At 37.2% G+C, this 72,089-nt stretch overlaps 1 long non-coding RNA gene across 3 annotated transcripts; it reads left to right on the top strand.

Moving 5' to 3' along the window:
- The first annotated feature begins 24,343 nt into the window (after nucleotides 1-24,343).
- On the top strand, nucleotides 24,344-57,706 carry LOC125330059. 3 transcript variants are annotated; one of them, XR_007205358.1, is made up of 5 exons: nucleotides 24,344-24,581; nucleotides 24,958-25,071; nucleotides 27,165-27,228; nucleotides 27,502-27,580; nucleotides 36,825-39,249. It is a non-coding gene; the product is annotated as an uncharacterized LOC125330059 (long non-coding RNA). The 3 variants fall into 3 exon arrangements; XR_007205360.1 differs by lacking the exons at nucleotides 27,502-27,580; nucleotides 36,825-39,249 and adding an exon at nucleotides 57,637-57,706; XR_007205359.1 differs by lacking the exon at nucleotides 27,502-27,580.
- Nucleotides 57,707-72,089: the final 14,383 nt, after the last annotated feature.

Below are 72,089 nucleotides of genomic sequence, written 5' to 3'. Positions count from 1 at the left end.
ATAGTTCTCTATGAAAAAAAGTCATCTGATTTGATTTTGCACAGAGTTAAATCCTTTCTGTATCAAGATTTTTCACTGTGCATTTCAGAATGTTCTCATCTTTTAGGGTTGAAGGGAAAAGAGAAGCTAAATTAATCAAGTTGCTAGCACTTTAAGTTCCTAAAGAAACACACACACTGAGTGGATTTTCACGTTATGCTCCCAGTAGGGACTTTACATCTTGTAAATGCTTCAGTTTAACAGATATGAAAGAGAGAACACCATTCTTCTTTGCCGAACAAAACTGTTGCTCAGGTGTTCTAAAAGTTGGTTTGATCTCTTTATTCCACACATAAAATGAAAGATTAAGGAGTACTCACTGTTCCCAGATGCAGCTGCTTCTCTGACCTGGCTCTGGGTGAGAGAACGTCCTTGCATAGCAGTCTTTTTAAAACTATGGATTCTGGATTTTTTTTCCCCCTGCTAAGTTAGAATTCACCACTTCTCTTTTGAAATTAATCCGAATCTCTTACCTAAAAGCATAAATCTTAATAAGGCTCACAAGTATTATCTTGTGGTATGAATTGGAGTTTGGGAGGTTGGGGAGTTCTATTGAACATTGATAACTTGGTTAAGCACATGGGTGCTCTATTTGCCTACCCTTCAGCAAAGGCTTGTAAGTCTTCTGACAGCATCTCTTGCCTTTTGGCCTCTCTCTAAGGCAGATCCATTCCAAAACCATCAATCACAAAATGAAGAATCTAACAAGTGAGTGGAATGGCTGCAGAGCTTCAGATCCAGTGCAGAAGTGATGAAGGCCAGATAGTTCCCCAGAGTAGCACAACACTCGTAAGAATCTGTATAGCACATCATGTAACAGAGCTGAGTCTTGTCCTAAAAATCTTTTTTACTTCTTCAACTTAAAATGGCTGTTAGGGATATATCATGTGCACTTCTAACATGAGTAAAGTTGGAATATGAGAGATGACATATATAATATAAAAATAGAAAGGGGCAGTAGAGCAGAGGGAGGGGATATGCTTTAGAAATAGTCTAGAATCTCTTAGACCTTTTTATTCATTGTAAATGAATGAAGAAGCAAGAAGAAAATAATTTAAAATCATTTCCAGGTCACCTTTAACAGTAGCAGTAATATCATTACAATATATGAGCTGAAACATAAGAGAAAAAGAGCTGTTCATTTTAAAAGCTGAAATAGAGCAATTAGCTGGAAAGGATGTGTCATGCCTTACAATAAAAGTTAAATTACAGTAAAATACTTCCTTGTGAAAATGCTCACCATGTGCCAAAGCCCACACATCAAACCGACTTTCTCCATTCTGCAACACAGTAGTTCCCCCACCTGCCCAACTGTAAGAATGCGAGGGACATTTCTCCACTGTGCTGTGGCAGCTTGGTGCTTATTATGAGTCTTTGACTTCACTGAAGTTGCTCTGTAAAACTGGACTACTGTAGTATGAGGACTTTTGACTTCAAATAAATCCCTGGTCATCTAATGATTCCGTTAAGGTCTGGATGCTGCAGCCCATCTTTGGTTGACAGTCATGACAGAAGCTCTACATCACTAATGAAAACAATAGAGGGACTTTGTCCATTCCTAGCTTGGTTACAATTTTCTTTTCATTTTTCCTATACTTTAATATGTTCCATGCTTTCCTCCAACAGTCCATCTGGTTCTTTTCATAGTCAGGTCTCTCAGAAAACACCTCAGAAACTCTCCTATCGAACCAAACGTGGAGACCTATGTATGGTCTACTTTGCTTTACGTTCTTTAGATGTTCTCGCAATTTTATCTTGTGCTTTAACTCCTTTTCAGCACCCGAAAAAGAGTACTGTGTTCTATGTATTACAGATGTCACTGTATCAGGGCAGGAGCCATCACCCAGCTCTTGAGTCAATTCCTAGTTCTTGATCTGCTGCCAACTGTACTGACCTCCACCTTGAAATCCAATCTACAGTAGCATTAATGGACATGCAAATACTGTCTTGGGAAGGCCAGGAGATAATATACAATTATTTTCATTTTTTACTGGATATCCTTATGTAATAGACAACAATTTAAAAAAGAAAGATCCCACTGAAATGCTCAACACCATTAACTCAAACTTCCCAGGTTCATACTTTTGTTAAATTATTAGTAAAATTTGCACTTAATCAACAAATGCATTGAGCTGATTTTTAAAAGAAGTGTATACTGCAACATATAGATGTATATTTGAAAATCGAAAGGATTTAGTAGGAAGTTTCTTTTTGTTGCAGCTATCACTCATTATTTCTTACTTCTCAAAAGATGACTTTCCTAAACTAACGTAATGAAAAAGCAACTTGCAAGGTGCTTTTTATCTGTGTGATGAGTATTAAAAAAACCAATGGATTGATACAGCAATCAAAATGTTGTTTTGGAATGAGAGATTTTCAGGCATTTAGGAAGCGGGATCATTTTCTATGGTGAGCATTACTCACTTTGCAATATGCTCTAGTGGACATGGTGGTATTTGGTTGAAAGATGGACTTGATGATCTTGGAGGTATTTTACAACCCTAATGATTCTAATATTCTATGACCATGAACCAGCCTGAGCCCGAAGCAGAGATTAATTGGGGGATTGGGAATTCAACATGCACCTGTGCTTCAAGGGGGCAAAAAGTCTTGAAGATGAAAGTCAAGACAGGTTATTCTGCAAGGTCTTAAAAGAAAAAAAGTCTCAAACTCTGGATGCCAGTAATAGCAATATATGGGAATCTACAAGCCTTTTGTCTTATGGACACTGAAAAATGGACACTTTATGCTTAATTTGCTGTTCATATGATATGCCTTTTTAAATTAAAAATTAAAATTAAAGATGTCAGTGCCTATGGAAGGAAGGTGGGATTTCTCCTATGGAAACAATTAGTAAGGAAGAGAGAGATCTTCAGAGGCTGTGGAGAACAGCCTCCTCAGAAAGGTCTGGAAGCCTGTGGACTGAGAAATTTCTCAGACTGAGGAAAAGGGACTGCTGAGAATTAGGAAGCCAGTTATCACAATCAAGGAAAATAACCTTTCTAAGGACAAGAGAGGACTGTGGTGCATTTGCTGCAACTTGAAGTTGTTGATTCATCTAAAATCAAGCCAGGAAGTAAGGACCCACTGTCAAGGACCTAGTGTGCCAGAGCAGGGACAGTTATCCCCCATGTAGTTCTAGGCTGTCTGAACAAGTCACTTGAGATTTCTCAGTTTAAAAAACTCATTGTTATTTTACATTAGTCTTTAAATAAAGCTTTGTTCTTTTGGAATTTAAAGCTTTTTGGTTGTATTTACAGATGTTAATTGTAGTGCTCTTTTAAGTGATGGAGGGGAATTATACTTAACTGTACTTCAAACCTTTGGCTGATATGGTTCCTATAATTAAAAAAAACTGTTAATTTTCCATATTCTGTGTGGACATATCAAGTCTGCAAAAATTGTGAGCGGTTAGAGGTAGTGGATACATTTATGTGTCTCTTTTCATAATAATAGTAATAACAATAATAACAATAATAATAAAATAACTTCTCTGAACTGCTTTCAGAGGTCAGGCTGTGATGAGATTTGGTGCAACAGAAACAGAGAGACATGTAACTTCTAAACATGTGACATCTAAAACCAATCCAGCTTTAAAGTAAGAGAGAATTCATGAGGTTTCTCTGTTTCTGAAATACTGAAAAATATTGCCAATAGTAACTATGTAGCTCTGTTATGAAAACTCAATGCTAATAATATACTAAAAAGAATTAATTTAGATTTGGGACTTAATAATGAAAAATGAGTGAGAGTGGTTGATATGACCAGAGCTCTTACATCAGACATGCAGACAAGGGTTTTCCCTGCTGTCTTTGGTGACAGGGCTACTGGTAAGCACAAGGGCAGCAGGGCAAGTATTTGTATATTGCCTGTGGCTGGAAAGGACCTTGAAATTACACCAATTTTTCCTATTTTGTAAGCAGGTTAGACCACAAATCTCTTTTAAAGATGGTGCTGTCAACAATACTATCTGCACTTCTCTAGGGATGAGCCCTTCTCAGAGCATGGCAGTGCAGGAAGAAGAGGAAATGAAATCTCTGAATCTTCTTTTAGTGTCTTGCAAACATTCCAATTACTAGGGTTGGAAACTTTATTTCTTAACTGAATATCATAGGAGAGCTGTAATGAAAGAAGTGCAATTCATCATCCCTCTATATTCCATGGGCAGCATTTAACACTGATTTCACTCACTTTATTTTTCAATATACCTTTCTCCCTTGGCAATTTTTTAATATCACGCAGCTTATTCTATAGTTCACCTGTCTCCTGCAATGCTTATGTAACACATTAATCTACTGCTTTATGATGGAATGGGAAAAATACACTTTTTATCTCGTTACAATTTGTGTGGAATTTTTCTCATGTCTAATATTGGAAGATGATACATGGTTAAGTTCACGTAAGTAATTTTGAGATGGCAATGGGAGACTACATTTGAGTTTTTATTTCTATTCTTACAACAAACAAACTCATGCCTTTCTGCAGACTGTGGCAAGGAGCAGAGAGATTCTATTTGTTCTCTTGGGCAAATTGCCAACCTATTTTCTGTAACCCATGACTTGGGAGTACCAAACCATTTCCTCCCCAGAACTTTTGTGGTGTCCCTTGGATACACTGACATGGAAGGCACAGGTGTCTGTACCCACAACTTTCAAATTGTAGTGTTTCATAGCACAGCTGGCATTGAAGCTCTGGGACTGAGTGAATGGAAAAGCTTTCTGGAAGAGTTTAAAAAAAAAAAGATTTAAAAAACCACCTAAAATTGGAGGGAGGATGGTATTCAGTTTTAACCTTTGTAGGCAGCACTGCCGAAATTCAGCAGCACTGTGTTTACAAAGAGGCCGAGCCCTGTCTGGGAAAGCTCCCCTCCTGCATTCTGCTGCTTCTTCTAAAAGGAAATGAAGGCCAGGAGATAACATATCCTCCTGTAAACAAGATCTAGTTTTTCTGCTCCTACTTCAGCTGCTGAAATTTTAACTGTGTGATTAGTTCTTCTCATTTGCAAAGAGAAATGAAAGCCAGTGTGAGTGGTCAGAGCTGAAAATTATGAAACAAACAGGCAGCACCTGGAATGTTTGAAACCAAGTTGCATTTTTTTCCAGGGTACTTATACGAGCAGCTAGCTGTTTAACTTTAGATGTTTGTTCGCATTGGAGGGCTGTGAAGTCACTTTTTGAAAAAAGTATGCTTTTGTTTTCTTTCTTCAGAGCATCTTGTTGGCTGTTTTTCCCTATGATTTTGAGGGTGTTTCCTGTAATTACTGGATCTAGACACAGGTTATTTGAAAAAAAGCAAATAAATCCTGATCTCTACAAGCACCAGAGGATTTTTGAAACCTGTTCAACTTTACCAGTTCTTCAGCTCATTTGCCAATTTAGTCAATTCAGTAGAATGAGGAAGATTATTTTCTTCTGACTGTTTTACTAATAATTGAGCCAATTCAATTACTCCTACAGACTTGATAATTCCTTTTTGTTTAATAATTTGAAGTTAAATCTACTTCACAACCATTTTTAAAATATGCATATGAAGGTACATTAGGCAGTTAAATCTTCTGTATTTACCTTTTGATTCTTAATTATTTTTTGCCACAGGTACTTTTATGTATTTCCTTGAGCAAACATTTGAAAGAAAACATGTTTATGAACTCTCAAAGAATTAAGTCATTACATAAGTTAAACTCAGAATCACTAGTAAGCTCAAGACTGAATTCCTTGGCAGCTGCAACAGCAACTGGTTTTTAACTTTGATATTAGCTCAGAATCTGACCCCATGGGTATCTAGATGGTGACAGTGAAAATCACGAAAGATGATCTGCACGCCCTCGTGAAGCAGGGTGTACTGACTGTTGTGGTAATTCCTCATGCAGACAGCTTACTGAATTAATCTGTGTCCCCAAGTGCTTAAATGTGATTTATAGAGAAAATTCCTGTTACACTTGTTAGGATAGAAACAAGAAAAAAAAATTCAAGGCTTTTGTTCTCAGTTGGGTCAGCACTGATGAGTTGATCCCTGGGCCAAACTGTCTGGTGGTTCCAAGTGTTAGTTGCTGTATATGGAAAACTCAGTTGGAGTTATTCATGTAAATGCTTTGTCAGGTCCTTAATAAATTCATTAAGAAGTATGCATGATAGTACCAGTAGTTCATCAAAACAACAAACAACAAAAACGCCACTACCACCAAAATCTTCACCTTAATTTTAATTAGTGAAAACACGGAACTTTTAACATCCACAATTTTTCCACATGGCAAATTTGGCCAACGAATTAACCTCAGCAGACACCTTAGCCAAACCATTAGCCAAACATGACCAAATCCACACTTGGCAATGGGTCCTTACTCTGGTGGCTGCTGTTCCTTCCAGCAGAAGGAGGGCCTGAGCTGGGTCAGTTCAAGGGGATCCAGTGCCAGCTGCGATATTTTAGGCTAAGAGTTTAGGAGGGTGGGGAAAAGCAGAGTTTATTATGTCTTTAGTAACTTGTATCAGAACTGGACTAGAAAGGTCATGTCTCCAGATGAGAAAATACAATCAACTCCTTCATTGTATCTGTCTGCAGCAAACAGACTATAGAAAAAAAGGTGTTTTGAGTGTGCTGTATTGCTATTTTTAGTCATTAACTGGACTTTTCTTGGTTTATGGCTTAAGGCAATGAAGGTAACTTTTTCTTTTGCAGAAGCACTGTGAAACAAAGCTGTCATCGCAAATAATGGTGAGTATATATCATCAAAGTCTTTTGATACACTTCAAATCGCCAACTGCAACAATAACTACATTAATTATTAAAAGGTCATCTTTCTTTTTTGTTTTCTTTTGCAATTACCTAGGAAAAAAGCAGACTGCATAATCTCAGATATTTAGAGTCACAGAATGGTTTGAGTTGGAAGGGATCATCTACTTAAAGATCATCTACTTCTAACCCCCCTACCATGGGCAGGGACACCTTCCACTACACCAGGTTGCTCAGAGCTCCATCCAAACTGGCCTTGAACACTTCCAGAGATGCAGCATCCACACCTTTCCTGGGCAAACTGTTACAGTGCCTCATCACCCCCACAGTGAATAATTTCTTTCTAATATCTAATATAAATCGGCCCTCTTTCTATTTAAAGTCATTTGCCACTGTTATATCACTACATTCCCTTGTGAAAAGTCTGTCTCCAGCTTTCCTGTAGACCTCCCCTTAGTTACTGGGTGCTCTAAAGTCTCCCTGGGGTTTCTCTTCCCCAGGCTGAACAACCCCAGCTCTCTCAGCCTGACTTCATAGAAGTGCTCCATACCTCTGATCATCTTACTGGCCCTCTGGACTCGCTCTGACAGGTCCGTGTCCTTTCTATCTTGGGGACCCCAGAGATGGACACAGCACACTCTGTGAGTTCCATTGTTACATTGGCCATTGGACTCAGTGTGAAGGAATGAGGTACCTCAAAAGAATTGTTTTCCCTGTGGTTTCTTTCTCACTGTGTTGCAGAAATTCCATATACTTTAAATACACTTGGCTGGAGACAAATTGCTGCTCTTCACTGCTCAGCCAAATAAGTGAGTTAATCTGTACACTTATTGCATGTGTTCTTCTAACAAGGAGAGTGTTATCTATCACTTGTTTTCTTCTTTATCTTAAAAAAAAGGAAGAAAAAAAGAAGCAATCACATAGACTAATTTTTGATAAATAAAGTTATCTCATTTTAATGCATAAATTATGCTTGCAACTAAAGGCTCTAAATATGAATTAATTTTAATTAAATTTTATTAATTTTTAATTAAATTTTATTAATTTTTGCTGTGTATTAGCCAATACCCCAAATAGTCCCCTGAAAGTCACACAGGAAGCCTGTTATCTTCCTCTCCTTCCCAAAGAGGAGAAAATCAGCAGCTTAATAATTCTCTTCTTGATGCAGCACTGTGTGTTCCTAGCTGACAAACACAACATTTCCTATTCTGTTGCCAGTATCAGTATGAATATTCCTGTTTTGAGTCTCAGAACAGACAGCCTAGTGGCTCCCTCCTTTTCCCTGCCTTTTTGTCGCAGCTGAGTAGTCTAATGGCACTTTCCAGTTACCTGTTGTGACTGTCATCTGTTAATGCTGGTTGTTTTGTTGTGATACTGCAGCTCCTGTCCCTATGTAGTGAAAAAGTGTAAGGTTTTGTGAAATACTGGTTGGAGTGCTGAAAGGAATTCAGCACCACGATAGAGTTAATTCATCATTATCTATCTTCATTTGTTCATCCACTTGACTGAACAATGCAGTATGAGACTTGTTCTTTCTTGATTCTAGCAATTATGCTGTTCCCATTACCTTCCTCCATTACAAGCTATTGAAGGTGTAAGTACAGCTATGAAAAAAAGATTTCTTGAAAGCTTCTTTTAACGGTAAAAAATTATGAAAAGTGGGAAAAGAGATTTATGGATCACTTTGATCACTCTACTATCATTTGCATTGGAAAGCTGCTATTTTGGACATCTGACTACCCTGAGTAGTCAGTACATTGTGAATCTAACTGCTGAGCTTTTTGGGGTGTTCTTTGAAATAACAATTAAAAATATGAGACTGATCATGCAGGAATAATGGTGCATTACAACATAAAGTCTGAGAAATGCAAAATTAAGAAAGTAAACTATTTGGAGGGGGGGAGGCGAGGGGGAGAGAGAGAATTTTAAAGCCTTTATTTCTAAGAATAAGTGATTTAATAATTTTTTCCACAGTAAAAAATTAATTGTGGCAGGGAAACCTCATAAAGGTCAGAGATTTAATGTGAAAACACATACAGTGCTCTCAAGAAATTTTACCGTGTCTGAGAAACCTTATAAATGTAGAGATTAGGGACTCAAATTTTCTGTTAGCTCATAATTTTTTTTTTTTTTTTTGAACAGAGAAAAAGTCAAAAAAAGGGTATATGGTGATACAGTTCAAAGCTGCTTCTCCTGTCATTTTAACAAAAACTGAAGATCCAGATATAAATGTTGTTATTACAACAACATTCATGGTAATCAGGACTACTTTCCTTGTAGATGAAAAACCACCCAGAAATAAAATGCAGTAAAAGTGTTTTCAGAATTAGGGTCAAGAAATGGCAACCATCTCCTAAACTGATGTGACTGTTTTTTTAGCAAAAGAAGTGCACATTGTCTTAAATGATAGTAGGTACTTGAGGATGTTGAATAAGTCTGTGGGATACTCTCCACTAACTGATTCACAGAAGTTAAGCCAAAGTAATATGTAATATTCTTCCTCACCTCTTGTAGCTCAATGCTGATTGTCCATTGTTGATATTTTGCGGTGCTACATAGACATTCCATGCATCTCTCAAATGGAGAGTTTTAACATTCAGATACTCAGCTTTGAAATACTTGAACTAGGAGAGAAGACTGCTAAAATGGATGGAAATTAGAACCTGAATTGAAAAATAAGTAAATGAATATTAGTGAGGCTATGTTTCTTCACTGAAATATGAAAGACCAGAAGTAACTTTGTGAATTCTTATTCCAGAATAATTTTTTACATACTTTAATTTCATTAAAAATAGATAATTTGAGGTATAACGTTAAATAGTAAGGATGTATGTAGAAAGAATCAATGAAATGCAAAGGCCATTAAACTTTTATGTTGTTGTTTTCAAACAACTCTCAAAATATATATAGTTTAAAACAGAGTGGTTTTTTATAGCTAGAATATGATATACTCTTGGGGAGGCACAGAGAAGGTTCCCGGTGGATTACCACCTACACTTTATAGTCAGTGCAGTGTTTTGAGTAGCTAAAACATTGCCAGCAAGAGAGTCTCAGAAGCAAATATCTTCCCTTTTAAGACAATGAAGTTTTTATGAGAACTTTTATCAGAACTGTTGTAATAAGAGTTTCACTGATTTTTAAGAATTTCCTGCTCAACAAATAATTAGGGACAGAACACAGCATTTGTAACAGCATAGATACTGTAGATTCTCTTGGAAATGGAGAGAAAGTCATTTATAGAAAACAAAAAATATTTATAATGATATAGTACAAGATAAGAAAGTTTTTCTTCCCCCTTTACCCCCAGTTCCAGTGGTGAAAAACAAACAAAAAAACAAAATTTGAAATTATGGGTGCTTGGTGGGGTAAGAAGAAGGCCGCACTCAGTAATGTTAATGCCAGAATTTAGCATGAATTTTTGAGCTTAGGTCAGTTCTCTGAGATTGAAAATAGGGAGTGGTGTGTCTGTTAGAAACCACAAGTAAGAGAAACACAAGCAGAAACACATGTGAATCAAAGGCTGTAGCAAGCCACCAACATTTGCTTTGGAGAGTCAAGCCAGACCATCAGTCATGAAAACTAGGAGCCAAAGAAGCATTTTAGATGCACCTTTGTTTCAAATGTGAAGTGATTTTTCTTATTGTACTTGCTCATGGAGCAACACTTGTTCTGAAGTATTATTAGAGTCTAGTCTTGTAGTGTGTAATTATCGATTCTCATATTTAAAATACGATGATTTCTGTTATCTCAGAGGAGATATAAATATTTTTCTGGGTCTTTGGCATCGCATGTTATGCCTGGTCCACTATTCCATTACTATTTTTTAAAATATATTTCTGAACACTTAGAAATCAAACACTGAATCTATGAAATACTGAAAAATTAGTCTTAAAGCACACATCGAAGATCAATATCACACTCAGTATTTCAAGAAGCTTTTGAAAATTTAATCTTCTTACTGAGCAAGTATAAAACTGGGTTTTCAGAGGATGCAGAGAGGCTATAATCAGACTAATATTAATAATTTTATTCTTCCTTTATAGGCATCTCGTTTTGCTTCTGAAGTTAAACCCTAATTTGATAACATGTGCATATATTTTTTCTTTTTATCAATATGTATATCCAAAACATCATCCAGAACAAAAGCACAGATCCTTAGAAAGTTGGTACCTGAGGATTTTTGAACTTTTAATTTCCCAGTATGAATTTTCTTTCTGCAATGGTAGTGCATCGCATACAGGGACTCTGAGGGAGAGGCTGACCACAAAGACCTAGGTCAGGCCCATGTCTTCATGTCTGTGTCACGTTGCAGAATAACAAACTCAAGAAACAGACCATGAATGTAGTGATGATGTCTATACAGGAAATTGGACTCATCATATACATTTTGTTTTCTATTATTCATCTGCCAAATAATCTATTCCTATTTGTGAACACAGGAATATTCTATGATCATATCCTTGAACAATTAATTTAATTCCTTTTTGCCCTTTCTTCAAAATGCAATGTTTGACTTTCACCACTCACCAGCAAACACGTCTTGTGTTCTACAGTGAAGTAGAATAATCTGAAGGCAAGCTTTAATGTCCATGATATCATGACCCCAAATAGTTATAAATTTGGAAAGTATGGAGAATGCAAAGGAGAAGCAACCTTATTTTAATGGGCCATGCAATGTCTTCATGTCTTGGTATTCTGGAGAGATTAAGTACTTCTCAGCAGTGCTTTGTGCAGAAGACTCCTCATCAGTTATTTTTAGAGAATGAAAAGGATGATGATGTTGTTATTTTTTTTTTGTTTTTTTTTTTTTTATTATTTCTGGTTCATCTTTCATGATAGTTAAATGCACCTAGATCTACCTATGCAGAAAAGGGGAGGAAAAGTGAATCCATTATACAAAAAAGTAATGCTTAAAACTAGAGTAATGCTTCAAATGCTAAATTCCAAAATAAATGCTGTTGTATATGAAGATTTTATTGGCATTCACTTAGAATGACCTGAATAATTTATTGGTGCCTTTCTGCTTGTCAGCAATGCATTCTGATACACCCGGAATAAAACCTTAATGTCCTTGTTGGAAATAGTAGTAGGAGTAAAAGCATTTCTCTCATATTAAATATATAGTATGTTATAAAAAACTAAGTTTCACAGAGGTGCTTATAAATTATGAGTTATGAAAAGCAGACACTGGATGGCAAATGAAAATCAATGGTAAACTCTACAGGAAATAGGGATAAGGACAAGTATAAACATTTTGGTATCTCTAGGCAAAAAAGGGCTTGGCTTTGATTTAGATAGGTAGCTAAGAGAGAGCAATGTTTCAGAAAGCAGATTTGTTTGAATAAATACTAATTTAGTGCTTACATACACAATCTCAATCTTGTTTTCACATCTCTAAGATGAGTGTACCTTCTAGTTCAAGAGTGTCGAGAGTAGGTATCAAAGAACACAGACTTGAGACATGCATTCAAAGCAGTTAGTGCTGCTAGAATTTCAGTTTTACAATACTGATGATGTTTCAGATAATGAGAAAAAAAGCCTCTGCAAGCTGAAGAGATGGTATTCTGGGATGTCTCTCTCACACTTTCTGCTTGTTGCTGAAGTCTGCTGGCACAACAGAATGAGTATAGGAACAGGAAAGTTGCAACATAATATCACAGCTTGTCTGTGGCGTTTTTTTTCTTTTTCCTGAGAGCCCAGCTTCATCAAAACGCACAATATTAATATTTGTGTTTTCTTAAAGAGAGATGGTCTTTGAAAAAAACTAGATAGATATTAACAGATTAGAAAAAACAGCAAGAGATATTTCACAACCTTCATCTCTCTCTGGCAAGCAGAACTGTAAGATCAAGCGGCTTTTCAAGATACGGTGGAAAGACTAAATAAAATTAAAATTATAGCCATTATGCAGTGTCTTTTGCTTACATATGCCTCAAAATATTAAAAGAAAACAAAATCAGTAACAACAAAATCCACTAAACTTTTAAAACATGTTAGAAGATGGCTTCAGTTGTGAGCACTTCCAACATTCACTTTCATTTTGTTCTAATACAGTCTGTACAGTTGCTAAGATCTGACTTGACATGCACTTGTGGAAAAAATAAATTTTCAAGAGTATTCAACTACAAAAAAAATCTTATAGCATTTTTGTCAAATGTCACAGGTAGCTGATAAGAAAATACTTTTGCTATCATAACATCTTATAGCATGAAGTCAATGCTCAACTTTAAATTACCATTCTCTCTTCAACTGTGGAAAAAAACCTTGATAAATGTGTTTGAAGCATCTTCTAAATAAAAAATATATGATAAAGGAGTAATAAAAGAATTAAATCCTGCAAAACAAAGTTAATTAAAGAGCAATTAACCATTTATAATATTTCGATTTAGGAAAAAAAAAAAGAAATCCCCAAAAACTCCCACAGCTGAGTATATAGAATTTATTAGAGAATTACAAAGCTGCAATTTGCACAGGTTTGATGGGGGGTTTTTATTGCGTCAGTGTCAGAATATATTGGAAAACAAGTAGATCTCCACTTCAGAGAACAGAGGGAGTTTTAAATTCATGGACTTGTGTAGAGCTATAATATTTTTGTTCTGAATTACTGTGCACATGAAATGAAAAGGGCAATCATATTAGAGAGCTATAGTGGAGCCCACAGATGAAAAACTTAAAAGCAAATTTTGACTTTTTGAGGGCAAACAAAATTAATAGAAATTTCATAACCGTGATTTTCTGTGAAATTTAGGAAAAGGACAGTGGTGTTGTTCTTTATATCTATCACAGCCGTGAGGAAGGGTAACAGTATAATTTCATGGAAAAATGAAAAAAACACATTTTCAGGAACAAGGTTTAGCTGAGAATGTTGCACTCTGTGATTGAAACCATCCCTGCTATACAAGGAATGATTCAGGATCTGGCAGACAGTAAAGAGAAAAGTTGCTGGTTTTTTTTTTTTTCATTACTAAAAGCATTTTATATTTAATCTTCTTTCCCCAAAAGCAGCTACAAAACACAGATCAATGCTGTAAGAAGCCATTTTACCTCTCTGGAGAGCAAGATGTGCATTGACAGTGAGAGTAAGTTCCATGTCAAGCAACAAATAAGGAAAGCATTACACTTTTTGAGTTTGAAAAAGTTTAGATAGGAGTGCTGTGGTTAGCACTGACATACACAGTGTCTGCACTTGGCATCCTGTCCTCCTTTCTGACAAAGCTGCCCCTCCTTGGGAAACAGTGAATTAATTCTTTGATTTGCCTTGCTTGGGTGTGCAGCTTTTGCTTTCCCTGTTAAACTGACTTTATCTCAACCCATGCATTTTCCAGTTTTTGCCTTTCCAATTCTCACCCGGATCCTACTGGTGGGGGAATGAGCAAGTCAGTGCTTGTGCTCGATTGCTGGCTGGGGTTAAACCATGACAATCTGACATGATAGGAAAATAATTTTACAAAAATTGCTAATCATAGTTATTTCAAGTTAAAAATCTTCAGTCAAACAACAGTTATTTTGCCACTCACTTTGAATTTCAAATAACTATTTTTGGACCACCATCCCATTACTTCAATATAAGTGTCAACATAGTGTTGGAATAGTGAGGGGGAATATGCGTTAGTGTTTTTGTCCAGCAAGGGATTCAGGGGATTTTCTCAGTGTAGTTGCAATCCATCCAGCCTGTGTAGTGCCTTCTGTTTACTTAAGATAATTCTTTCCTTTCCATTATTTGGAAACTAATCTGAAATCACTCAGTTTCCAGCTGGTTGTTTTTATACCTGTTTTGGCTTAAGAACTTGACTACTTTCAGTTGCCTTCCTCTGATCTGTGCTGTGTTATACTCCTAACGCAGAAACATCTGAACTGTCTTTGTCCCTGTAATTTTAGCTTAGCATATTAATGTAAACTGGACTTTTTATACAGTTGAAATAAATACCCTGGTCTATGAACTGCAGCATCTATGTCTGATTGGAATTCTACTCTGACACTATAAGTTATTCAGAATGTGGTGGATGATTTTTAAAATATCTGGATGACCAAGTGAGAATGCTGCTGATTGATTGCATACTGTAGACACAATATTATGGATATTGGAAACCCCTAAGTGTTCAGATATAAAATAGAAATATCAGGTATTCTGTGAATCTTATTATTTTACTTTCAATTACCTGCTGCACATAATAGTCTGCTTGAAGAGCTGAAAAATAGATCTGTTTGGAATGGAAATATTTTCTAGTAATGTTTCCTCAATGCCCTTTACATGCAACAATTAATCATCTCTCTGAATTGATCTTTTGGTAGATAAAAGAAATTTATCTGTGCACACCCTGATTTAATCTCTATGCTTTAAGTAGCTTTTGTTTTTCTTTTCTGAATGTTGCTTAAAAAATACTGAAAAACTATGTGATCACTGTATTTGTCACATGGGTGCAAGCTGAATTCTCAGGAGCATTTGCTGTCTAGGGTTATAGAAGAAGCTATTGGCAAAAAATCATATGTTTAATAAAACCCAAGATGTGAATCTTGCTGCCTGTGAAAATCTCTCATTCTGTGTGGCATGGATTCTCTTTGGGTTTAATTGATAAATCATCAGTGAGAAGTCTATTTCTATGGGAAGAGACCTAGTACTCCTAGTCAAGACACTTTTCCAACTAGTGACTTAGTTTAAATACTGCCCTCCTGCTAGTCTTTAACTGTGCCCTGGCCTCACTGTATGAGGGGACAGAAATGAAAAAAAATCTCTGTTCAATGCATAGGAGTCAATCAAAACATCATTTTAAAATGAATGTATAAACCCTAAAAAACGGGAAGAGTACCCTAGTTTGTTTAATGTGACATCGCATCAATGTTAGAGAGTTACTGTTTTATAAACTACCAGGCTATGGAGTTTGTACTTTAAATTTGTGAAGTAGGAGCCTAAAGGTACCAAATTTAAGAAAAGAAGAAATCCTCTCTGAAATAAAAGATATGTTCCTTTATATAGAATAAATTCACTGTCCTTTCTTAAGACCCATTTCAGTCCTGGGATGCGTGGGTTTTCAGTGAAGTGCTGGCTGTGCAATCTTTACTTGTATAAATAATTCTATTCAGCACTTTTATTCTTAAATTCTAACACTTTACATTAAAATTCATTGTACTTTTGGAGATATGGGGGAAGACTAATGTGCTGAATGCTTCTTGCTTCCATGCTTTATGATGGAATATATATTTCTATTATTTCTGGTAACTCCTATTACTTCTAAATGTTTTTAGGAATTAGATAATTTTTCTACTATAGACACATTTTTTAAGGCATAAAAAATAGTATATGTTCAATATTTATATTTATATCAACACTGGTCTTAGTTGTTGAACTACAAGTTAGTATTAGCAGACAAGTTAGGTGCTTTCCTCTTCCAGCCCAGACGATTCCTGCAGACACCCACGTTAAGTGCACTCTAAATAGAAGGGGAAATAGAAGATAAATTACTTGCAATTTCTTTTTCTCCCACTTTTTGTTCTTCTTTCCAGTTGGTTTGAATTGCAGACCAAAAAAAAAGATGGAAATATACATACTTAAATTTTAATTGCCACTTATTTTCAACTATTGCAGATGCTATTGGGATTTAAAAAAGAATATGTAAATAAATTTCATACAAGTTGCAAGAAGGCATAGGGTTGGTAATACTTATTTTAGGTTGAAGGAGAAACTGAACTTTAACTAAGATAAAAGGAACTATATTCTTGCTACTGAGAAAAAAGAAAATCTTAGTTCTCACAGGGTGCCGAATTCCCAGATTAACTACATTCTTTTGTCACTAGATACCTTCTCTCATAAATGTGGATTTGACCACCATGTACCAGACTTCATTCATTCATTCATTACAGGTGAACTGCATCCTTAGGGTGCAGCAGTTGTGATTATTCAGTGCTAAGAAGGAATAAAAATGTGCCTGACTCACCACCCCCTCTTTCCTTGCAAGGATGTACAGATGCATTAAGAGGTTTTTCTGATTCAGTGCAGTGCTCCACCACTTTTTCTCTCTCTCTCTCTCTCAGTCTGATGGAGTCAGTACTAGCTGTACTACCCCTGAATGAGTCTGCACACCCTTTTATAACATACTGCCAACTGGATTGTTGGTTTGTTTGGGGTTTTTTTTAGCAGAAACCAGACAAGGTTTGTACCAAACCGGTACCAAGCCTGAAGTATTTTTACGTGCATAACTTCCTTTATGCCAATGTTTTTTTCCTCTTTGTGTGATACTAATCTGTCTAGACTCTGTTTGCAGTAAACACTCCCCCTAACTGCATCTCAGGCAGTTGTCAGATGGGCTGTGCTTTTTTTGTGTGTATTAAAGTGGGGATCATTCTTCTGGAAACAATAGAATACAGCATGCAAACATGTGAGAAGTATATCCTCTTACATACAGACTGAAAATTTAGCTTTTTCTATAGGTTGTCATATACTAATACTGGGGATGATACAAATATTTCATGTTCTCATTTGGTTAGTAAATTAAGATTCCTCTGTTAGAACATATTCCAGCTGTTTTCAAAAAAAGGTGTTTTTTTTCTCTTGCATCTTTCATAGCAATAATGATGGAGTATTTCTATCTAGGTTTACTATGTCCTATTTACTGAATGTTGGTTTTCCTGGAAAAATGGAGAAGATGACGTGAATTTAAAGTTTAAACTGCACTGGTATCCAACTCAGTCAGTACAAATTTGTTCAAATGCAATCATCTTTGCCTATTCATGGTGACAAACAGTGGCTGATCCCTGTGCTCAAAACTATTTGTGGAGATCTAAGGAGAAAAGAGTTCCTGAGGTTGGTCACACACAGTCCAGCCACTTGTGTATACCTGGCAGTGAAGCATTCCTGCACTCGTCTGTGGTGTTGATGCAGACTTTCAGAATGACCACAGTGGGCCTCCCGTTCAAGATATTTGTAGAGATAATTTATGTGACCAGCCAAGGAGATGTAACTGTTGGTTATCAGAGCAAGGGAAAAAAACCTCAGGCCCTCGCTGTGAAGCTTATTAGGAAGAGCTTTTATTGGCCTCTAGATGACACTGTGCACCTAACACTGTACTTATTCTCTAAGCCTGAAATACTGGTCCATCTACCCCTTTCCTTCTCATTGCAATTAAGGGCAGTTACTGTCTGTTTTTAACAAGCATTCACAACCCTGAAAGAAGTAAATGGAAGTCTTCTTTTTATATTCAAAACAATTACAAAAAAATTAATCTGAAAGGTAAAAGCCAGTAGTGCTATCATCATGGCTATTTGAATGCTTATTTTGCTTTATCACCAAATTTTGGATTAATGCAGTAATTCCTGCTTCAATTGACATTTCCTCACAATGCCTAGGATGCTGTGAGGCTGGAAAGAAGGTTCTCCAGCATTTCTCTTCTTGAATGTGTATTTACAGTCTGGCTTTAAAAAATTATCTTTGAGCCAAAAGCTGGCATTTAGGAGCAAAGCATATGTGTAAATATTCAAAACTTGTATTGAAAACAGATGAGTTGTAGAGGATTTTGCTTTTGGGTTTAGTTCATTTGTTTTTCCTAAGCTACTGGCTGAGTAAAAAGGAAAAAAAAAGGAACTCAAACAACTGACCAACCAAAAGAACTCAATGTGAATTTTTTTGCAGAATTTGTTTGTCTAGTTCACAATAATTGCTTTTTTTTCCTACTGCACTGAAGAGGCAGTCCAAGGCATCACTAGGACTGCTACTCTGTACTTATCTTGTCAGTTATGTCTGGCAGAGATGAATTGCAGAGGGCAGCATTTAGGACAATCATTAAAGTGTTGCACAAATGGGATAAATCCTTACATCATCACATTTCAACGATATTGCAAGCAGAGATGCAAGTGGTAATCCTCACTGACACCTTCTATGAAGAGCAAAACAGCAGCAAATGGAAGAGTGATAACTCAAAACCTGAAAAAAACCCCTAGTAGAATAGTATGCAATATAGATTTGGTACATGTAATGTTACCCCATCAATGTTGGGAAAGTGACTGTCAGTTTTCTAAGAAAATTGAAGCTTAAGCACTGATTTGCTCCAAGTTACATCAGCTGTAGTTTTATCAGGGGAATTAACATGTCTAATATATCTTCCCCCCTTTAAGCTAGCTGGTATAATAGACATGGTCCTGGATATATGATGATATGGAAACATCATGCAATTGCAGTCCCTTAACCCAAACAGAGTTTGCACGTACCCAGAAGGCGTGGGATAAAAAACTTCATAGCTGACTTGTGTGAGGGAGAATATACACTGGCAGGTAGTTTAGTCACAGTCTGTAGGTGTTGGGAAATGGGAATCTAAGCATCTTGCCAGAACCCCTTTGGGCTTCTCCAGGTTTGCCTGGGAAGGGGTTCATAGTATGTGGCTTGGATCTATGTTCAAATGTAATACCTTTCATTCTTTTGCATTAATGGAAAGTAGCAGTTTCTCCCTGAGTGAGAGAAGATAAGGGAGGAATTGAGCTTTTATTCTATTATAATGAATACAGTATGTATATGGCTGTGATATGATTTTAGTTAGTTTGTTCTAAATCCCTCCTCTACGCTTGTGCTGTAGGTTTACTGCTTATTTAGCTTCTTGGATAAGAGCAGCAGCTTTTTAATTAAAGAGGAAATACTTTGAGTTTTTTCCTCAAATGCTTTATAAAACTCTACTGTTTTCTTTAGGTTTTTTTTTTTTCCTTTCATACACGTTACTATTTAGATGGTATCTCTATTTCAAATGACCCTGGCTTAACTATGAAGAGTTTCTAATTTTTGCATACTGGTAACAATAGGCAGAGGCAAGAGAAAGGCTGTTGGAAATGATGTCTAACTTCTTCAAAATCTCATATTAATAATTATTATTTAATATCTTTTTGAATTATTGGGAAAAACCAGCAGATTTTGAATGGAATGGCTGAATACTGATATTAACTTGAGAGTCATTGAAAATAACACTAAAGGACAGAACATAATAAAAAGGTTTTGGGAAGATTAGAAAGGTGTGCAGGAAGATGAGAAAATGAGATTCATCTCTTGAAAATGCAGACTGTGGGAAAGTGGAGCAATCTCAGTGGAAGGCAGGAACCTTAAGAACTATGGTGACAAATGAGATTTGTAGCTGATAAGAGGCAGTAAATTAAGTACAGCCTCACAATGAGGTAGGTAGGCCTCCCTAGGAAGTGCTAGCATATTTTGCAATGTCATGGTGTAGGACAGTAATAAGTCTATAGATCTCTACTGCATTTCAAATGAGGCTAGAAATTTGAAAGCATTTAAATTCAGCTCTGAATGGGAAGGGACACAACAATACCAGTTTTTCTTATAGAAAATGATATATCCTTGTAAAAATATCTTGTAACTCTTATGAAATGCTTCTTTTCATCTTCCCTTCTTGATCCTTTTGAGCAGTGAAAGTGGGTAGGAGAGCAACCTCATTGCATATAATCTTTTTTCCCACTCATGTCATCTTAAATTTGTCACTCTTCCTTCAGTTATGCTTTTAGTTTTACTACAGAGTCACTGGCTATCAGCACTTCTAGTGCTAGCCCTGTCAGACCTGTAGAGTTCTTATTTATAGCTCCTTCTTAGGACATGCTGTTTCACCTGATTGCTCTGTTCCTATTCCCTGTGGCTCTGCAGCACTTGGAGTTTGAATGGCAATGCCAGTTTATTGCTGCTCTCTAAACTTGTGGTAAGAGAAATCCCAGCCCTGCAAAAGACAGACAGGACACTTCCAGTGCTGAGTTGTGAAGCTCATACGGTGCTGCACAGACAGAAAGGTTGCACCTCTAAGGATGGGTTGGTACCTGCACATGTGGTGGAGAAGAGCTCTTGGATGTGGGAAAGAGGAATCCTGGCTTTTCATTTCAGTACCAAGTCAATGTGCTTTAGAGGATATTTCTATTTGTTGTTCTCTTCTTAATGTTCTTCTTGCTCTTGCAGTTTACTATTTTTTCAGGAGTTGTCACAAGTTTATAAGAGATGTATTTTTATGTTGAGCTTGCCCAGCTTCTTTTATTGGCTGCTAACAGTAAAACCATACAATTTTGAGGAAAATCTGTTGCCTTTTCAACTTCCCATTCTCACAAATTGTCTTACATAAAGTCACTTAGAAGTACAAAGTGTCATTTCATACAGGAAAAAGGGGAAATGAACAGGGTTTTGCTTATACTGTATAATGTGAAGCCAAATATGTTTTAAAACTGTTCAGCCATTAAAAATTGAATAATGCTTGGGCTGCTCATAAAAGTTGCACACTCTTTTCCTCAATATTTCTGTTAAAGCTGTTACACTGTTTCCATTTGTTCCTTGAAAAACCCTTGACCTCTTCATGCATACAGATTAAAAAAAAATGGAAAAAAAGGTAACCATCAAGGCAGTCCTTAACTTTCGTATGCGATGTATTTCCACTAAGCTTGTGTAAGTCATAAAACTAAAAAGTTTTCTGACTCAATTTTCTATTTAAAAAAATGATCATGGTGAGTGACAAAAAGACCTCTGATATTTCTGGAGTTTTGGGAAGGGTTTTAGCTGGGGACACTTCTCTAAATTTCATGAGCACTGACACTTTCATACAAAAAATTAGTTTGAAATTTTTCTATTTTTTTTTAAGAGAAACAAATTTTGTATTTAACAAATATAAAATGCTGATGGCGGTTTTAATATACATGTTTTTAAATTAGGGTGAGTTTTATCTCAGACACAATATGTTTCTGAGCTCAAATCTGAATTATTTACACAAACCATTTTAAAGCTACCTACATTATCAATATTGCATATTTGTTAATTATTACTGATTTGCATTCTGATTTTGAGCTTCCTTTTTATTGATCTTTGGATTATATCATTAAGCCCAAATCTGAACTTAACTTCATTTAAACTTCATTGTTTCATAATACCTCATTCTTTGCTGATTTTAATACACACACACACACACACACACACACCAAAAAAAAGCTAATGCTTTCCTGAAAAATTACTGGATTTGTATTTGACTATAAAAATAAGATTTGCCTTTGAAGACAATTGTGACATATTACTATAATGTCTTACCCACTTACAATTTTTAGACTGTGCTTTTCACCTGCTCTGAATTCATTAACATGTTTGTCTCCTTTTTGAACATTTGTAAAATGTTAAGGAAATTGAGCTAAAGCTGTATGTAGGTCACATTTATCTGACCTTTCCTTTCTTTTGCAATTATTTTGTCAGACCGCTATAGCATATATTTAGTGTATAATTTTACATTGATCTTGTTCTGTAATTTCCAATCTCTTCAATAAAAACAAACAGAATATAATTTTCAAACAAGTGAAATTCTGAAAATGCTCCACAGTATACTCAGTGTAAATTTTCCAATTCATTGTGCATTTTGATATCTGCCAGTCAAGCTAAAAGAGTAAATATGCAGATAGCTCTAAAAAGTCATCATCCTCTGTAAAGGCAGGTTATTTACCTAGTCAGATGAAGCATACATTTTGCAAGCTAAGTTGAAGTAGGAATATTGTAAGTTGAGAGTCTCAGGTACTTCCTGTTCTTTGGGAAATTCTTTTTAACAGTAAAATATTTCTCCATTCCTACCTCTTGTTTGCTGCTCAGTTGTGGGAAAGGTGTCCCCAGCCCCCACACGAAATATCCCTCTGCTCTGTGTACAGCTTCCTTATACAGTATTTTCATCTTGTCTATTACGATAATCTCAACTTTTTTCCTGTCTCTTTCTCACAATCTCCACTCGTGTTGTTGTCTCTCAGTATCCTAATCCAGTTATTGTGCCATTGCCAGCGTAGATAGTACCTCTTTTCCTTGTGCTGAACCTATGCTATTTTCACCCACCATTGGCAGATTAATTAGGGGGGAAATTGTCCCAATCTTACAAACCACCATGGCCAATACATACTGTTATCACTTTTCCAGGAAGCCTGGGATGGGTAGTATTTGTTTTTCTTTGTATTTTCACTATTGTGTTATGTAACTTCAAGAGAAGAGTGACCACATTTTCCCAAAATGCCTGGTAGCAAGGAGATTACACAGCATCCTCTGGCTTCTAGGGAGAGCCTTGTCCATCACGTTCAGTTGTCTGGACCTCTGCTTCGGCTTCTGTGTGGGGATTTGCCTCTGTATCTTTTCTGCCTGCTAATCTTGTGGCACCTTGGGAGCTTTTCTGCCTACAACAGTCTTGGCTGCCCCCCAGAAAATGAACAATGTTGTTTGCTCTTCAGGAAATCACAGATTTTACTAAAGCAAAGCTTAGCAGCAAGTACTCAACTGGAAGGACATGCTGGCCCCAGGGAGAACTGATTCTAAACCTGCCTCGCTTCCCCATATTCTCTCTCATCATGTTGCTTAGAAGTTTCCATATTTAAAATGTAAGCATGCTAGAATTATACTTCACATTTTAATAAAATTTGGATTTTTGGGTTATCTCTGAGGAAAGACTTATAAGAAGATGTAGATAATCTTGCTTTACTGCTCTAAATGACTTAGTGTCCCATTACAGAATCAAAATGTTGCACTGTGCATGTGCAAATAAAAAATTTCAGATGTTGGTAGCTAGAAGATATTTTGTAGAATCATGTACCTATTTGAGAGGAGATTAAGTCCCCATACTAAAGTGGAGTCTCCCTTGCTGGGTGTGAAGTGGCTGCTCTTAGCAAACTAAGCCATTCTAGAGCTGGATAGAACAAGAGAAATACGTTTTCACCTGGACTTTCTGCAATGTGCCATGGTGTTTCCCAGGTAATCTGGAGTCTGAGGGTCTCTTTGAAATTGATGTCTGTTCTGTTTTTTTCCCTTTGATTATCCCTTTTCTTTTGCATGGAAGTCAAGGCACTGAGATAGGGGGAGAAATCAGCACTTTGCTGTGTTTCATCTTGAGTTAATAGTCATTATATGAGTATGCTGTGACAGGAGAGGGAATTAAGGCAGGCACTTGGGTATGGAAAACTGTCTCAGATGGCTTAATTTACCAAGGTTAAAGCCTTCTACGGTATGATCTTAATACTAAGAGAGCAGTACTGCTCTAATGATTGACATTTTACCTGACTTCTCAATGCCTATTTACAACACCTAGGTGGGTATAAACACTGTAGGTGATTCAGGCAGAAGCTTAAACACATGCTTTTTAGGTCTGTGAGTAATCCAACATTGGTTTTGGTAAGACTCAAAACACTTGAATGCTTTTCTGGACTGGAGCCTGAGGTTAAAATCATGGTCTCACTGAAGTGACCGGGAGTGTATGCACAAATATTTATCCATATGAAATGGACAGAGAAGAAAACATAAAAAGACACTTGGAGAACAGAGGTGGAGGGTTAATTTTCTTATTTCAGCTGTTTTCTTCTACTTTGTTACTGTTTCCTTGGTATTACTGTGTGGATGCTCTTTCCTTATCTATGAAGGATGTTATAAATAATATCTTAACAGTCATTTTTGGCATTTGAATCAAAAAGTCTGGAATTATTAGATCAAGAAGTTTTGCCTTATCTTCAAATGTAAGTAATCCTTATATTCTGAAAAAAATGTATTAAGGAAATAGTACTTTTTAATGATAAAGTATTCTTATTTTTTTCCTAATGATCCAATTTGCTGGTATTCTTATGTTCTGCATGCTGAGCAAAGAAAAGAAAGTGATTTTGTGAAGAAAAACCAAAAGAATGCCATGAGACACCATGAAAAAAAAACCCTAATCAACCAACCAAAATTGTCAAACCAAACCAATGGATTGTCAAATAACATAAGAAGATTCCAAAGCCAATTAGGACATCACTGGCAGAAGAAACCTGTGAATTAGGGTTACCATCACCTTCTTATGCTTATACACTGGAAGGTAAAAAATTCACTTTTAAAAGATCTTCCATAAATTAGCAAGATAAAGTATAAATTGTAATCAGGCAGCTTGTCAACCAGGAAATAATTATGGTGAATTGGCTTGATTGAAAGCAGCATTTTTCTGCCTTGTTTTTCTGTGATGGATATGAATAAATGCCAATAATTCTTAAACACGTAGATAACAATTTAACTTTCTAGTACAAGTTAATACCTCTAAAACTAATTAGCTTGCTTCAAAGCATAGTAAATGTTGCAGATCAATAATAATTTAATTCCTAATGTAACACATACATGCATATTTCTGTTAGAGAGATAAGTACCAATTGGATCAGAAGACACTACTATCAATTCACATTATTTTCTTTATATTGCAGCTGTGAATCCAGATGTACTGACACATCATCATCCTTAATGAAGGTCAGGGTCTGGACTACCAAAGGCAGTTGAAGAAAATTCCACATACTCTAGAAAGGCCAAGATTTCTCTCAGTATGCTCAATTTAATCATGGCTATATGTACATATTAATAATTTAAACAGTCATCCGTAAGCAGAATGATTTCTTGCTAGTGCAAGTTCCTCTAACATAGAGCTTCTCTGAACACTGCATAGACATGGTTTTAAGAAGCTTTTACCACTTTACATGAGGCACTTAATCCCTTTAAAAAAAAGTGTTGTGTATTATGAACAAATTCACGTAATAGAAATTACCTTAATTTACATTAGGTGATTTAGATACATAGGTGTAGCTGTTTATGTCAGCTGAGGATGTAGGACTAAGTTTATTTTTCCTATCCCTATATTCACAGCATTTTAATAGATAATATTTATAGAAATAAAAGCTATGAATATTTTTTACACTGCATAAATAATAGGATAAAAAAATATGTAAACTGTGTAACAAACACATAGAAAATGCAAACCCATCTGTCCATGTGTGATTTATCTATTAAAAGAGAAACAAAAACTTTGTGTGCATAGAATCCTAGGTGTTGCTGTGATCTGACTTCCAATACAATCTACAGTGTGTGGTTGTGCTATTTTTATTCCCTTTTTACAGACTACAATTCAGTCAATAAAGTTTGAAAAAACTTCAATTAGAAAAACCTCCAAAATAATTACATAGCTACAGTGTACAACTTTGTCGTGATCTCTTTGAATGTCTTGGCTTTTACTAAAGGAATCAAAGGGAAAGAAATTATCATGATATGACTGTTACTGATACCCTCTCTTGGGGGTTCTGGTGACTTAGAGTTATCAAAACTACTTATTGATAAGGTGCAGGCACCATATCAGCTACTAAGCTTATCAGACTTCAGCTGACTCCACTGCATTAGCAGTTACTGTGCACAGCCAGGAGGGGATTAAAGCAGCCTCCTGTTCAGTGTGCACCTCTGGGCTGGCTCTAGGGATCTGAGCAGTATTCTCACCCAAATGTCCAGTGCAATCTTTGTGAAAGGTGCACCTGAGAATCTCCCACAGGCGTCTGGGTTGATTTTGAAACATTATAGTTTTTCTCTGATCTTGGTGAGGGAAATGGCAACCTCCCTATGGCAGGAGAAATGCTTTTCGGAATGTTTGTATAGCCCTAGGCCCATAGAGTACCTACACTCCAGTGATATTTAAAGATACTCGTACTTTCTGTTATAACAAAAAAATGAAGTAGTTTTAATCCCAAAGCTAATGAGGGCTGGTTGCTGCTTATCTCTCAGCCTCATATGGCTAGGTTTTCTGATACCCCATACAGGGAGAGCACTCTCAGCCATATTACTGCGCTTGAGACATTCTTGTAATGTCTTTCCATGGTGCCTCAGAAGGATGGCCTTCAGCTTCTCCTCCAGTTAGGGGTTTTCTTGCATTCTTTTGCCAAACTTGAGAGAACTTCATATCTTTGGAACCTCATTTGCTTATCTGTTTTGACTGAAATTTGCTAAGAGGCTTCTGAGTAGGGAGAGAGCCAGCAACATGCAAGTGCATGCACACATGCACATGTGCCAAGAGAGTCAGAGAGTTCACAGTCTTCAGAGCTTATGTAGCAAACCAGGTTTAAAAGTAAGCTAACATCACTGTACACCTTGTATTCAAGCCAGCATATTTTTGTTAATTTCTTTTAGCTCAGACATTGATTTCACACTCACTGGGACTCTTGTAAATGACTGCCAGAGAACTTCTGGCTAAAACATCTGTATTAGTTCAGAATTACTGGGTTTCATGGTTTCCATTTACTGAAACTCTGTTATCTCCTACCATTTCTGCAATGGGTTTTAAGTTAGAATCTCTGCAGTTATTTTAGATTTTAGGATATCAACCAAGTTGTTGTTCATTTTCTTTTAAGGGAAAAACTGTCACTTTGATGTGTTAGAGTTTCCCACACTGAAAAGTCTTCACAGCAAAATATTTAGACTAGCTCATGATTCCTGTCTTAGGGCCCTTGTTAGATGTAAGAGCAAACCACTGTCTTCACTTTAACTTTGCCTCATGGGGCACAGAAAAACTGCTGTTCATCTGACCAGTTTTAGGCTATATATAAAATACTAGTTCTTATCTTCTAACAAAAACTCTTCATTATTGGTATCTTCACAGGGTCAGACTGTGATGGAAGACACAGGGCATAAAGAAAGGAGGCATGGACAAACAGATAAAAGAGGTAGGGAAGAAAAGTAAAAAAGCAATCCTTTCTTGCTATCTGTTCTCCAGTCTCTTCATCTGAAGACCAGGAGAAAAATATTACACAGATATAGCTCCTAAGGGCACAAACAGGACATTTATTTGGTCTGTGGCATTCAGGTAAAAAGGTGAGAGATTTTAGAAAGCTTTTCAGATGAATGGCTCCATAAGGTTCTGAGGGCATGGGTGGAAGGGTTTAAAAGGTAGAATTCACAGTAAATTTTAACTTCAGTTATTTCAAAATCCTTTATAGGATGCTGTTGCTTTCATATTAGAAGGAGGATGGGCATGTGAAAGAAAACTGAAGCAAGAGCCCTGTCGGAGGAATCCAGGTAGTTAAAGAACTGGAGACCACATTTAGTAGGCTCAACATTATGCACTGTATTAGCAGGACCTTGTTCTGACTCAAAGCTCCCAGAAATATAGCTGTTACCGTCAAAGTCTCTGAAAGTAACAATAACAACAGCTGCAGCAGCAGCAGCAACAACGCCATAATAATAATAATGACAATAATAATAATAATAAATCAGAAGTTAGATTCTGGTACCACCATCCCAAGCAATAATAACAACAACAGCAAAAGCAACAGCAACAATAGTAATAATAATTATAGTAATAATAGTAACAACAACAATAGTAATAATAATAATCATAAAAATAGTAATAATAAAATTCCAGAAGTCAGATTCTGGTACCACCATTCCAAGAGGCTCAAATGGATGAGGGAGGAGAGAAAAGATAATCCCAAACCCCAAGTGATTACAAAAGCTTTTTTTTCCCCCCCTCAGGAGCAACAATTAAGGCTGAGATAAGTGTGCCAGGTCAAGATTCACTGGGTTTTATTGAATTGCATTGTTTTATGTAATGTGTTGAAAAAATGAAAACCTGCTGAAATTTGAAAGGCATACACTGTCCTTTCGACTGTAAATAGCTCATGGTTACTCATGAATGCACATTGGAGGAAAAGATGGAAAGATGACCTGTGGAATGGGAAGAAAAAAATACCAGAAAAATCCCCATTCACATTTTACTCTACATGCTATTTACCACAAAAAATAAAAAAATTAAAAAATAAAAAAAAATCTGCTTTTTATTACATGGAAGTTTTTCATCAAGTATCACTCAGGAAAACTACTCTGTGTATACTCTTATCACAAAAAAAAAAATCATTTTAGCTTTCACACATATTATTTTTCCCACTTTATTTTGCAGATACAAGGTTAGTCATTTAATTGATCTTGCCTGTGTTAGGGAAAAAAAAAATCCACAGGATTTGAGGTTAGATTAGGGAAGATGGTACAAGAGGTAGCCTGAAGTTTAGTACAACTTATCTAGTTTGCAAGACTGGCTTGGAGCTCACATATAAGTTAACATATACATTTCAAACAGGAAGAGGATTTTACATAAAATGCAAATGAGTGAAGCTGTACATAAAAAAATTGTACCCTGTATATGCAGTTCATACAGTGTATAAACTTGCAGGCGTGTCTCTTTGTATAATATGTAAAATGTTGAGGAAATTTGAATATGTTTTTCTGTTTATCGAAGTCTGGAAGAAATTGGGCTGAGAATGACTACAATAGCTCATTTTGGGGAAGGTGTTAAAATGAAATTATGAGATTTAATTACCAATTATTGTTTTTCATCAGCAGCACAAAAACACCAATGGTCAAATTACTTCAGATGAACAGACACATTATTTTATATGATCCAAAAATGGGTTTTGCCATTTTGCATGTTTAATATAAATAACTGTAAATTTAGTTTTAAAGCATTCTGAAGAACTAGATTAAATGTTCATGTTAAGAAATGTTAAAATGAAGCTTCACTCCTTGACAAGCCTACGCCCCCCTAAAAATCTCCCAGCAGACAAACAAACAATAACAACAACAAAAAAGAAAACTAAGCCAAAAAAATCCAACCAAAAAAAAAGATTAGAAGGCTGGGACATCAGGAATGAGCATTTTATCAGACTGAGCCAGGATAATTTCTGTGAAACCACGTTTAACTTTAGTAGAAAAGTAAAGAGGTTGTAAGGACCACAACAGGAATATAAAGGAAAATTTGAGTTTCGTTGTGATGCTGTATGTACACACACATCTGAGACCAGGAAGCATAAAAGAGGTAAATTTGCTGCCACTGATGTCCTCTGTACTTTAAAGGAGAAATTAAAAACAGATCAGAGAATCTTCATGACTGGTGTCTTGGGAAGAACCACACCTTGGATGCACTTCTTTCCCTAACCAAGAAATATCAGGTGCTTAATCTACGGGGTGTAAGCAAGACTTGAAATCAAAGTGCATAGGACAAGCTCTGTGTCTGAACATAACATGATGAGGCAGAGCTCTTCAGCTGTGTTGAAATTACTCCAGCTTAGGGGAATAACATAATGACAGCCTGTAACTGGTCTTGGGAAATATCTGGCTGAAGGAGAAGTGGTCAGTTTACCAAGGAGTGTTTGGTGAAGTGAAGATAATGTGCTGAATGTAACCAGGCTTGATTATAGTGCAACAGTTCTGGTGACCCATTGCCTACTGAACCAGAAGCAAACCAGGGTTTTCACAGTGGCTGTTAATGGTATCAGGGTCACAGGCATGACACTGACACCTTATTCACACTGGAGACTGTGTGAAATTTAAAAGAAAATATTATCTGGTACTTGGCAATAATTAACACTCAAAACAGTCTTTAATGGAATTAATGTGTTGACAGTATCTTCTACAGTCAAAGTATTTGTCTGGCTAAATGAACCAGCTAAACACTAATTCATCTCCTTGTGGTAGTGTGCTCCAGGCAGTGAAAGAATGGTGCCTTCTGCAATGCTAACTGAGTGGAACAAATTCTTGGACTTGGGTTTTCTACAATTACAGCTTCAAGGGAATTTAAGTCTAGCCGTAGACTCTGGTTTGGGCACCATATGTCATGTTAATGAGGTCATGGTTCATTAGGGGACCTTATCCCAGCAATGCGTTTGACAGTCTGGTATGTCAGAACACCATCAAGAAAACAGTTTGATTAAATAGCTCAGATGAAAATGACCTGCTGACAAAGGTGAAGTGTCAGCAGAGAAGAGATTGTAATGGAGTTGCACAGTGAGGAGGAACCAGCCAGCCATCTTTTTGAACCAGAGGTCAGATGGCATGCCATGAATATTGCTATAGATACCTGATGATGCTGATAGCATGAACTTTTATAATCTTGTGCTTACATGAAGTTGCTGTGATATTATCTCGAGATGTGTTCAGCTTTGAACTTGTTTTCTCTGATTTATTTAATTTTTAAGTATTACACTTCCTCTCCTAACTGACAGAAACAGGATAGTTTTAGTATTTGCCCCATTTGGTAGTGTAGAAAATTAAAATTTAAAAAGGCATGTTCAGTGGGGGGAGAAGGCATGTTTGGTGGGGTGAGAGTTGGACTTCACTTCAAGATGATGTGTCAGTGCTTTCATGCTAATCTAGGATTCGCAAGAGTTAGTTTATTCCCCTGACTGGTCACATGCCTGCCATATAAACAAATCACTGGGCCTGATGTTCCATACAGAAATAAATGGTGGAGTTGGGATGTTTAGAACATCTAATTAAACCTGACTGCGGGACTAATGAAGCTTTTCTGACTTGTAGTAATAAAGCTAGCTGCCTTGTCTTATCTCTAATTACCCTTCCTCTCCAGCCCACCCCTTCTGACTAACAAGTCTATGGAGAGCAGAGTGCCACAGAAAAGGGATGTTTTCTCCTCCTGTCTATTCTCAGATTCTGGCTTTCCCTTTCTCAAGCTATCTGGCTTTCTGCACACTCCTCCCAACATTTTTCATGCAGGCCTCTGGGTGTGTCATTAATCCTTTGCTTTGGAAACCTGCTCTTTACTCTTCTCCAGATAATCTACCTCGTCAGCTAAGCAGGCAGTCATGTTGGGGGTTTAAAAAACAAAAAAGCAGATTTTGTATCATATCTCATTCATGGCCCAGAACTGTCTGCTGAAGAGACTACTTACTCCAGTGAAGGTACTTCATCCAGCTCCTCTGCTGTGGAGTTTAGTGAGGGGGGCACAAAGTAGGAGTACTATAGAGCTGAGCCCTTCAGATGTGTCCAGATAGATCTCCATGCAGCTTGTGAGTGATATGCTCAGAAAGAAGCAGTAACTTGTGAGTGATATGCTCAGAAAGAAGCAGTAACTCAGACAAAACGTGCCAGGGGACTTCACATACTTGTAGAAGGCTTTTCACAGCTTCACTATTAGATACTTTGCTGAAATTCCTCCAAAGTCCTGTTTTGAAGTTGGGTAGCTTTATTCTTCCCTTGTCTGTCTGTGAAAGAAAGTGTTGTCTGTTCTATTCTTTTACCACGAGGGAGTTAAAAAGATAAGATAAAAACTTGTTTTTTTTCTGATTCAGTTAGTCCTTTCTTTGATCTTGGGAAGGTACAGCTTTTTTTGAAATGCACCGTTTGTTTGTTATGAATTTGGAACTGCTCATTGCTTAAAGCTAGCCTGTTTTTGGATATGAAGCCTCTGTTCCACATGTCAAAAGAAAAAAAACCCCAGTGTACTACTGTTTACTGATTGGTGCCAACTGTAATTATATGCTTGTCTACATGGGGAAGTTGGCCTATTTGAAATGTTAGAGAAATACTATTTGACCTCAAAATATTACTGAATTTTTCTTCAAAGATGTCTCCTCATGAGACCTTATTTCTAGTATATTTTCATTATTTGCCATAGGAAAAAAACAACTGGTTTTCCTGTTAGGCTTTTTCCCAATATACTGGAGCAAATTAAAGGTAAGTTATGATTTTTTCCAGCAAGATAGCTTTTCTGCTTTGTCTTTGAGCACCCTTTCTTTCTCTTGTTTACTTCCACAGACCTTGCCTTCAACTGCTTTTTTTCATTTACACAGATACAGTAGTCTTTTGAGAAATGTCCTGGAGTGGCATTCTTTTTCTCCCTTGTCATCTTTATTTCTCTGTGTATTTTCCTTAGAAAAGTATAATTATGAATGATCTTAGGCAGAAATAGAATCTAGCCAATATTCTAAAAGTTCAGAGGGGTTGCCAGGAGGTAATCATAGAATAAAACTCCCCAAATTTCAGCATTAATCAGCTATGAGAATTTTGTTCAGGATCATCTATCTGCTGAAAAGCTTGATTATTCCTTTATAGAGCAGTAAAATCAATAGAACTGCTCTGTTGTGAAACCTCCTAAAATGAAAATAAAGCCTAGAAAAATAACTTGTTTTCCATTTACACTGTATACTGTATTTTACACGGTATACACTGTATTTTACCTTGAAGGTTTTTGTTACTGTTGGCTCCCTTTTTTTAACAAATGGAGCAGATAATTTTCATTTTTACTTCTGGAAATGCTTCTTTCTTCTATGACAAGTATCCTAGCATATCTTCACAGGACAGTCATCTCGTGCTACCTTTTAAGTCCTTGAGCTGACACTGAGCCATCAAGTGGATCTCTCTGCAGAACACCACCACACTGGGAAGAGATGCTTTCTAAGTCACAGATTTCTGTACAGTCTGTGCAGTCACATTCATTTGAGGGCCACACTTAGGAGGTGCAGAACTAATTACATCAGGTGTAGACTTGCTATGATTCAGGCGTGCAATTCTTCACACTTAGTTCCACAAGGGACTAGCTACAAGTTCTTCAGTTAGCACTCCATTTAGCACTACGTAGCAACTGAACCAGCATAGTGGGTTGAACCCAAGTTGATGGACTTTGTGTGCTTGATGCTTAGCTGCATCAAACCACAACAACCAGGTAGATTTCTTAGAAATATAATAAATGTAGTCTGTGTTGATTTAGTTTTGCTGCTATATTGCACCAAAAACCTGCTTAACTTATTCCCCACTTTCAATCCTGGATCTCTTTCATTAGAAATTTCACTACAGAATGGACACAGTAGAATTGAGAGTCTCTGAGATTTGGCATAAGATAGGTGATTCCTGCTGTGATTATGAGTCTGGATAATCCTTGTGAAAGATCCCAGTCTTTGGGTTGTCATTTTTGTTGTATTCCTTCAGGAAATTTGTTCCTGTTAGCTTATTAGTGGTAGAAAATACCAATAAAAGCTTTGGAAGCTGTTACTTGACCTCAAAGCTGAACTTACCTCTTATTTCACTGTATTTAAAATTGAATCACACAACTTTGCTTTTCTGTGTGGCTTTTTACATGCGTTTTATTTCACCTGAAAGAGTTAATAACCAGCATATGCCATGAGATGCAGGCACTATGTAACACTGCTGAACTTTTCCAAAGCAATTGTCTTATTTCATATTTCTTGCCTGGAATCTTTGAAAATATATTTACAATGATATGCAGGTGTGGGCCAAGGTCTTACCATGGGGATCTTTCTCTGGGTCTTATTTTATTGTTATGTATATTAGAGCAAGAAACTGACTGTGTTTGTCAAGGCCAAAGAGTCTTCAAGCAGCACGTCAGTGTTGTAGTAGGGTTGGTATGAGGGTATATTGTGGGATATAGAAGCCTACTGAAGTTACAAAAGACCTGAATTATTTTTCTTTACCTAATTAGCAGCAACCACCTATCCTATATTTATAAGCACTTTTAAACTGTCTTACTGTGAAGTCTATGAGATTAACCCTAATCAAGAGTTTCAAACTGCTTCCAACAGTGATTTTAGGAAGTCTTTTTAATCTAAACTAGATGTAAATGACAGGGAGTGTTCATTCAGTCAGTTGTGGCATTTCAGCTGGGCGGTGGTAATTAACAACCAAGACAAGAACAGATTCTTAAATAATTTCTTAGGCATAATTGCCCTGTGAACCAAGTCTATTTTGGTGCAGCTGACAGAGTGCATAGGTTCTTGTTTGATAGATAATATATTTTTTTCACAGTAATAAACCAGTATTTGTGTTTTATTACTGTAGCTTTATTTTGTTGTATGACATGCTACATATACAAGAAAGACTAAAATATAATTAAAGAAAAATACCAACATTTGTAGAAATTACATGAGGTGCACCATTTCACCAGTGCAAGGATAGTACTTAAAAAACTTTCCTTAAGCTTTCGGCCAAAATCTGATTTTCTATTTTTCATGGGCTGAAATCAGTAAAAATAAAGATTGAAGACAGTAATCTTGTAGCAATTTTTCAGAGAGTGACAATCAGAAAAATTGTATCATCTATAGTACACAGATTTGTAGTGCATGTTAGAAGGTTTGGCAGAAGGTGGGGGGGAAGAGGATAACCTGTGAGTGGAAACTGTAAGGAAGATTTATTGTATTAATATCACATTTCAATGTTTCTTCAAAGTAGACAAGTTATTCATTTTTAGGATTTTGCCTATTAGACGTATTGTTACTTATTTTACTGACATCATGATTAGTCTTACTCCAATGCCAAGTATGAACTTTCACTTCTTGGGAAAAAAGTAATTTAGCTAGGTTTCAGGTTTTCAGAAGATGATGAGTTGGAGAGAAATTTCTCAGAGCCAATAGCAACACCATGAAATTACATTAGTTAAAGTAAATTACACTACCATAAGCAGATTTTATTGTATTGCTGAATTATTAGTCTTTAGTTTGTTATTTCTCCCCTTCTTCTCTCACACTTTGAGAGAACTGGGAGGTGACATGCTCATATATTAAGAATTGTCTAAGAGAGGAAAATATAAGCTTTGCTTGTGTGCTGATAACCTGACAGGATAGCATACCCATGAAAATTACTGAAAGAGACTGATGGAACTTTAAGTCTCATGTTCCAGGGCCTGACAGAGGTTGTTTTGCTGAATAAGGTAGCTTTGGGATGACAGTCTAAAAATTTACTTGGAAGCTATAAATTGGCTTACATGCAGGTGTCAGCTGCTCTACTCACCATACAGACACTGAGCAATAGGGGACAAAATCTCTTTATACAGATTTTGGGGTTGTCAGTATTGGAAACAACTGCTGAACCTGCTAATGCCAGGTTATTACCACAGTGTAGAAGAACAGTAATTTAAAATAATTGGCATTTTGTAAGATAGATTGAGTTTCTACTATTTTTCTCGTTGCTTACCTGATGTGAGAATAAGACTGTTGGGGTTTTATTTTAATCGAGAAGCTTCCAGTCGCTCTCCATGTTTGTCTGTCTCTCCCCCTCTCTGTCTCACACATACACATGCACACACATGAGTAATTTGAAAATTACTAGTACAGCCATCAAGCCAAGGAAGCCGCAACACTTTAATTTGTAGCCTGCTCCCCTTTTCATACCAAAGACAGCATTTAAGGTAAAAGAGCTGTCTATCAATTTTGCTGTTTCAACTTGCATCTGAAATGAACTTCCAGTCTCTGGGACAGGTGCCCATTGCAGGGATGTCTTGTGAAGGAAAGAGAAATGTCCCAAAACTCAGTAAACAACATAACAGCTCTTCTTTCAGTAATGGTGGAGTCTCCTCTAATACAAAGGGTTTGAGACCTGACTCAAGAAAATTTAGATTAACTTACATTAGAATCCAGCAGGTTGTCCATAAAACCTCCCTTCAAAAAGCCAAACAAAACCAAACAAACTAAACCAAAACAAAACAAAAAAACACCCCTAACCTCTTTCCACTTTCTAAACCGTCCAAGAAAAGCAGAATCCTGAGAAGACTTAGTTATTTAATAAAGACCAGTTAAATCAGTTTCCTGCTGCTCAGTGCTTTTAAGGAAATTTATCTCTTCTGTAGTTTGAGCTTTGCTAAAATATAAGAATATAAATATGTTTTTTTAATTTATAAACAAAAAACCTCACCAAAAAACACCTTTAATCTTAAATTTAAGGAAATCATAACCTTTAGGTGGGGTAAAATGAAATCAAATCAGAGACAGATATCTGTGGTTTATTCTCTTATAAAGGACGGAACTGAAATTCTGCAATTGTACTGCTAACAGAATTAAAGTAAATAATGGAATTACTCCAGATTTCTGATTGCAGCTAAATGTTAACATAGGAAATAGGAAATAGGAGTACTGTGAGATTACACAGAGCAAAGGAAGTTTGGAGACAGTCCCTAGTTAGTTAAACCACTTTATTTTACATAGGTGAAATCCAGCACAATTTTGGTAGAGTCACACTATTCCTACCCTCCTCTTTACAGATGCAAAAGCTAAATCAAATGCCTTGGTCACAAATAAATTAAATTAAAATGTTTCCTTTTTACATGTACTTCAACTGCAGTCACCAAATAAAGTGGAGTTTGAGGGTTCTGTCTGCTCTTTAATCGAACAAAAATTCAGCAAGTATTAAGTTTGCTCCTTTCTTGTATAGACTATATATCATTATGATGGGAATTGCTTTATGCACTCACTAATGCAATGTATGCAGATTATTTATAAAAACTGAGCTCTAGGTAGTCTAGTTAAAGTATAAATAACCTGGTGTTACTTGCTTCATATTAAATTTACTCAACCTTGACAAAAGGAAGAGTGTCAACTTTCTGACAATCACATGTCAGGTACGAATTGGACTACATCTTCCCTTCCTCAGATTGAACAGTCTAACCATGTGCTGTCAACTCAGCCCAATTCTACCAACTCTAATTGACTGAATTTCTGTCCATCTCCCTGTCCCCGTCTTTCCCTAGACTGAGTACACACAACTTTTGAGAAGATTTACAAGAACTGGAGTCAGTGAAGATCTCTCAGAGTCAGGCATTGGGAATTGGCACAACTTATGTCTGTACACTAAAACTTTAATCTTTGAAACATTTTAAGTAAGATATCTAAGAATGTAAAGTTTAGCTAAATACTAATATACAACCATTTTATTTGGATTTGAGCAGTGCTATGCTAATGAGGAGTACAGTACATGTTAGTAAAATACCAAGGGAAGAATAAGGAATTATGCAGAGTGTGTGGATATGAACTAAATAATATATTCGAAGTAGCTGAGGGCTATCTGAGGGGCATAGAAATTAAAATGGATGATTTTAAGATAATTTTTGAATAACTGATGGGAAAAATGGTTCCTGCTTGTTAGGATGAGTTAGCAGAGACAGGAGGGAGAGGATGACACTGCATTGATATTTTCAGCATGTGTATGTAGATGTTTTAGGGACACCTAGAGATACCTGGCAGAGGTCCAGTCATAAACATTTGACAATGACAATTTTGTCCTAGATGACTAATATGTCATGCAATGAATGGGAATGGTGGGGGAAATGCCTTAGTGTCAGGAAAAGAAGATAAAATGTCCTTGGGAGGCTCCAGAAGAAAAGTACCAGTAGCTGGGCAAGAGTCAGAGCTGGGTGGAGAACTGGGGCAAATGTACCTTGTGGTCAGTAGAGGACACAAGCAGGTGAGAATGACCAGTGAAAGAAGCTGATCAGTTTACTGTGCAGAGAAGTCTGGGCTGATATTAAGCATTTCTCAGCTTCTGTCCCATCTATGTCTGCATACACATTCTCCTTCCAGATGATTTTTGTCTGTCAAAATCAAAAGGGAAATAGCAATATCTGAGCTCTCTGGCATTTTGGGGATATCAGGAGTGAAAATGCAGGCCAGCAGCATGCCTGTCATTCCATGCTAAAAGTCAAAAAGGCAGATCAGCCTGCATGTGTGAATATCCTGTTATGTGTCTGAGACTTGGAAACTTAGTTGTTTTCTTACTTCATAGCTTTGTAACTGCCACACTGTCAGTCTGAAGTGATTTTAAAAATATCACTTTTGTAGTTAGGAAGTAAAATGGGATTTATTCAGCTTTGGTACCCACTCACTGTTCATGAAAACATATATCAAACATCTCTAACTTGCTAATTTCACAAACTTTGATCTTGTGCATTCACATGAATGCAAGGAAATGATGGGGACACAAATTTTGCCTTTTTTTACTTTTTCATTAAGGGAAAAAAATCTATTTAGGTATTAAATAAAGAATAAGTGCACCATTTTGGGACTGAATCAGCTACATTATCAAATTATGGAAACTTGTAAAAAATAGAAACTATGATGGCATAAAAAAATGGAAAGTCTTCATGAGAAACTTGGTATTATACTATTCCTAACCAAAAAACTGAAAATGTAAAGAAATCTTTGGAGAGCAAATAAAACCCCTCAAAACAAACCCCAATGTTTTGTAAAGTATTATGCTTGCATTTTCAGAGAGAGCCCATAGATACGTAGTCAGAGTTCAGATGCTGGTCCTTCACTCCTTTAGGGGATGAAGAAATACTAAGCTCCCAAGGCACCAGGGCCAACTACAGCTAGTGAGTCATGATCATGCACTAGAGTCATCCACTGCTGTTACAAATTGGTGATTTGTCTCTCCTTAGCCTAATCAAATCATTAATAAATGGTGGTGAACAAAAGGTGTTATAGAAGCTGAGAAAAGTATGATATCCAAGCCTTTATATGGGTTTCCACACAGACCGGAAGCCCATATATTTCCTCATGTATTGCCTAGGTCTTGAAAGCACAAAGTTGTCAGATTCAAATGATGAAATGTTTTTATCCAGCTGCACTGTCCTTCTCTGCTGTTAAATTGTTAATTAACAACTTAGGAGCATGCAGTTTTGAAGTTGATATAAGGCAATATTTTTTAAAATGTTGATTTACTGTCATGTCTGAACATGATAAACCATTGATTTTTATAACAGGGCAAGGATGTATCATCAGGAATCTCTGTATTTTTTTCTCTGAAAATATAATTTGTCATATCTTTCAACAGGTATAAATCAGCAAAGCTTTAAACCATTTGTTGTAGTCTGCCAGTGAACACTAGCTGAAAATCTAGCCCACTTTTAAGTGGATTAAAATAAAATGTATGGAGAAGACTGAGTTCTAAAAGCTGTATTTGCTGCTTGAAATATCTGAGAAATTAAAATAATGAAACATAAATCTCTGGACATTGAGAAGCCACAGCTACTACATACAGGGTAGTATACCTTCCTTTTTCATAACACTGGATTGAATTTTTCAGCAGATATATACTGATGTTATCAACCTGAAATGAAGTTATGTTTGATTTCTCAAGCTTTTCAGTTTTTATAACTTTTTGTGTCTAAACCAAATAAATACTTTCTTGCATATCTTCTGTTTCTCTTTTTCTTCCATATCTCTCAGTCACCCTAGCTTTACATTATTTGGTGGTAGAATCATTGGTAGAATTTAGGCCTTAAGTAATTCTGAATAAATTCGTAAAAGTCTGTGAAAAGGCCAGATAAAAGATTGAATTTCTTGTCTTCATTTGCACATCAAGTTGAATCTGTGCTAAAGTCTTTGCTGTCATTGCTCATTTTTAGCATAAAACCAACAGAACTACTAGATGAAAAAAAAATACAGCTGACTCACACAGCACCAAATAATAAGCATATTGATTTTGAAGATTACATGTTTTAAAGCAATTTAAGACTGTGGTGGTTATTTGTGGCAGCCTGTTAACCTGTGATTCTGAATGTTCCCCTTGTTCCCTCCCTAGCCTTGGCCACTCCCTTGGTTTCTCCCTGTTTGCTTCTGTACCCCAACCTTGCCCAGGGACTACCCCCGGGCCCCTGACAAAACCACCCCGCACTCAGAACACGCTCTTTCTACCTCTGAACATCTCGGGGACGAGATGTGATTAAAGCCATCTCAAACCCTCATGAGAGACCCTTCTCTGCCTTCTTTACCACCACTGCGTTGTAACGCTGCTGGCTGCCTGAGCCAGATCGCAGGGCTGTCCGAAATGGACTCCGGGATGCGACTGATCGCATGGCCCTAGGAAACCCTCCCTGGGCTCTCAGGGAGCAGCAGCCTGCTAGGCACAGTTCAGCGGTTACAACAGTTATTATAGTTGAGCTGATTTATAAACATGAATTAATTAGAAAAAAGCCAGATATTTCTTACATTGAGGTATTTAAGTGAGAGGTAGGATTCCTATGACTGATGTTCCTGTCTCTGTTGCACGTATTCACCCTGAACTCTTTCCATAATCAATGACCACCAATTTAGTCAACAAAAAACAAGCTATGAGTTGCTTTACCCCAAAGCAGACTTCTGAAACAGACCTGATGAGCCATTTGTTAAACAAGGCTGTTTCTCTTGCATCTCTTTAAGGAAAACGCATCTTGACTAAATTAGTTGTAAACATTTACCTCAAGTGTTTAAATTAATCTTAGGTGTGTAATATACGGTTCTGTCAGTGGGGTGACAAATGTCCTTGTGTAGATACATATTTCTTCTCTCCCTAAACAGAGGAGCTTTTGATAATCAGTTTTGTTAACCAGGCTAGGTACTGAAATTCTGCATGACTGAAGCTATACGGTTCCTTCTTCCATGCACTCACTTTCTGGAACACAAATACACTATATGAAAAATGCAATCACTTTGTACCAAAGTGAATTTCATGCCATTGTTACAGAGTATTTTTTGCCAGAAGTTCATGAAAAATATAACCACAGAACTATTTTTATCCCATTTTGGCAATCATGAGGCCACAGCAAGTGAAAAAACTTCTTGAAAAGTTGTTTTTAGATCTCTCTTATTCCTACCTTTATTTCATGTTGTACTTATAGTAGTTGCTGTATGGAAAAAATTTTAGGGTTGCAGTTGAAGTAGATAGGATGATTCCCTTTGATTTTGATGAGCTTTTTCAGATATAGTTCTAATTTGTATGAAAATAAATGTAAATTTGCAGATATTGTTTACATATATCTTAAGGAGTTCCAACATCACTTCAGAAGTATTATTAAAATTAAATTGTACTTTTATTGAAGGTCCTTGAAGGGATCTAGATTACACATCACTTACCCTATGCAAATCAAAAAAGTTCATTGAAGGTCCATCTGAAAAGACACAGTCTTCTGTAGAATTATCATCTAAGTGAACATCTTGTAAACATATGTCTTGGGGTGACACATTTTTTTCTCGAACCTGGTGGGGGAGGGGTGGTTGTGCCTTCTCTCAGAGGATATATTTCTAAATTTGGCCAAACCGGAACAAATTAATTAAATTGTATTGTGTTTTAGAATAGTAACTCAGAAATATTAATACCATGACACACCTTTAGGTTCTGACTTCATTGATATCGTAAATCTCGAGCAACGGCATAGCTGTCAGCAGAGACCTTCATTAGAGTGATAGGGATTTGGGATACTCTGTAAAAATGACACTGCATGGAAATTGCTTATCAGGCTTAATTTAAATATTGGCTGGCAAGTCTGCTTCTTTTAGACTGCAGAATTTGGTTTAAGTCTTCAGGACAATACTGGTAGAAAGCTCACTGAGATAACCGTGTTTCTGGCCAGAGCACATGGAATGTATCAACCAAAAAAAGGAGTGGCTAAAGGGCTGAATTTCTCAATAGCATCCATGTAAACTGTGTTTTTGCTTTCCAGATTGCACAGCAAGGAGGAATACTACTGCTCATCAACAATATCCTAAGGAAAAACCCCAGCTAATTAGAAAAACACTGCTGGGGGAAAAAAAACCAAACCAAAACAACAACAAGCAAGCACAACAACAACAGAAAAACAAAACAAAACAAAAAAACAAAGCAAAAAAACCACCAACCTCCCCCACCAAAAAAACCCAAAAAACAAAAGCAACATTAAAAACCCCCACAAACAACAACAACAAAAACCCAAACCAAATAAACAAACAAAAAAAAAAAAAAAAAAAAGAAATCACCTTTCCTGAGCTTCCTCAATGTCTTCTAAAGATGGGGAGGGGCAGGGAACTAACTAGTGACTCTTCATTTCGGGTAGAAAGTAGCTATATTTGATGGATTATAAGGATCTTCTTTGTCTCCTTTAGACTCCCCAATCACCTGTCTTCTTTTTTATTTTTTTTATCAAGTTGCTCAGAATTCTGAATTGAAATTATTTATATCACAGCAGAAATCTGTTTGAAGGTTTTTTGTGGGCTTTTTATTGATATTGTTGTTACCAAGAAAAAACATCTTTTGTTCAATTTTTAATGAAATGAGCACTCCTAAGCCAACTTATGCATTGTCTTTTTCTTTTCTAGTAACCTCCGAGGTTTTCCCTCTCTGTCTTGGCTTAATATCACACTTTCAAGGATCTTGCTTATTTCAAAAGTATATTTTGCCTTACAGTTATGCACGAGCATACAGAGAGACAGTAACAATAGCCTGGACAGTTTCTATGACCAGCACCTAATTCTGGTACTTGAATGGCGTTGCATGTACCATTTTGTTTTCTGTCTCTAAATTAAGGTTCCTTCAGGTTCTCTCTGCATAAAAAATCCCATCCTGTATGAATATTTAGTTCCATCAGAGTTTCCCTCAATTCACATGTTGTCTGTGGTTTTGAAAATTTAGACACAACTTCATTTTGCCTTAAGTTTGCAATGTTTCAGCTAAGTATCTGGTTTGTTTTGTCATGCAAGACACTGTGCATAAAGAAAGATTATTTTGGCATTGTGATGACCTAGAAGTGTATATGTTACCCCTGTTAGCTGACCCTTTTTTATATTCATGCCCTGAGATGTTATCCCTTTTCATGTCTGTTGAAATAAAGAACAAAAATGTTAGCGGGAAAGCAGAAACCCTTAAAACTCCCCAACTGCATGACCTGCAGAAGCTATTTTCAGTGTCACCAGTAATATTGCTAAGGATTGCAAAATATAATTCTCAAAATGGAATGCTGAGAAACTCTGTGTCCCCTAAGATGAACCCGCACAACTATGACAGGTATTCACCAGCTGAGGACATGATTTTGACATGTATCTGTTGAAAGAAATAAGAACATGGAGTTTTTTCCTAGTGTGATATTAATGAATATGGAGAGCTGAAGCAGTTGCTGACAAGTATTAAAAATCTGCATCCCTATAATTTGTTTTGTCACTCTTTTCCCAATTTCAAGGTGATTAAAAGTGATTATTTAGACATTAATATTTTTCAGCACTAAATATATATACACTTCGAACACAGTATTTACTTTTTCAGAGAATTTAACAAGACTAAGAATAGTTTTTGTTGTTAGGTAGTTTACAGAAATTAAACAACATTTGACCGAAATTCTTAAATACATTGATAACAATTTCCCATTGATTACTAGTGGAGAGAGGCTTTTCAGCACTTCTTTTGTTTTTGTAAAGTGTCTACAAGTCCTTTACATCAGACGGTCCTCTACAACTCAGTGAAGAAAGCAGGGTACCTCACTTCCAAAGAGAAACCCAAAGTCTTGAAAAGCAGCTTCTTCCTGCAAGGTGTTTGATACTTCAGAAACAATTTGCATCATTCAGCTGGTTGAATTGAACAGATCAGTCTTGCTCACAGTTTGACCATGACTAACAGATTGTCCTGGGGTGACATTATGAAGCCGCTTTATTCCTTAACCGTCCGCTCAATGCCCAAGGACGCTGTGCCTTTGGGATGGACCCGGGGGCGGGGCCAGAGCCACGGACTGCCGGGGGCAGTTGAACGGTTCAGCCCAAGGGCTCCAGGGTCTGGGCAAGGCTCGGGAGGGAGTGTGCTGGGAGCACTGTGCTGCTTTTTGGGTTTCTTTTGTGTTCCGGATAGCTGGGAAAAGGTTCTGTTGGTCTTTTTTCTTGGTCTTTTTTCCCTTCCCTTTCCTTCCCCTTGCCTCACTGCCTCCCTTCCCTCCTCACCGGTCCGGAGGGCTGCAGGGTGGCCCCGGCTGGTCCGAGCCCACGTCTCTGTTCCCTCTCCAGGAATTTTTTGTATTTGTATTTGTTGTATTTTGAGGGGGTTTTTTTATCCTGTTCTACCCTGTTTTCTTCGTATGTTAATAAACAGTTTGGTTTCTATTTCCCGCTTTCACTCCTTGTGACCCATTTGTCTCATTGATGGAGGAAAAGGGGAGGAACACTCATTCCAGAGTGTTTCCTCCTGAAGAAAACTGAGACACAGATACATCATTCTCTCTCTCTCTTAATATTGTGTATGTATGAATTTCCCAACCTGTGTTATTCTGTTTAGTTTATGAACTCAGTATATTTTTTAGCCAGCATTAATTTTCTCAAATTCAAATTCAGTATAATAAATTAGGAGGCCTGGAGCCAAATTCTGGTGCCCTTTGACAGATTATGGTTTAATTCAGCACTTAAAGGGGCAGCTCTTTTTAAGAAGCCACAGCTGATCATCTAAATACCATAGAATAGCAGTAAGATGATATGTGCCCATAAATGTGTGAGGTGGAGGGTTTAAAGAAAACCTCTACTGATGAAGTTTAAGCTAGCATGCTTTATCTTTGCAAATGTATGCACAGATAGCTAAAGTGCCTTAAATTTTAAATAATAACTTATTATGCTGCTCTAGCTTGACTGCATTTCATCATATGTTAATAGATTTCTTCCTGCTGAAAGGCATAATGTCAATGTTATTTATTACTGAAATGGCACAATCTCTAATATGAAAGTGCCAAGCTCCCTGTATTCTGCTCCAAATTCAGGAGAAATTCCATTTCCTCAAGCTGTATCTTTTTATAGGTTTTTTTGGTTTTTTCTTCACACTTTTTACATGAATGAATTTGGAAACTTTATCAACTAGCCACTTCAGTGAAAGTTAGTTACTAATTTATAGCTGGACTTATCTACTAGATTTATGCCAAAGAAAAGCTGAAAATCACAACCCTTACTGTACACTAGGATAAAGAGATCCAATATGATTTGTTTAGTGCACAATATTTTGTTCTTGTTTGCTGTTTTATCCCCTTACAAACTCTTGTCTTTCATAAGTTCAAGGTACACATGAACTGTAATGACTGAAGAAGGCAAAATGTATTTCCCTTGTATTCGTTACATATTGAATCTGCCTTCTGATTGTTCAACAAGCTGTCTTAATGAATAAATCAGAGAAAAAGATAAAAGTGCTCTGTAAACACTGAGAGATTATGGCTGTTCTAACCACCTGTCATTTCAACACGGGCTTATCTACCTCATTTGGATGGCTCTCTGGGGTTCCAAATAACCAACAGGACTTTTGTCTGTGCTATGGTTTTATCTTCCAAATGTGGATACAATCAAAATTTACTAAACTCACTTGCCCAAATGGTGTTTAAGAGTTAATCACTCTAATCCCTAGAAATCTCTTTTCTATCAAGATTGGTTGTCAAATGCAATTATTTCATTTTGCCTTACTTGCTACACTCAAAATATAAAACATAAAACCTAGAAGGAATTCTGAAATATAAATCTGATTTACGTTTTACTATTCAGAGAATCATAGAACAAGTCACAGCAAATATTAATTTGGGCCAATATGCTGTCTCTGGCAGTGTCTTCTAGCAGGTGTACGTGTATCCCTCGTGCACAGGCATCCCTTGGCACACTTTTTAAGGTCTTGGCAGGCAGTGATTTATCTTGGAGGTTCCCTGGGTTACTGTACTTAACACTCCCAGTGGATATGTCCATGGCATGTGATTGATGTGTTTTGAATCTATTTATAGATTTGGTCCTCACTATTCCTGCAATGAGTTCCTCTGCTCAAAGGTGATGTGTGCTGTATAAGTACACAGCTGATTTATTCCAGTGTTACCTCCAAAATGTTTATAAGTATGAAAAGTTATTTCAGTAAATGTTTGTTACTTTCATTATTGCTTTTTTTAATTTCAATTCAATAAAGTCTAAAGCTTTTTAAAAATCTTTTATATAAATGCACACAATTTGTGCTTTCTGAGACATTTTTCAAATATTTTCTTCAATTCCTTAACTAGTATGGATTTTCCAGATGCAGAATTGCTTTTTTACAGATGACCTACATTTTTCCAAACAGCCCTCATACCACAAGAAGCTGTTATTTTTTATTAGTGTTTTACTTTTTCTGGTTTTTCTTTTCTTTTTTTTTTTTTTTTTTTCCTGATAAGTATTATAGCTAAATAGTGCCTGAATAGAGCCATTTTGTGGAGAAGGAGAGAGGCAAAATTTTATAATGAAGTTATGTGATATTGAGTTTAATTGAGACCCAAAGTCAATTTTTCATTCCATATCCCTTGCAACATTTATCTTTTTCATAGCCATGGTGTTCTATACTTTACACAACTTAATCCCAGACTTTAATGAATTAACACTGTGGAAAACAGAATAGCATGGATTCCTGTGATTAATTTTAAAACACAGTTTCATTATGAGATCAAGCACACAGCAAGTGGGCTTTTGATGGCTTGGGATATCACAAAGCAAGGTAGGGAGTGGTGCCTTAATACTTTTCAATAGGATGCTTATTTACACTTCTAATGACTGGCTGTGATTTGTCTTAACTGCCATCAGTTAAAAAGGGGCCAAAACCAGAGGAAACAATGAGAGCATTTCCACATTAATTTCCTGGTATTAAGCTTGTGCAACCACTGTGTTTTCATACTTACGTGCAACTTTTTTATGTCTAAACCCAGAAATCTCGTAATGAATTCAATTAATGTAGAACACAAAATGAGAAGAGTTTTTCTATAATAAATCTGAAATTTAAGTTTCCACTGCATTTTTAAGATGCCACATTTTTAAGGCTTAACAGAACAGGTCATAAATATGTACAAGCTCTCTGTATATTATTCTAGGCACTTAAAATTCAGTGGTATTAAAGTGAACACAGGGAAAAGGTCCTGAAGGATCAGTGGTTCATTGGCAGTGAAAAATGTAAGAAGGTTAAAAAATGTGCATATGCTTATGTTAACTCATAAAGATTTGGACATGAAGATAAGCTGTAACGTATTTTATTGAATTTGCATGTAGTTCACTGTGCTGTTTAAAACCCTTTATTTCTAAAGAAATATCCTTTATAGAGCAGGAGTGTGTGACCTGTAAGAGAGATGAAGTAAAGATTGAAGGGAAGAGACAGCCTGCCCTGCTCTCAGTCTTATTGGCCAGTTCTTCATAAGTGACTAATGACTTGAAGGAACCTTGGTGATTTTAGGAGTTCTGTTGCTCAGTATTACTAGAAACCATACATGCTTGGACATGTACATGACCAAACTGCAGCAAATTAACAACGCTTGTCCTCTAAGTATTCCCTACAGATTAGATGTAGACTAGGCTTGAGAAACAGGAAAGACCTTCAACACGCACAACTGAATCACAATTTGGAAATCTTCCAAACTGCCCATCCTATGATCCTGCAGCAGGTCTGTGGACTTCTGTGAAGCTGGGCAGCCATACAGTTTCAGACAAGGTAGGGGACTAAAAGTGCATTACTGCACACCACTCACCAGGTGTGCAGAGTGCCTCTTCCCTCCTAGGGAAGTGCCCCTTCGCTGAAAAAACAGCCTGCTTTGCTACAAGGGCATGGGTGTACAGTGCAAGGATAAAGACAAGCTTTCCCGAGTGCTGTGCCTCCAATAAGTTTTGAAAGATTTCTGACAGTGTAACTGAGATATGACATGAAATGTTTTAGAAATGAAGCTACAATATGCAAAGTTCTGGTGACCTCTCAGCTGGGACTTGCTGACGGGTTAAATACTATACTGTCCAGTGTGGCACATGGTTTGCACTTAGATGAAGTCATGAATCCACAACATCCCTTTTGGTAGGAGTATGACTATATTTGGCCTTGTTCACCCTCACCAGCAAACTCACAGTTTTCACATATGAGGTAAAAAAAATAAAACTTTTCACTTTTAAGTACAAACTAGTTTCTCTAATAAGACAATTTCAAACTGGGGAGTCTGATTTTTCCCTCATTACTCCAATCTCACTCTGGGGTAGACTTTTTGAGTTCTGAAGAGCTATTATTGATTCACATACTGGCATATATGAAGAAAAGCTAGGCCCAGAGATTGTTCTTTGCCAATGTCAGATAACATTTGAGCACTGCCACCAACTAATAATATATGCTCACAAAAAGGTTCAGGCTGCTAGGATAATAGATAATTAAAGCCAGAATTGTCCAAGGAAAGAAATATCCAAATCTCCTGTAGGAAACCATGAATACATTGGGACCCATGAGTACAAAATTAAATGCCTGGCTTCAATAAATATGGAAAGAAAACTTCTTAAAAGTTTAGAATGTCATTAGTGTGGGATCTTTTGAAGGATTTTTTTCCTTCTACTTTCTCCAAAGCACACCTATTTAAGGCTCAGAACAATCCAGGGGACTGCTGCTGCAGTGCGTGGGTAGAGTTCAAAATGCAAAAGCTCTCTTAATTTCACAATGAAAGTGGAAAATAGAATTTCTGACGATTTTTCAAACATAGCACATTCTTTAGGACAATGTCTAAAGGTGAAAATACTACTTCAGCAGCTTCCTATTTTTTTAAAAAAACTGTTTAAATAGCCATGAAAAAGAATAATAACGGCTTCTACTTTCAAGGTGAATTGCATATAATCTTTTTGTTTTGTATAATAGTTCAAATAGATCTGTTCATTATTTTAGTCTTCCTCAGGGTTCCTGAAGTCATGTTTAACGTCATCAAAAGAATAGAAAAAACGGGGAGAAAAATGCAAAAAAGAGGTATAGAATCACAGAATAGAATCACAGAAGATCCTGTGTCAAAAGGGACCTACAAAGATCATCAAGTCCAACTCCTGACTTCACACAGGGCAACCTAAAAGTTAAACCATGCATCTTACAGCATTGTCCCAATGCTTCTTGAACACTGACAAGCCTGAGGCCATTACCACTTCCTTGGGAAGCCCATGCTGGAGCAGGCTTCTGGCAGGGAACTTTGAATGCATGGAAAGAGGAGCCCAGGCTAGAGCAGTTTTTCTGGCAGGACTTGTGACCCTGTGGGTTACCCACATTGGAGCCGGCTGTTTGTGAAGGACTGCATCATGTGGAAAGGGACCCTCATAAGAGCAGCTCATGAAGTACAGCAGCCTGTGGGAAGGACTCCTGCTGAAGAAATTCATGAAGAACTGTCTCCCATGGGAGGGACCCAACAATGGAGTAGGGGAAGGACTCCTTTCCCTGAGCAGCAGCACAAATGACCTGTGATGAACCGACCATAACCCCCATTCTCCATGTCCCTGTGCTCCCAGTGGGAAGGAGATAGAGACTGGGAAGGAGGGTGGGGTGGGGGAAAGGTGTTTTTAAGATTTGGTTCACTCGTCATTATCATACTCTGATTTGATTGCTGATAAATTCAGTTAATTTCCCCAAGTTGAGTCTGTTTTGCCTGTGACAATCCTTGCCCCTTAATCAATGAATGGTCTCTCCCTTCTCTCATCTCATCTCATCTCATCTCATCTCATCTCATGAATCTTTCATTATATTTTCTCTACCTTGTCCAGTTGCAGGGGAGGGATAGAGCAATTTTGGTGGGTACCTGGCATCCAGCCAGGGTCAACCCCCCACACAGTCACTGCTCTACCACCATCCCACTAGGACCATCACCTCCTCAAAGCATGGCTCATGTTGTTCCCAGCACAATTTGTCCTTCATGAAGCTGTGCTGGCTAGTCACTGATGTCACCTTGTTCTTTGTGTGCTTTCGAGCAATCTTCTAGCAGATGAGAAGGGCAAGAGTTTATTCCTGGAAACCTGCCAGAATGCTGCAGTTCAGGAGCTGCTTCTAATTCTTCCAACAATATGTGAGAAATCTTCCTTGGAATGAGGAAGACCAATAAAGTTATGAGAAGCTTTGCTCTTTATAAGAACAAAAGGAGCAAGGGTGCACCTCAGATTTAACCATCACTCTCTCCACATTCCAAGGCCCTCTTTCCATGGCCTCCAACAGGGTCCTTGCAACATTCTGGCACAGCCACTCAAAAGATCCCAGGCCCTCCCCTTTCCTCTGCGCAGAAGAAAAGGCAGCTCCCCACACTCCACGGACAGGGCTGGGGGACAGGGAAGAAGAGTCTGTGCAACACATAGCAACAGGCAGTTCTTCTGTGGAGTACTGGCAGAGCCCTTGTGCAGGCTGACTGAGCGTCCTTTTCCTGTCAGTGGGATGTAAGGATGCTTTGACTCCTCTCAGCCACTGTCCAGCGCAGATGGGTGTGCCCCTTGCAGAGTGCCAGGGAAGAGGGGAGGGTCACTGATGATCCCAACCCTCCTGGAAGGTTGTTACTAGCATCTTGTCTAGGGCATGGGGTAAGTCTAGAGCCCAGGGCTCATTAGGGGAGGTGGAGCACAGTCCCTATGCCCAAGGGCCATGGGACAGGAGAGGTAGTTCCTGGGAGAAACACAAAGGAGAAAGCCACTTCCCAGGAGGAGAAAGTGGAATTGGAGGAGGAGGAACACCACCCAAAATAGCGTGAGAATATTTGTGATTGCTCATGGGACCAATGGTGTGAATTAAATGCATGTAGCTCTACTGGAGAGCAGCATGGGGCCCAGGTGTGTCAGTATGCCAGAGGATTGATGGAGGAGAAGCACCATCCATGTGAATGATTGCCATGTGACTGATGGTGTGGAGTCCATGAATATGGATCTACCAAGGAACAGTGAGGGGCCATGTTGTGTCAAACAATGAAGGAGTTGTGTGAGGCCCATGCATATTAACCCACCAAAGAATGACGATTCCATGAGTGCCAATCTGACGTAAAAGGACGTGGAGCCCACAGGGGCCAACCCACCTGAAGATGAAGAACTGATGGATGTGGACCTACCAGTGACAAGGCTGATCTTTCATTACCCTAGCATACCTGGGCTGTTTTCCATGAGATCACACAAATGGCTGTCAGAGCAGTGCCTGGCCAGTTCCCTAACATCAGAGCAGCCTCTGCACCCAACATCAGCTGGGAGACAACTCTGTGGACATCCCACAAACTCACCCTCAAGATCTCCAAGCCATAAACAGTTCATTTGATGAATTTAAAGGGTTGTGTGGGCCCTTCTTTCTCATCTTCATCACCCTCTGGGTGAAGGTTGTTTAGTTATACTGTACTTAATGCACACCAGAATTTGGTTGATCACTTTGAACACCAGGCCACATTGTTGATTCATATTGAACTTGGAATCAATCACCAGATTCCCTTCTGTAAGGCTGCAGTCCAGCTTTTTGTTCTCAGTCTATACATACATCCAGCATTACACTGTCCCCCCGCAAGCACAAAATCCGGCATTTGTTCTTGTTAAATTTCATAGGTTGGTGATTGCCCACTTAGGTAGCTTTTCCACTCCTTACCTAGAGACTCTCAACCATTCCACACTGTGAGTCCTGTACAGTCCAACCCCTCCTTTATGTACAACACTTCCTCTCCACCTCATCGGTCCTGCTTATCTTTCCTGAAGAGCCTACAACCATCCATCATACTACTGCAGCCACAGGGTTCTTCCCATGGAATATCACTAATGTGCACTGTTCCACTCTGCCCCCTTGAGCCTTAGTCAGACACTGGTCCACACCAAAATGGCAGTGGCTGACCTCATGGCCTGCCCCTAAATTGCTGACTGACCTCTTGGTAAGGCCCAAAATAGTGCCAGCTGACCATGGGGGTCCTGTGGGACACCTTAAAGAGCAGGCATGTGCCTGTGGGGAAGACTCAGTGGACCAGAGCAAATAAAATGACAGTGACAGGTGTCAAGTGGTACGCTCAGATAGCCTGGATTTAAAAGCATCTGAGACCACGCTGGGTCCTAGGGTGGTGACTATATACCTTTTTGTCTTATTTTCCTTTCTCTTTTTCTCTCTCCTAACTACTTCTTCTCAAAATATGTTGTAAGCCAGACTGAAAAAACTTCAGTCAATGCCTTAGTAAGTGCCTTGTTCTATCAAGATAACTTAAAGTTTGCTACGTTAAAATTTGTGAAATGCCTTACTTTGTCTGGAAGTCATTTTAAAATTAGCCAAGTAGCTTGTTCTACTTTAATGTTCTGAAGTTTGCAAGTAAAACTTTTGTTGTTGAACTGCCTGAGAATTTTGTTGTTCCTCCTGCACACTGGCCAGAGTACATGAAACTACCTTCCCCTGAACTCACCAAGCAGGTCAGAACATTACAAGAACTAAGAGGAAAAAGATCTTAAGAGGGATAAATTATCCTCTTTTCCTTAAAATATTTATATCTTGATCTAAAACTAATGTGTTTACATGTCTATTGCCTTTGGTACATGGTCTTGAGCCTGGTTTCAGATTTTGAGAGTTAAGAGTTTGATACAGTAACATCTTCAGGTTTTTTCTGTGGCAATGGAAATAGGCAGGGATGCAGGTTTAGGGCTTAAAATACTTTCCCTGTCCAGGGGTTGTCTAGACTTCTGTGATAAATGCTTAATTTGAAGCTGAACCAGAAAGCTTCTGACTTGGTGACATTGTTTCAGATCAGTTCTAACTTGCTTATAAATCTCTTTTGGAAGAGATGATCTAAGTGCTAAAGACTCATCTGAACTTTTTTCAATGTAATTTTTCAAATATTTTCAAATAAATTTTAAAGGAATATATAAAACCATTACCAGAAAATAAGGTATTTCATTTCAAAGCAATCATTTTGTTAAAAGGTACTTAACTGAGTTATCAATGTTTATTAAAGGTAAAAGATGTCTTTTGAGATAGTAACATATTTTCTACAAGGAACAGCTATCAAAAGTAACTGATAAAAAGTAATTGAGTTAATGCAGAGTAAGATTCATTTTCTGCAAAAATATATTGCAGAATTATATGCTGAAAAATAATCAGCTTAAATTTACTTTCAAGTGCATGGCATTTCTACAGTGGTTGCGGGTTTGTTTGTCTGTTTATTTTGCTTTGGGTTGGGTTTTTTTGCACTATTAAATTTAATTACTATGTAGAATGAAAATATTATGCTAGATTGTTTTAGAGACAGCTATTCCACAATGACTGGGTGAAATTGTATGACATCACTCTGATATCTGTGGAATATCTCTGCTTGATGGTGAGAAGAAAATATAGATCCCTGAGTGGGAGCTGGTTGCACAGAGACTGTCAAGATTTTTCCCATACGAAGCTATTAGCTGTATCTATGTGCAGCTACAGATTTTATTTCTCTATGACTTTCTGTAACTAGTTTATGTAAGAAAACAGAACTTCTTTACTGTTTTGCCAGAATTGTTTTGTAATGATACCAGCACAAATCAGGCTTTCAAGTTTGCAAAAGGGAAAAATTGAAAAAACATTAGAAAAAATTCTGTGTTTGAAGGTAGTTGGGAGATTCTTAGGATGGTTTATTAATTTCCTTTGTATAAAACAAAGAAACGAAGAATTCTGCACTAGGTGAAAATGATTTTTCTCCTCCACACCTTAAATAATCCACAGTTTTCATTAAAACAAAAAACCTAGGAAGTGCTCAGGGCACATGAACTGGGATCTTTCATGCAACAGTGCACAGGACTCTTAGAATCAGGTAAATGGTTTATGGCTTTTGAGGATGCCTTTGTTATTCTTTTAGATACCTTTGGCTGTTTAGATTCCGTTCTGAAAATTGATATTTCTAGATGAAGTGAATAAAGGTAGAGGCTGATGCTCATTTTTCTAGGTTAAGTGGATTTCATTTCACATGTCCTTTTTTTCCATTGTTTATAGAGGAAAATATACAGTCTTATACTTGTTCCTACTCTACTTTTGTCTTCTTACACAGCTGCCCATTGATCAAGTAGTGCATGCACTCAGTTTCAGTAAATGAGATTTTCCATATGCTGACCTATTTTTACACTGCCATCTTTCTAGTTGCATGCTGTGGCTTGAAGAAAATTGAATAGGACAGAGATGGAAGAACTGATTTTAGCATTTGTTGTAAAAATTGCTACTCTTCAATAGCACCTTGTCAAATTTTGTTTTGAAGTTGTCTGAAAAAAACCATTTCTCTTGAGCGTGTTCTCTCAGACACCATTGCAATAAAATAGCAAACACCATCAGAATGGTCAATACAAATTTCAAATGTGGCTCCCTCAACAGTGACAAGAATGTTGTCAAACAATCTGCTGAGAAAAGAGAAGGGTGTGCACATGACTGCATGCAGTAAATAATACCAGTTTTCTTGCCCTTCCTGGCCCTCGTTGCAGGTTCCTCCCAAAAGAAAGCACCACAGGACATCCTGAAATGCATTCCCAGGTGTAAGGTATCATTTGTGTGAAAGTATTCAAATTGTCTCAAAGCAGCTATAATATTGTGATTGTTTTTCTGATTTTATTGTTATTATGATTCTATTATGATTTTGTAGCAGTTTGCACTCAATTATGAAGTAATGAATAGGAGGAAGATTAATTTTTCATTGGTGTAGACAAATTGGAGTGATTTAAGTAATCTCAGAATAGAGATAACCTCTGTGTGTGTGTCTGTGTGTACAAAGACACACAGAGTAATGATTGCTGCATGTGTATATTTGTCATTGCTACCTCTTTGTCTTCTATCTGAAAAATACAAAGGGAAAAAGAAGATCCCTTGCTTCTGTAGAGAATGTCTCTCTCATTCTCCTGAAAGGTACAAAACAATGACTGGGAAAAGTATATATTAGATCACAGAGGAAAAGATTTAATAAAGAAAAAAGAAACAAGCACCCAGCTCCAAGAGGATCCCCAAGGCAAAGGTTCAAAGGGCAGGAAGAAAAAGACTGAAGAGTCCTCCAATGCTCTCAAAGAAGATGACTAAGAAAAAACAGGTTTGACTTATTTCCTCCTGTCCCACGAAGTATTTAATAAGTTGACCTTTTCCAGTCTTGTCAGGGCTGAAGGAGGGATTTGCTGTTTAAGCTCTTACATGACATATGTGTCAAAAGCCTGAAGCTTTTGGGAAAAAGAACATCCTGAAGGGGCAAGAAAGAGGCTGACATCTGAAGCTCTGTTCAGGGATGCCTGTGCCAATTCTGACATGAATGGCTTCATAAGTTTAAGATGGAAGAAAAATTGGATTCATTAAGACAAGGGAGTAAGTTCAGTAACTTCCCCTCAGGTATTCTCAGGTTCAGATTCCTTTTTTGCCTCTTTTTTCCCCTCATTCATTCAACAGTCAAGAGACTTGGATCTCATTCCTTTTCACCATGTTATCATCTCTTGTTATAAAACAAAAAATTCTTTGAAAGAATAAGGTTATTCTGATATGAAATAGAGAGGAAAGAGGAAGATATCTGCCTGCTTTCCTTTCAAACTAATCTCAGGTCAGAAAATATCAAGATCTACAAGAACATCAGATATGAAGCAGATACTCTGCAGGTTCTTGTGCAAGGAGGAGGTTCCAAAAGAAGGCATTTCTTATCATAAGATGGGAAAGGAATTTCTTGATTGGGAATAAGCTCAGTATTTTTGAAGTTATTCTATTAAATTTTGTAATTGCTTCAGTGTGGGATACCAATGAATTGAAGAATTTCAGAAGGATGCTCTAAGAATGTCTGGCTGTGTCAGACCAAAGCCTGTCGTATCTCTAACTCTGGCCAAGAATGAAAGCTTACTAGGAGAATAGGGCAAGTAGACAGTAATATGTCTCTGGAATATCCTCCAAAGTAATTCCAGTTCAAGGATCAATGTAAAAGTACTTTTATAGACAGAATTATGTTTCTGCATTTTACAGCCTTCACAAGGGTTTTTTTTGTCAATGTCTTTATTATTTCACTGACTAACCAAAAAATATCTGGTACTACATTTGTAAAAAGTATTTTTATTATGGAGAAACATAGATCTAGATTATGTTTTTCTACTGATTTTTTGTATGCTTATGAAGAAGAAAAAAGATTACTGTTTATAAATGTAGTCTGATTTAAGAATATCTTGACTAATTTCTAATTATTTCACTTTGTGGGAGTTGATCTCAGAAGACATCTTGTACTCCAAGCTGGAATTTGACTCATTATAGGTTAGCTATATTACTGGTAAACTCAATTTTGATACTCATTCTCTGAAAGGGTCAACTTTAAAGGAATAGTAAAACCTGCTGTTTGTTAGAGGGGAGCAACATAGTCTGCAAAGTTGTTATAGTTGACAACTGAAGGAAATAATGAAAGGTTCACTTCTGGAAAGATATGTACAGTTATATTTTATACATTGCAATATTTTGGGATCAACAAAGCAAGATAATAAAATATTTCATTTATAGTGTTCTTGGACTTGTAGCAGTCAGAACTTGAAAGTGGTTTTCTTTCATAGCTAATTACACAGCTATATTCTCAAAGTTGAGTATGGTTATTTTATGATGAATGCATTAGCGACAAATAATGCATTGTTTCATCGTAGCTGGAAAGTTTTTAGGCCTTATTTTCTAAGGGACTAAGACCTTTGCTGCAGTATAATTTTTATGTCCCCAAACCTGAGCTGGAATTTTATTTGTAGATGCAGCATATCCTCTGGATGCATTTCATAAAATATTTACTTTCATTCCTTTGAGAAAGCTCTGATATAGATTTGATGATGCCTGTGTTTATTCAGCAGTTTGGATTGTTATGTTTTCAGAAGTTTCTTCTTGAAGGAACTCAGTTTTATAGATTTTCAATTCCTGTTGTGTAGATTAACCCAGGATTCCCATGAATTTGATGTCACATTAAGATACAGTTGGACAAATGTAGTTCATATCCTTAGCTGCACCCCCCAAGCTGTTTATGTGACTGCAAGTTGTGTGTGGGAACTGCGTATTTTTACACTGCACATCTAAGCAATAGATCTGTGGTATAAGACACAGGAAATGTTGGACATCTATGATATATCTGGAGGCATCTGAGGCTTTGTTTTTATCTTCCCGGCATTCCCAGCTGCTGGTGCTTGCTCTCAAGCAATGCAGGTACCACAGAATGGGGCATGAATCCTGGGCTCAGAAATGGAACAGTTAGTCATAATTTCATTTACATCTATTCCTCACAAAACAGTTTCACCAACAGGGGTTAAATGAATGGATTCTCGGCATCAGATGGGTTGATAGGTAATAATGAAGGACCCTAACTGCACATACATAGCAAAACAACAAATCTTAGTTTAGACTCCTTAAAATAAGTTGAGATTTGGGTAATGAAACAGAACTAGCATGAGTTAGACAAAACAGAGGAGATTGTTCTTCACACAGTGGGTGGTAGACATGTAGAGCTCATTGCCAGAGAGTGTTATAGATAGTGAAAGGATACCTAGACCCAGAAATTACTGGACAAAAGCATGATAGATAAAGCCATTTAAGGATATTAAATATGAATTGATACTATGTATTTCATAGAACTACTAAATATACATCCTACTGTGTAAGTGCATTGTATGGAAAATATTTGGGAGGGCATACATATAAATGGGAAATGTCCTTCATTGGTTCTGATTCTTTTCTGTTTTAACCATCTACTTGTGACCAGGATTTGAGACAGAATACCAAGCCAGCTAGACCTCTGTCTGGTCTAGTACATCTAATGTTCTTTTGATGTGAACACACCTAACTTTAAAGTTAGCTATTTGCTTTGTTAAAGTATAAAGATCTATGGCTGTCTGCAATATTTTCAGGTGTACAGAGGTATAAGGCTTTTGTAGGCTATAGTGAGCAAGAGGACCCAAAGCCCTCATATTTATGGACTAACTTGCAAGTCTACAAGGTCTTTTTCTCTTTTTTTCTTTTTTTCAGAGGGGTTTGGTGGTGAAGACTGAGGAATAGGGTAACAAAATAATCTTCTTGGTAACTTGGGGTTTTGTTTTATTTTTACTATAAAAATTATATAGCAATGCAAGAAGATACTCATCAAGCATTCAGAAAATACAGCACTGCCTGGTGGAAGAGTTAAATTTCTATCAAGGTATGTGAATTTACATTTGTATGTTCAATTTGGGAAAGTAATATTCTCATCACTTCAGAGATGTGTCTGCTATTTCAACAGGAATGACTGACAGAAAGGTTTGGAGTATTGTTAGTTGTCTGTAAAGCAAGTGGAAGCATCTCAAGAATGTCTAAGCAGAATTTGAAAGTCTTGACAGAGTATATTATTTAAGAATACTTGGCTGGGATGAGTAAACCCCAACAGCATGTATGCTTTCTGTCCTGATCCATGAAAATTACTCAGGAATGGAGGGCAAGGAAAAAACTGTAGAGCATCTTATCAGTATGAAAGGTAATGATTATGATGCAGCAAAAATATATTTTTAGAAATCAGGAGACTGAATGACTCAGAATGTAACTAGAGATGGGGGGAAACTCACAGCCACTTTTGCAGATGTACTTATGTCTGTAAGATTGCTGGTAAAAGTAAGAGTGCTATCAGAAAATCAGAGCGAAGACATAAGGTAGTTATGTGTGCGATTTTGAATGCCTACCAGTGTGAACACAGCTGTGAAAGACAGCCTCCCACTGATACCATGCAAATAGCAGTATTGCAGGCTTTGGTAGTGAACCTCCTGGACGCAAAGGTTGCACTTCATAAAGAAATGTATACATTGTCTTTAATTAAAAAAATTCTGACTCCATGCAGAAATGAAGAAATCCAGTGTTTCTTGTGCTATACAAAATTTTATTCACAGCAGTAATGGATTTTCCAGCAAACAAAGAGGAAGCATATTCCAAAGACCATATATTAATGGAAAAGAGAAAAACCACCCCAAACCCCTACAATTGAGAAAGCTAATGTCTTCACCAGTTTGAGTAGCATGGACTGCCAAGGAGCAGAGGCAGAGAGAGAACTCCAGATGCTCCACCATATGCTCCTGGGGCATGCCTTTGGGAGGGTTGATAAAGAAAGAGTAAACCAGTTGTATGTTTTTCCTCAATCCTAACAAGAACAGATCACGATATTCATGTGTGGGCCTAAAGGCAAAAGGAAAGGAACATAGAGAAATTGCAAAATTTGCTCCCAGTGGGATGGAGGAGGGTAAAGAAGATGGGTGGGGAACAAATTGTCCAGAGGAATATTCCATGCCATATAACCTCACACCCAGCAATAAATCAGGGTAAGGAGGGTTGGGGTTTTGTCTTCCAATATGTCCATTTCTCAGAGACTGACTGGGCATCGGTCTGCTTGTAGGAGGGGTTTTGCCTTTGCAAACCCACCCACCATCTTTCCTACATTTGTAAATTACTTTTTTTAGTCCCTTAAGTTTTTCTTCTTTCTCTCCTCCTATTCTCTCCCCTGTCCTGCTGGAGCAAGTGGAGTAGTGAGCAAGTGGCTGTGGAGGTGTCTGGTTGCTGGCTGGGGTCAACATATCACAACATAATGTAGTTATTTACTATCATATGAATGTGCACTATCACTCACTTTATAGTTAAATATATACCTGTGTTTTTATATATTAAAGACCGTGTTCATGCCAAAAATATGTGCCAAGATTCACAGCTTTTAGATTTTAGCTTATTCTGTAATAGAGTCTTGAAATTTTGTTTTTAGCTCTCATAAACGTACAAATATATCTTAAATTTTTTTAAGTTAGTTTCTAGAATGGAGTTAACACGCCTTAAGACATATTAGCAAAAAACCCTAAAACCAAAAAATAGTATTTATAGTAATCCTTAGGGTGACTCGAATTAAGCAAATTATGTCCTGTCTGGGAAATACTGAATTTTTTCCTCCTCTTTCTCCAGTTCAAGCAGTTTTCTGCTTTTGTCCATTAATAAGGCTAAAATCTCTGTATTTAGATAGAAAAACCTCCCACAGACTAAATTTTTTTAGGGTATAATCACAACTAAAGAAGTACAGCCTTGTCAATGCTACAGAGGTCCTGTTTTAAAGAAGGTCTGTTAGGGCAGATTTTTCAAGGTATAGTCTTGTACTAGAATTATATATTTTATTGAAAATTATTTCCCTGAAAATTTGAATTTATGAATTAATGTTTACATATCTCTGTCCAAAGTAAAGACTGAACCTTAGCAATTAGCAATATATTAAATAGTTATTTCTTTATGTTCCTGTCTCCTGAGCTTTAAAAGACACACATCAGTGAATGTCTGTTAATGTCTTCTTCAAAATGATACTGAAGAATATAGCAGGGATTTTGATTTTGAATCAGTGTAAGAAATAACAGAGAATATCTAATTGCTTCTTTAGCCACTAAAACAATGTAACTTATTTTCCCATTGGTAACTTTAGGTGCAAATTCTGTTCCTCTTCTCCATGGCTCTATTTTTTTTTCCTGTCCAAAGTACTTACTTACCAAAAAAAGGAAGTTGTAACAGAGCATATCACAGAACTTGCACATAGTCTTTTTGTTCTAGTGCACTTGCAATAATGCAATGAACTGATACAACAGATACCAGATATTCAACTATAAGTGATTTCTGAGGGTTTTTTGAGCCCAAGAGTATTGTATTATCTGGCATACATATGGTTCAAAGATGAAACATGTTCTTGTTTTCTTAAAGATTATATAATTAAGCGATAATTATTCTCTTTTCATCCACGGTTATAAGCAGCCTTTGCAAACATTAAACAGCTTGTGAAAGTAATTAAACATTGTCTCTCCAATCCCTAATCTTGTCAAGTTGTGTGGTAAGAGATGTGGAAGGCTCATTAACAAAGGAGGAAATAATCCCTCATTTTATTACAAATATATAAACAGCCAAACTGTTTACAAAAACAAGGTTCCAAAGTCACCTGTAAGTTTATAGAGTGCTAAGTGTTGGCTTACAAAAGCAGTGCATTCACCTGAGCTGAAGGTCTTCTAAATTAATTCTCCTTGTTATTTTTATGTTGTCCATTTCTAGTCAACAACAAATAGAAAAATTCCTTATAGTTTTTTTCTTTTTTGTTTTTATAACATATATTGTCAAGCTCTAGCATGGAGATTCTGTGCTTCACAGAGGGTCTTTGTTTTCTTTTTCCAGCTATATGAAAAATTTTATCTCTTTTCTCATATTTTTTCTTGTTTATGTGTCCAACTCAGTTTAGTTGTGTTAATGTTACAGGGAAAAAAACAACAAAACTAAATCAAAAAATTTCACCATGGTAATTTTGCAGTACTGTGGGCACATTTTATGTCATACTTCTCTATTTAATATATTTTAAAGCCTTTTATAATGGAGATTTTAAGATGACCTCTGGTCATTTGATCAGCCACAAGAACGACATGCCCTGGACAGCAAAGCAAGTATACAGTCACTTAAAACCATTTGGCAACCTTCCTAAGAAGAGTACCTGCAGTAATATGTTTGGCTCATATGTGCCTCTAAGGAATAAAGCTATATGAAGAATGAACAGGGAGCCTTGAGAACATGTTACAGTGCCACCTCTCAACTGTATTCACCTGTGTATTTAGTTTGCCGGGGCATATTCTGAAAGCAGTAAGTAGCTAGTTAAGAAATCTTCAAAAGCAGAAATATTTAACTAAAATGCAAGTATGATTACATAACAGAGTCTACTTGAGTCTAAAGTTATTCCAGGTTTACAGGGGTTTTAAGAGTGAAATAATACAAGTTTCTAAGTCTCCTAATCCTCTGTGCTTATCCAAAAAACACAGTTTATACAAATTTCTCAAGTCACTGGCTGGCTGAAGTTGCTGGCTTTAGGCACTTACAGTGTTGAAGTTAAGGATTCCCTGCACTGCCAATCAGAGCAAAAGTTTAGACCTGTAGAGATTGATAAGGAAAGATCATCACTGCCTTTCTTTGCCTCTAGCAAGGACAGAGGCAGAAGAAACTCAGCACCTTGGCTCATGATAGGACTCCTCTGTCAGCCTGGGAGTTGCATGTCTGCTGTACACCATGGGTTCATTTGCAATGAGGGGAAATTGATTTCCCCAAGCATTTTTTTATGTTCATACAAGTAGGCAGAACTGGACAAGGCATCTTGATGGACTGTAGCAGGAACAAGACCCAGGTTAGTTCTGGTGCTAGTTTGGTGCCTACCTACAGGTAGCTAAATTCTGCGAGAAGAACCATGCCCCCCTGCTAATCCTCTGCTACAGCAGTGTCATAGTGCAACGCCCGTGCATGTTTCCTCAGTCTATCTTTAAAGAACTGTAATTTACTGGAAAATATATTCCTGAATATTATTATAATAACCCTCTTGAGTCTCTTATATCACTGGGCGCAATCGAAAGGGCAGACCTTGAGCTACTGTAAATCACGCTGGCTCCATTGATTTCAGTAGAGCTCTATTGATTTACTGCTGCAGAGGATCTGCTCTAAAATATTTCTGTGGTATTGCGTGCATTTAGAGTTAGAAGATTTACAGGCTCTATAATAAAGCTAAGAAGCCTCAGCATAACTATTCTCAATGGCTGAAGTATTTCTTTGTCTTAGCGTATAAACAATTAACATCACCAGTCTGAGTGGTGTAATGCAGGAGAATTAATATCTGGGATAGGGCAGTGATACTAGCTGCAAGGAAACTTCTCAATCAACGCTAATAGGAAAACATTTCTTCACATATGTGTCTTTTACTGACATATTCAGGGTATAGGGTCATACTGCAAATGTCTGAGTGTCAGAATTGGAAGGAAAAAGACACACTGGACTGACATGCCTCCTAATCAGCTGTATAGAATTTTACACTTCAGAGTAAATGTTTTTAATGATAATTAGCAAAGTTATTTGTAGGAAAAAAAAAAAAATGCCAGATGTGTTGAGAGAAATGAAACTTGAAGTGTTGATAACTGGTTCACTAATGATTTTCAGAGGTCATTTCAAGTGCCATAATGAATTCTGCTTAAAAGCTTGTCTGAATGTATCCCTTTCTCTTTCTCTACAGATGGAAAGAATGATAATCTTTGTTGTAGGGAACAGCAGTGCACCAGACTGCTTTATCAGTACTTTAAAACAATTGCAGTGTATATGAGAAGGTGTTAGTAAGTCACAGCTACCTAAAACCACAGGTGCAAGTGACTTAATTTTAGATACATCAAATAGTTGCAATTGCCATTGTCTTTCTTTGGATAAGACCTGGATAACTTTTATATGCATGTATGTAGGGTGTTGAGATAAGGAAAGCTTAACCAGTGTAAAAACTTCCCTGCACAACAGGTAGAATTGCCCTGCATCCTGCTCTTCCCTTCCCAACCCTGACCAAACTGTCTTCTTGCCTTGGCACTTTTTTTCTTTACAGCTCCTTTATGCTTCTGGAGTACTTAGTATTCATGCCAGTTTATCTCACTAAGCTGACAGTGGGTGGGAGGAGGAGAGCAAATAATTTCCTTTAGGCTTACTTGAGGCATCTGAAGAAGAGCCAAAGTAGTAAAAATGTGTGGGAAAAAAATGACAAAGCTGGGAAGCGAGACAAGGCCCCACTTTTATAAAAGAAACCTACTGCAAAACAAACTCAGTTGTTCTATCTATATGTGGCATCCTTATGCCATATAACTTAAACATCCTAGACTGAATGCTGGGAAAGCACTAGAGTGTCTGAGTATGCATACACTTCAATATTCAGTAATGTTTCTGTAATTGCAGAAATACACTTAATATATCTGGCACTAGAAATAAAGATTGTCAGAACTGGAATTCATGTTGTTCCCCATGCTGTGTTTCATAGGAGCACAGGAAACATCTGTGTGTAGGCATATATCATCATAAGTAATGATGACCCTTGCTAGCTGTTGTAATACAGGTGTCCAAAGAGCAGGAATTCAGTTTTTTTCTTATTTTCATAGAAATTTGGAACTCAAATAGTTCACTTTAACTTCAGCATTGCTAGCTTCAAAGTGAAAAAGTCTTGTTTTACCACCTGAAGTGATCTCTGCTGATCCCACTTGCTCATTAGAATTCAATTACCTTTCTCCTGAAATTTAACTACTCTAGATTGTCCTACTGTAAAAAGCATGTCAGTGAAGACCTGTTGAAGGGAGGACAAAGAAGAAAATGCAAAAGTAATCTGAATGAAAGGAGGAAATGGTGAATTTGCTAGGGGGTCATAAGGTAATCCTTTGCAAAATATAAAAGAAAATTACAAAACTACCATACGTGATCTCAGAGCATTGTACCTCTGAACAGATGAACTATATAAATGGCTGTGACAGGTCAGATAAGCTTCCCTCAAACTAGAAAAAAGTAACTATAACTTCCAAGATATTGAGACTATTGTCTGTATTGTCATGCAGTTATTGTCATTTTGATTGTAGTATGGGTGACAACTCAGATGCAGCACTTTGTTGGTTTGTTTTATTTATTAGAACAATAGATGTCTAGTTGCTAGTGACTTGAACAATAATGTCCTTAGGAAATGTGAATAGCAATGAGTACATTTCTGGATGATGTTTCTGTAAAACATTTAAAGATCGTAGAATGTATGGAATGGTTTGGGTTGGAAGGGACCTGAAGGATCATCTACAGATACCTTCCACTACACCAGGGTGCTCAAAGCCCCATTCAACCTGGCCTTGAACACTTCCAGGATGTGGCATCCCCAACTTCTCTGGGCAACCTTTTCCAGTGCCTTACATCCCTCACGGTAAAGAATTGCTTTGTAATATCAAATGTTGAAGTAGCGTGCTCCACCCATCAGATTAATTAATTTCGAGAGATGACACTACACGATTAATTGGATTTATTGCTTAAAATAACAAAACGCATCAGTCTCGAAGCGGAAGATTTTACAATACCTCAGAATAATGGCAAAAGTCACAAGATTTAGAGTTACATCGTAATTTATAACTTTGTAATCCAATAGGCATTTAAAATGGCACTTTGTTTTGGATTTATGACCTATCACCTGTGCTACTTTTCACTGCAGTGTGGTTGTGTCTTAACCAATAACTTGTCATGTCACGTCCACACAGAGACTTCTATTATAACATCTAAATTCTTAACTTAAACTATATAAAATCACATTATTATATTTAAAACCCTTCGCCAAAAGCACCCATTTACCTATTACTATAGGAACACAGGCTTGTGATTCTTTTGCTTAAGATCTATAAATCTCTGTCAATTAAGCCAGACCTAGCCTCTTCCAGGGTTGTAAATCTAAAACTCCTTTAATTGAAGGAGTTTCTACTCCTCTGTCTCCCACAATCAAACCTAAATCTACTCTCAGATTAAAACAAATCCCTTTGCCCTATCACTACAGGCTCTTGTAAAAAGTCCCTCTCTCTCCTTCTTCTAGCCCTTTCAGGTACTGGAAGGCTGCAATAAGGTCTCCCTGGAGCCTCCTCTTCTTCAGTCTGAACAACCCAACTCCAGATGGGCTTCAGTCCTCTGATCATTTCTGCAGCCTCCTCTAGACTCCCTCCAAGAGATCCATGTCTATCCTGTACAGAGGACCCCAGGTCTGGATGCAGCACTCCAGGTGGGGTCTCACTCGGGTGGAATAGAGGGTCAAAATCCCCTCTCTCACCCTGCTGGGCAACTGCTTTGGATGCAGCCCAGGACAGGATTGGCCTTCTGGGCTGGGAGTGCACATTTCTGGGTCCTGCTGAGCTTCTTGTAAACCAACACACCAGAGTCATTTTCCTCAGGCCTTCCTTCAGATTATGGATTTCGGTTGAGAGTATGATACCTCGTGTCCCGCAAATGGAATTTTAATTGCATATGTGCTGAAACAATGTGCAATTAGGAAGGCAAGGAAAATGAATGAGTTATTGTTGATCACAAAGGCACAAACCAATACAGTAAGATAAATATTTAGAACAGAACAGAACTGGGTTTTCTATTTTTTGAAAAATCTGCAATTTCAAATCTAGTTTATACTTCTAAAATGCAACAAAAATAAAAGAAAATGGGAAAAATGTCTGAATTGCTTTGAGCTAATAGTAACAAATGTGATAAAACTAAGATCACATTCTCATTCAGCTTTTTAATTTTTTTCTTTTGACTTTTATACATATAAATACATATTTATGTGTGCATATATGTGTGCATGTATATTTAGAAATGCCTATTTTCTTAAAATGTCTCATAGCTTCAGAAATTGAAATTATTCTTTCTGGAAGGTGACTAACCAATATGAATGAAACATGTCAATAGTATTGAAAACTATTTGGAAAATCAGTTAATGATTCAAGTTTTTCCAAAATATGTTAGCAAAAAGTAGAACTTTGACTGTTTTAAATAATGGTAAATTGAAGAAATGTGCTCGTCATGAGCACGCTTTCCCCTATTCTTCCCCTCCTGCTGACCTCCTAAACATAGAATCATAGAATATACTGAGTTGGAAGGGACCCACAAGGGCCCTTGAAGTTAACTCCTGCCCTGCACAGGACACCCCAAGAGTCACACCATGTGCCTGAGAGCATTGTCCAAACACTTCTTGAACTCTGTCAGGCTGGTCCTGTGACCACTGCCCTGGGGAGCCTGTACCAGGCCTGTCCAGACTCTGGGTGAAGAATCTTTTCTTAATATCTAACCTAAACCTCTCCAGACCCATATGTATCATATATCTGGTAATACAATCTGGTATAAAAATGATAACTTGCAGAAATTTGAAAGATAGCACATTAAACTTAAAAACTGTGTTGTACTTGTCACCTGAGTTACAGATTCATCTGAAGCAAGTAAATATCATCACTTTTATTTTTTTGCGGTTCTTTCATAGAGTCCTTTTGAGCAAATAGTGCTCCATGGAAGGGACAAGCCATACAACTCCATGGATCCACAAAGTATGCTAGACCTTGTCTTTTTACTACAGCCTTGTTTGGACAAACTCCAACTAATTCCTTGTTTTTACAGATACTCCTCTGCTCTAAACTGCTTTACTTTGAGAGCTTCATTTGTCCATGGCACTGCAATTTTGTTGTGAGAAAGTGCTGGGACAGCTGTTTGGTGTATAAAACATTCTTTGTGAAGACTGTGCATCAAATTTAGGAAGGTGTTGGGGTTTTTTTTCCCCCCAAGGAAAAAGTGGAAATATATATGATTTTGCAGAAATTTCATGCAGTGTTGTTGTTTTAGTCCCATCTTTGAACAAATAAATAACTTCCAGAACTATAAAATGCATTTTTTGAAGCTGGACAAAAAATGAGATTTTTACATTAAACATGAAAGTAATCCATTCTGTAAATGTTGGCTATCTGCCATGTACTGATATCTTTCACTAGCTCCTTGCACAGTAAGTTAAGACTGTTCATGTGTGCTGGTCCTAATCATACACTGCTGAAGAAAACAGATCTTAACTGCGGCCTAAAAGAAGTTGAAAAAAAAATTTGAAAGTTTCACTGTAAAGCCAACATCAATACTATTCTCATCCTTGTTTATTCATTATAATATTAGCCTGAATTGGGCTGAAAATGGGCTTTTCTTTTGGCTTCTAAATTCTGTTCAACACAGTAATTTCCAAACTTTCAGCTTGGTGATTCATGTTGCCATGGAAAGTGGTCTAGCTGGCTTATGAAGTTTAAAAGGAAAATCTGCAAACTGTCAGTGTCAGTGCCTGTGTTGATCTAGCAAGAAGGATGGGTGTTTGAAAATCATTCTGTGGTTGGAAAATAGGAGAGCTGCTAGATTAAAAATAAGGAATAAAAAAAAATGCATAGAAAAACAGGCTACAATTTTCAATACATCAAGCAAACATTTCATTACTTACCAGAAACAATGGTGCAAGAATCTCTCAGGTGCCTGTAAAAACATTCATGGTGGCACTGCTGAATATCTTCAGAATAAAAATCATTGATTTCTTTTTTTGGGGAGGAAGGAAGTTGGGAGAAGAGGGAAGGGGACAACTGCTGTATAATCTAACATTTTTTCTAGCTCAAAGCAATTTTTTCTTTCTTCAATTCTGCATCTGAGAGCTGGCATTTTATCATTTCAGCATGTCACACTGTTACACTATGCAGTGTGGTTATGCATTGAAATGTCAGTTTCACCTAAAAATGGAAAGATGTGCCACACACCCATTTTCAGCTAATAAGACATCCGTTAGCTCATGTAACAGATTTCCAAGGCAATAGGAAGAGATGAGTTTAGCTGAGTACTCTTATATATTATTCACATAACTAAAAATACAGGATGTTTATCCTCATAAGTTTTGAATTCCACATTTTCTAGAGTAAAAATGTACTTAATCTATTAAAAAGTATTTTTTCTTTGTTTAGAATAAATGATGGTTTTCTCCATGGCCTCATATTCCACAGCCTAGTAAACAGGACTATGCCTTGCTACTTAATATATTTATTTCCCAGCATTGCTTAATAAATGTAGAAAGTGACATTGCGTGATTATATTTCATCCAATTCTGTCTCATCCAATCCTGTGCTTGATGGAAATAAGATCTGAAAATGAAAAATTCTTTCCCTGGCAGCCTCCTTCATCCTTGCTCCTTTTTCTTTGTCCTAGGCCTGAGCTGTGTGAGGGTCCGTAAGGAATTGGATCAGCCCCACTCGTTTCTCACTAAAATGTTCAGAGTCAATAATGAAATAAACCTATGGCAGTTTTGCTGAAAGGGAGTATGTAAAGTATGAAGGTTTCATATGTACTTCTTCATGTTCTTAACAATTTCTAAACTCATCCAAGGAAGAGTATGATTAATAAAGCTGTACCTTTCCTCATAGTTTTTATTAGACTCAGTCCTAAGAATGTGTCAGTTTTGTGGATCCAGTTTGATCTAGGCTTTTGAATAAACTGTAAGATTATTTAATGCCTAAGAAAATTATTTTATGCCTTTCTTGTACATATTCATTGCTAGTATGGGTTATGAGTACTGAAATAACTAAACCAATCCCAAAATCTCCAAGAATCCATACTTCAGTGCTGTAATAGAGGGGGCAGGGAAAGGGAATGGAGATTTTAACACGGCTCAAAACATGGATAAAAAGTTATAGATCCTTTTCTCTGAAGGCTGATTGAAGCCTTGCATTTTCTCCTTGCCTTTGTGAGTAACTTTCATGATCTTTCTTTTCCCTAAATAATGTCCTCTGTTCATTGAAGGAATTAATTAATTTCCTTAAGAAGGTAACACTGAATTGAAGTAGGATGGCTTGGTGCATCTAGGATCTTTTAGATATAGGTCTCCTGGGTTTTGCTTGTTGTCAGTGAAAATCGTTTCTTGCACAAACTGTCACCACTGCTTTTTTTGGGTGGTAGCAGTGGGAGGGGGTTCAAGCAGAAAGAATACAAGACCTACTTCTTGCATGGGGTGTTTCTTATTGCTCAAGAATGTCAGGTTGCAGAAACACAAAACTTCTACTATATTCTAGTCTACATTCCATTCTGCTTGTTTTTTTAACCCTGGAAGGAGTCATGCATGATGCAATGTTAAATACATACACCTACCGGTATGGTTGGATATCTTCACCACTGTAGAGGGAAACCCAGCCAGGTCAGTCAGTAGAATTGTCACCTTTTTTTTTCAAAATTATATACGCAATGTATAAATATATATATATAGAGAGAGAGAGAGAGAGAGAGACTGAGACCACTGAAAGCTGGTTTTTCATGCTTTGATACACAGGTAAGATTCTGAAGACTTAATTTGAAGAAAAGGCTTTCAACACAAACATCAGAACCCCTTTTTATATTGCACCTTCTTTCCATCTAAGGTTTAATCTGAGATCTTTGGGGCTTTAATTTTATTTCTTTAATTTCTTTTTTCTTTTCTTTGAAACAGGAGAGTACACTCACAGGTTATTCATTATTGTTTATCATGTGTTTTGCACATTGCCATCCCATAAAGAGATGTAGAATATGGACCTCCATAAATAATTTTCTTACACCTCCATTTTAACCTAGTGTTATTCCAAAGAAGGTCTTACTGAACTTTGCATGGACTAGGATACTACTGAAAACAGAAAAGCACTCAGGTCTGTTTCTGTGCTGTTTAGTCTTCAGTCAGAGCTGATGAGAGGGAAAAGGGAATTGCCCATTTATAGGCGATCCTGAGTTGTGGAGTCTTTGGTTTGTTTTACGTTGGAATTAAATGTCAGCAGTCTGGAATCTCTGACAAAAGCTAATGGCCCATTTTGGCCCATTTCTCTGTTGGAGATCCCAAACACCAGATGGGTGCCTGTGCATCTGGGGAGCTGGAGAGCAAGCTCAAGCCTTTCTACCCGCCAGCCGGACAGACAGAGCTCAGAACCGTGGCAAACCAAGCAGCCAGCAAGAGGATAAGGCATTTGGCTGGGGGAGAATGGTGGAAGCTGTCAGGAAGGCAGGAGCTGGGCAGCAGGCAAGCTGGGCAGGAGCCAGCCGTACTCTTTGCCAGCTGGCCAGAATCTCTACTTGCCGGCTTGGTATCGCTCCAGATGATTGCTTGTCATCCTGCTGAAAGTCATAAGGCCATTTTGCAGTTTAGGAAAACTGGGGGGAAACAGGTTTTATTTTGTGTTATTTCTTTTATTTCTCATAAAAGGCTAAACAGGTAATTTTCCAGCTTTTCCTCAATACTAGGAAATTTAGAGATTTGCTAACTTTTTAAAAATGGCAATTAAGAGAGTGGTACAGGCCCACAGCCACAACTTTGAGGAATCATCTGCCTTTGAGTCTTGTAGAACTGGGAAGATGTAGAGAGAAATTTTTGATATGCTAGTTCATTTTACAGACTTACCTGAAAAATGGCTTGAAAATATAACCACAGATAATAGCTCAAAACCGTCTTTCTAAATACTTTCTGCTTGTAAATTCTGAATGTGGGATGAATGTAAATCTGAAAACTGCCATGATATCAGAAAATAAAAGGTTGCTTGAAAATTCATGTGATATTTTAATCTTTTTCTTCTCTCTTTGGACAAGTCTGGTTTCTGGAAATATTTACATAAAGTCGCTGGTTGGGAAATGTAGTAAGTGGTAGAGTTTTTAATTATACTTAATGGAAAGAGTGAGGAAAAAAGGCTCTTAAGTCCTTCTTGAAGTCTAAATAAGAATCAGTAAACTTCAAAGATAAATACAATTTTAAATCCATTATCCAGCATGATTCAGGGTAAGCATTTATTGATTAGTCAGCACTCCATATTCAGCTGTTTGAACATTTGTGGGAACATACTGGAAAGCTGCAAACTCAGCTAAAGTAAAATCACATACACTTCCTATCTGCAAAATAGTTTTGGTAGTACTTGGCAAATTTCATTAGAGTGTTTTCTTATAGTATTAGGTTTAAACTCAGCCTTGTGCCTGGAGACTGCAGCTACGAGTCTACCCAGATCATTCTGTATTCATGGGAAAGGTTAGAGTGAGACAGATGGAGATTTCTTTGGAGTATAGGGCCCAAATCTAAGAGAGCTGTGGCAAGTTTGATTAATCACTCTGCATCCTACTTCATAACTATTACTTATGGTTTAAGAATAACTGCTTTCCTTTGTCCCTGCTGCAGACTGGAATATAAAGATATGTGGTGGTGCATGCTGTGCATACAAGGACAGTTTCTGTTTTAACCCTTCACATGTACCTGCAGGTTCTCTTTAATATGTGACAGTCTGAAGTAGAGGCTGATTCCAGACACTGCAGCTTTTTTTAAGGGATAGCATGAGCTCATAGGGTTAATATTATTGTTGTATTTTATTATCTACTTTTGTTCAATTTTATTATTCTAGTGATGTGTAAATTTAGTAATGGGTTTACTTGCAGACAATTTATGATAGTTGGGGTTTTTTATATTCTTCACATGAAACAGGTAAAAAGGAAATCTAACCCAGTTTAAATCTGGAGTCCAGTTATGCAGATCAGTCAGCTAGAAATTCAATACAAATCTGCAGCTCCAGCATGAATGGTGATAATCTTTTTGTCCGGTTTGGTAGATACAATAGTCTGACTAGAGCCATCTGTCAGAATGACTGACATGAGAAAGTTCTTAGGGCAGAAAAACAGAATTACTTGCTTTTTCTCTGCCAGAGCCTTGAAAAGTTAACTTTCTTTTTGAGAGCTCTGGGAGCAGTAGATATTGTTTGAGCAACAAGGGAAAACATACCCCAGTCATGGTTCTCTATTCTGGACCAGCAGGCAGGAACAGGTCTGGTTTTCCAGGACTCGCATTCTTCATCCTTCTCCTTTTCCCACTGTGCTCTTGTCTTTAGGATGGCTATGTTCTGCTTTGCCTCTTCTGTGAGCTTGTTATATGGCTTTGATTTCACCCATGACATAACCAGCTGACTGACCCATGAAAAACCGTTAATGTAGCTGAGTTACACTGTAGAGTATAGGGTTGAGTTAGGTTTTGTCCATATGTCTCCATTAAGACAGAAGTGGCTGCCACCAATTTTTACCTGTTAGGTTTTGCTAATGGCAGTATTGTAAAAGCTGAGAAATAACTAAGTGTGATTTCTTCATCTTATGTATGTTTTAGGCTAATGTAGAAAGAAATAGCTTGCATTATTTTAAGTAGAGGGGTAGCCTGAAT

This window comes from Corvus hawaiiensis, chromosome 1 (assembly GCF_020740725.1).
Source record: "Corvus hawaiiensis isolate bCorHaw1 chromosome 1, bCorHaw1.pri.cur, whole genome shotgun sequence".
Taxonomy (NCBI): domain Eukaryota; kingdom Metazoa; phylum Chordata; class Aves; order Passeriformes; family Corvidae; genus Corvus; species Corvus hawaiiensis.
This window is presented reverse-complemented; position numbering and strand designations above follow the sequence as displayed.